Below are 72,089 nucleotides of genomic sequence, written 5' to 3' on the forward strand. Positions count from 1 at the left end.
GTCCCCATTGGGGCTCACAATCTAAATTCCCTATCAATATGTTTTGGGACTCTGGGAAGAAACCAGAGAATACCCATGCAAACGCAGGGAGAACATACAAACTCCTTGCAGATGTTGTCCTTGGTGAGATTTGAACCCATGACCCCAGTATTGCAAAGTGCCAGTGCTAACCACTGAGCCACCATGCATTCCAATATACTCAACTAACACAGTCTTCTCCAGTACTTAAAAGCCGCACTGCTCCTCTTATGTGTGACGTCCCAGCTCTTCAGACTCACTGAGTGCCACTGTGCTCTTTGTGACCTGAAAGTGGCTTTTACAATCTAAGTAGATCTAATAGAGTGTCAGTGCCAGGGGAGTAGTGATCATGGTCACAGAGGGTGTGACCATGACAGTGCCCACGCGAGAGGGGGGCCTGCCAACACCTATTTAACCACCTAAATATGCATCTGAGGATGAAGGACATTACTACCAGAACGGTTCTTAGATTGTGGACATAATATTAATAGTAATCTTTATTTATATAGCGCCAACATATTCTGCAGCGCTTTACAGTTTAACAGTTTCAAACACAACAGTCATATGTAACAACGTTAACAATACAATAATTAAAGCAAAATAAGACGACCCTGCTCGTGAGAGCTTACAATCTACAATGAGGTGGGGAGATACAAAGTACAGGTGGGTATTTACAATGATGTATTTACAGTGATGGTCCAGCCATCTTCAGGGGGTGGGGGGTAGATGGAGATAGTGAATGGGCTACACACACACACAAGCATAAAATGACTTTGATTAGTGAACGTGGTAGGCCGCTCTGAACAAATGTGTTTTGAGCAAGCGCCTAAAACTATGCAACTTGTGGATGGTCCTAATATCTTGGGGTAGAGCATTCCAGAGGATTGGTGCAGCACGGGAGAAGTCCTGGAGTCGGGAGTGGGAGGTACGGATTAGTGCAGAGGGTAGTCGAAAGTCATTTGCAGAGCGCAGCGGTCGGTTAGGCCAATAGACTGAAAGGAGGGAGGAGATGTAAGGGGGTGCCGCACTGTGGAGAGCTTTGTGGGTGAGAACAAGTACTTTGAATTGTATCCTGTAATGAATGGGCAGCCAGTGTAATGACTGGCGAAGAGCGGATGTGGAGTGCCCCGTCAGGGCAGTGGGGTACTCGGTACGGGGTCCGATGTTCACTAGGGGATGTCACGGTGGCTGACCCGGTCCATGGCCCTGGGACATCAATATTAAAGGGAAAGGTGTTTAAAGGGATAGAGTTTATGTTTGTGATGCCACCTGTGGTATTCGGTCAGGGTGACCGACGCTGCTGTAAGGGGTCCGCTGGGGTGATGTTATGGCAGCTGGATGGTATACCTTCCCACAGGAGAAGTATGTCCCCAGGGCTTCCCGGTGTGTAGATGGTGGTATGGTAAGAGGCGCAGAGAAGAATGAGGACACAAGGTTGCAGTCTCTTTACCTTTACTGAAGACTTTAGCATCCACAGTCCGGAGCACCAGATCACAGGGCAGGCAGAGTCCGGCCGGTTTGGAGGCAAGTCCAGAGTCCCCTTGTCCAGGTGGAAATCAGTAGCCTTCCCTTGCGCTGCGGTGGTGTAGTCCCTTACTGCCTATGGCTTCACATAAGGGTCTCACAGATGTTCTCTCTCTCTGTCCCCCATATAGGATAGGACAAAACCTGTATGACTGGTGACTTGAGCCTGTTTATAGGGTCTCTTAGATATCCCTCTGTAGGTGTCACCGTGCCTCCTGGGTGTAGGTGCAGACAGGAAACCTGCAATTAGCTGTCCTGCCGGTCTCTGAAATAAGGCGTAGAGGTCCTTACTCCCTCGGTGTTCCGGCCACTGGGATTTTGCGCCTCAGAAGGAGACAGCTTGAGCGGGGCTGGTCCCCTTCTGGTATCCTCTCCTTTGCTTCGACTTCCTTCAAGGAGAAGAGAACTGTCTGAGGACTTGAGAATCAAAATTGTTGAACAATTTCAACAGTCTCAAGGTTACAAGGTTACAAGTCACCGGAACCAAGTTTTGAGTATTTGAGGAGGATTTGGAGAGATTTTACTCCAAAAATTGTGAATATATGATAGCTGACACTCAGTTTTTGGTGGACAAACTGAGCAGAATCTCGCCAAATCCTCGTAATCTCAAAACTCTAAGTTTTGAGGTTTTTAAAGCTTTAACATAGCCATGAAGCACATTTAGGATTGCTGCATGTGTACAAAATCAGAACCACTGTCAGTACATGAATGCAGCACCAGAACAACTGTCAGTACATGAATGCAGTGCCAAAACCACCATCAGTACATGAATGCGCACCAGAACCACCGTCAGTAACTGAAAGCAGCACCAGAACCACAGTATGTACATATCACATGAACCTACAACTCCCAGTATATCTTTTACAATGGATAATATCCCACCTGCACACTGCCCCTCAGCAAAATTTACCCCAGCACACTGCCTCTATGCAAAATACCCTGCCACACTGCTCCTCTACTAAATATCCCCTCCACACACTACCCCTCTGTAAAATATTCCCCACACTGCTCCTCTGAACAAAGTACCCTACCACCACCACCACCACTGCCTCTCACAAAACTGTACCCACTTTCACAATTGTAACTACAGATGAATGAACTTGTTCTGAAAATCTCAATTCACCATGAGCGTTACACATTCGGATTTGTGCTCTGCTTCACGAGTTTTTTCCTAAAAATCAGCAAAAGTCGACCAAAGTTCAGTAAATGACCGAGTTCAGTAAGGGCTCTTTCAGACACCGGTGTTTCCAGTAGCAGCACGGGCTGCAAAAAATCCCGCAGATGTGCACACTGATGACACACAATGACATCCCTGTGTCATCAGTGTGACATGTACCGGTGCTTTGAAATCAGCGGTCGTTTGCTGAAGAAGACAGCTCACATCATTGTCCCTTGCTCGTGCTGCGATCAGCGCCAGCAGGGGACAATGTTAAGAGTTGTATTAAATTGTTAATAGCGAGAGCACTCGGCAAATGATGGGAGTATTCATCAGCCGCCACTTGAGCTATAAATAAATAATTATATAGAAAAATGATGTGGGGTTCCCCTGTATCTTTGATAACCGGCCAAGCAAAACTGACAGCTGTGGGCTGCAACCCTCAGCTGTCAGCGTTAGCAATGCTGGTTAACAAGAATAGATGAGTTGTATTTTTAAAATATTTTTTAAGATACGCTGTATTTTTTAGATATTTAAATAAATAATTAAAAAAATGGTGTGTGGTACCCCCATTTTTGAAAACCAGCAAAGCTAAAGCATACAGCTGGTGAAGCTGGTATTCTCAGGCTGGTAAGGAGCCATGGATGTTGGCCCCCCAGCCCAAAAATGGCAGCCTGCAGCCACCCCAGAAAATGCGCATCTACTAGATGTGCCAATTTTGGCGCTTTGCGCGGCACTTCCCACTTACCCTGTGGCGGCGGCAAGCGGGGTTCATACTTGTGGGGTTAGTGTCACCTTTGTATTGTCCGATGACATCAAGCCCATGTTTTAGTAATAGAGAGATGTCTATAATAATCCATTTGTCCTATGACGGGTCATGATGTGACTATACAGCCTGCTATCCAGCAGGGACACAGCAGCGTATGCTACTGCTGCTCAGTATCTCGCAGTGAACTGATATGACCTGACTGACGTCACCTCTGAACTCAGTTCAATTCACTGACATCAGCACCAGCTCGGTTACAACTTTTCCCACGGCGTTTGCGCTGACGTCAGTGAGTGAGATCTATTGCATTCTGTTACAGGAGACATTGGCTTCAGTGGATTGGGTGTTGAGGTGAGAATAGATGGTTTGATTTAATTTAGATTCATTAAAGGAGTCTGTGTCATTATTTCAACTAAAGGACTTTTTTCTTGGTGCGTATTTTCGTATACAATATAACTATGGGGCTATTAATGGGGGCATCTTATAGATGCCTCTTCATTACTAACCTCTGGGCTCGATGTCACCTAACAATACAAAGGTGTCATCAACCCCCAACTATCACCCTACTTGCCACCGTACCAGAGCAAGTGGGAAGAACGTGGATAAATGCCAGATTTATGAATGCACTATTTCAGAGGAGGCTGAGAGCTGATGTTTTTAGTCTGGGAGGGACAAATTTCCATGGCCCCTTCCTATGCTGTAAATATCAGCCCGCAGCTGTCTGCCTATCCTTTGTTTGTTATTAAATATAGCGGAAACATATGTAATTTTTTGAGGGGTCCCGTCCCCCATATTAATGACCAGGAAAGGCTTAGTACACAGCTGTGAGCTGATATTAATAGGCTGGGAGCCTTTATGAATATTGTTTGTTTCTCAGAATATTAACATCATTCCCCCAGCTTTTCTTCTACTGAAAATTACAGGGGACCCCCACGCAATTTTTTTTTCAATTACTTTTTTAGTTGTCAATACGAACAGAAAGGTCACCTGAGTTCATAGCAGCACTTCTCTTGCTTTGCAAGTGATAGTGCCAGACTGATGAACGGGCGGGAGTCCGGCACTCCGGCATTCAACAGTCTGGCACTGGGGCTTCCGTGAGACCCGGTGGTTTGAACTCAGGTAAACTTTCAGATGCGGGGCTCGGAAACCTCATATGAAACATTGAAGGACATTTTAAGGTTACTGACGTTTTCAGCTGTTGGAACACCTGAAGGCTATAAACTAAGATTACCTTGTGTGTGTGTTTTACTGTACTTGTTAATAAATAAAAAAATGAAAATGTCAGGACTCTGAACATTTTTTACCTTTTGTGCATTACTGCCCTTTTTCAAGATGGCGTCTTTGGTCTCATGTGCACTCTGTCTCCTGCGATAAAACTCCACCCCAGCCTTCAGTCTGTGCTAGAGTATTCTGCCTTGCATCCAGCTCCTGACATCTGATTACTCCCTGGCTATACACCTGCTCCTGTGAAGCTGTGTGGTGATCCTGCTACTCTGCTCTGAGTTCCTGCTGCATACACAAGTTTCCAGTAATCCTCCTTCATCTGCTGTTCGTGTTTACTTCCATCTGCATTTGCTGGTCATGTAAGCTGTTGCAGCTTTGCAATAACCTGAGACTATTAACCAGGCCTCCCTGGTTGAGCTAAGATATGATTTGAACTGCCTAATAAGCATATCTATCTGTGCCTGGACTAAGACAAGGATTTATTCGTGTCAAGTATCCTCAAGAATAACTGTGCTTCATAGACTTTCTGCTTCATTGCATTTTCCTCTGAAGTTTCCTATAGACTGCTAAGCTGTGTTTATTATTTGCACCAAGTGTTGTGGACTTGAGTTTCTCTCTGCACCTGTTTGAATCACCATGTGATAATATAGACTTTACCACTTATAAAACTGTGTCCTTTAGTTGTCTTGTTCCACGCAAAGAGTCTCCTGAGTTATCCCCTTAAAATTATTACAGGATACTCTAGCCTAAAAAAAAAGGAGACTGCTGGAACAATGACTGCAGAAAGCAAATTAGAGCAGGTGTTTTCCATAATTAGATCACTGCAGAAAGATGTGGAAGGTCTGCAAAAGAAGTTTGGAAGCTTTGAACACAATCAACAAGTGTTTGAACAAACTTTGCAGGACTTGAGCAACCGCATGGCAGCACACAAATAGCTGCACAAGTGACTTTACCCTCTGGGCAACCGCCACCAGCTGGCCCACCTAAGTTGCCCCCATTCAGATTTAATGGTGATCGCGACAAATTTCGTGGCTTTGTGAATCAATGTATGCTATATTTTGATGTGCATGCTGACCGTTTTCCTACGGATAGATCCAAAGTATTGTGTGTAATAATGCTACTGACCTCACGAGCGCTCGCCTGGGTGAATCCGATGATTGAGTCTCGTGACCCACGGTTAAATGGCTTAGATGATTTCTTGGCTGCTATGACATTAATGTTTGATGACCCTAATCGCCGTGCAACCGCTGAATCTGCTTTGTTGTCTTTACGCCAGGCTAAACGTTCTGTTATTGAGTATGCCACTGAATTCAGGAGATTGGCGATAGATACCAATTGGGACAGTTATGCACAATTGCCTATTTTTAAAAGGGGTCTGTCTAGTATTATAAAAGATGAACTAGCCTGCTCTGAGTCACCACAAGAGCTAGAGACATTTATACAGCATTGTGTGCGCATAGACATTCGCCTTACTGAGCGTAGGCAGGAGAAATTTGCTGCATATAACCGTGTTTCTAACTTTTCCCTTCCTTCTAAAGAGCCTGCAGGTAAAACCTCTCGGGAGGTGGAGGAGGTGCCCATGCAAATTGATTCCGTCCAGAGGCGCGAGATCAATGAGCATCGCCTGCGTGAAAGTCTATGTTTCTACTGTGGCCAGTCTGACCACTTCTTGATCAATTGTCCTAAGTGTCCTAGATGGCCTAACAAGGTGCTAGCAGCAATAGGGGAGTATGACAACTGTGATGATGAATCTGACATCTCTGAATGTAGCCTGCCTTTAAACGCTGTATTCCATTCACTTTCTATGACTTCACCCCCCAAGGAGCTGAAGGAAAAGAACTCTCACTGTTCTCTCCCTATTAAGATCCTGTGTTCAGGACAGTGGATTTCCAGCTCAGCTATGATTGACTCTGGTGCAGGTGGCAATTTCATGGATATCGCATTTGCCAAGGAACATGGTATTAAAATTCAGCAAAGAGCCTCTCCAATTACCATGGAAACAGTGGATGGGTCACCTTTAATCTCTGGGCCTGTGGATCAGGAGACCGTACCCCTTGAAATTTTGTTGGAGCCTAAGCATCAGGAGCAACTTTCTTTCTTGCTAATTTCTTCTCCTCATTTTCCGGTGATTTTAGGCATTCCTTGGTTGCGTTCTCAGAACCCAATTATCAACTGGGAGACCAAGGAGATTATCTTCCCAACAAGGAGCAACTCAGCGTTAACAGAAGCTGTCCCTGAGTCCACGGCTACGGAACCTCATGTACAGGTATTTTCTTTACCTCCAGCTTATAAAGAGTTCTCTGACATCTGTGACAAGAAGAATGCAGATCAGCTTCCTCTACACAGGCATTATGACTGTCCAATTGAGCTGCTTCCCGGGGCAGCCATTCCTTTTGGTAACGTATACCCTTTGGCGGCACCTGAGCTTCAAGCCTTAAAAGAGTATATTGATGAAAATCTGGCCAAAGGCTTCATACGTCCTTCTTCCTCACCAGCAGGGGCACCTATCTTTTTTGTAAAGAAGAAGGATGGGACCCTGAGACCCTGTGTTGACTATCGAGAACTCAATAAGGTAACCGAACGAAACCGTTACCCTTTGCCTCTGATTCCCGAATTACTGGAAAGAGTCCGCCATGCTAAGGTGTTCTCTAAACTGGATCTTCGTGGGGCTTATAATTTGGTGCGTATTCATCCAGGGGATGAGTGGAAGACAGCATTCAGATACCGGTATGGACACTTTGAATCTCTTGTGATGCCCTTCGGGCTTTGTAACGCCCCTGCAACATTTCAACACCTGGCTAATTACATTTTCAGAGATTTGTTAGACCAGTTTGTAGTGATCTATTTGGACGATATACTAATCTTTTCTGACTCTCTACAGGAACATGAAGAACATGACAAAACTGTTTTAAGACGTCTGAAAGAGAACCATCTGTATATTAAGCCGGAGAAATGCGAGTTCCATCGTTCTGAGATACAGTTCTTAGGTTATATCATCTCTCCCCAGGGGCTGAACATGGAATCTGGTAAGATTCAGGCTATCCTTGACTGGCCAGTACCCAAGAACGTTAAGGAGGTCCAACGTTTTATTGGTTTTGCAAATTTCTACAGATGCTTCATTCGAAATTTTTCTGATATTGTCCGTCCCATTACTTCCTTGACAAAGAAGGAAAAGCCCTTTATGTGGTCATCACAGGCTCAAGAAGCTTTTGATCGGCTTAAAGTCTGTTTCACATCAGCACCGCTGTTGATACACCCAGATCCAACACTTCCTTTCATTGTGGAGGTGGACGGTTCTGATAATGCTTTGGGGGCTATTTTCTCCCAAAGAACTGGAGAGAAGGGTCTGCTACATCCTTGTGCTTTCTTTTCCCGTAGACTAACCTCAGCAGAGAAGAATTACGATGTGGGAGACAAGGAATTGCTGGCTATTATTGCGGCTTTCAAAGAATGGAGGCATCATCTGCAAGGAGCTACACAACAAATCATAGTGCTAACTGACCATCGCAATCTAGAGTTCCTTAGATCCGCTAGATGTCTTTCTCCTCGTCAGGCTTGTTGGAACTTATTTTTAAATCAATTTAACTTTGTTATCTCGTACCGTCCAGGTTCTCGTAATGGGAAGGCTGATGCCTTATCCCGAATCCATGCTGCGGATTCCGTACCTGGAGCCCCATCCAAGACCATTCTATCTGATGCCAATTTCATCGGAGTTATCCATGATCAGGATTTGTGGAAGGAGTGCAGGGAGGCCTATGAAGGTGATGTATTTCTGGCCATAGCACCTGTGGATATTAATCTTGTCTTTAAGGGTGGCATGTGGTTCAGAGATCGACGTATCTACGTCCCTGAGGTCGTCCGTCTGCAGATCCTCAAGTTGGTACATGACTCCAAGTTGGCTGGTCACAGGGGGGTACAGAAGACACAAGAGTTCCAGAGCCGATTCTTCTGGTGGCCAACTTGCCTGAAGGATACCAAGGACTATGTTCTCTCTTGCGAGGTATGTGCCCGTTACAAGACTCCTCATGTGGCACCTACAGGTCTTCAACAACCATTACCTGTTCCGTCCCGCCCTTGGAGGTCTATATCAATGGACTTTATTGTGGAGCTGCCTACATCGGGGGGGCATGAATACAATCATGGTGGTAGTTGATCGCCTGACTAAAGCTGCTCATTTTGTTCCATGCACCGGCCTCCCCTCAGCTAAAGATACAGTGAACTTGGTTATACAGAATGTCTTTCGGTTGCACGGGGTTCCGGATGAGATCATCTCTGACCGTGGAGTACAGTTCACTTCACGATTCTGGAAAAGGTTTTTTCTCTGCACTCAATATTAATGTCTGTCTCTCTTCTGCTTACCATCCCCAGACAAATGGTCAGACTGAGCGTACCAACCAGACGCTGGAACAATATCTAAGATGTTATGTCAGCCATCTCCAGGATGATTGGTTGGAGTTGTTGCCGTTAGCCGAATTTTCATATAATAATTCTCAGAGCGCCTCCTCTAAATTTACACCATTCTTTGCTAATCTGGGTTATCATCCGTGTATTTTACCTAGGTCTCCAATTAATTCTCCGGTTCCGGCAGTGGAGGAAAGGCTGACTGCGATGAGACAGAATCTGGAGGTTCTGAAGGAATCCCTGACCACAGCTCAAGAACGTTATAAGAGATCGGCTGATAGATTCCGTAAACCTGCACCCATGTTCAAGGTAGGAGATTCCATGTGGTTAGCAACTAAGAATCTGAAGTTAAACGTTCCTTCACAAAAACTTGGACAGAAATTCATTGGCCCTTTCAAGATCAACGGTATTGTGAGCTTTGTGGCCTGCCGGCTGAAGCTGCCTAGGACAATGAAGGTACACCCAGTTTTTCATGTATCTTTACTAAAGCCTGTATCTCCTAATACCTTCCAGGGATGTGTTGTGCCACCTCCGCAGCCTGTGGTGATTGATGGGCAAGAACAATTCGTGGTGGAGAAAATTATTGATTCCAGGATTCGGCTCCAATATCTGATAAGATGGCAGGGATATCCCCCTAAGGAAGACTCTTGGGAACCTGTGGAAAACATCAATGCCCAACAGAAGATTTCTCATTTTCATCAGAGATTCCCTGAGAAACCAGGTCCAGGATCGTCCTGAGGCCGCTTCTAAGGAGGGAGTAATGTCAGGACTCTGAACATTTTTTACCTTTTGTGCATTACTGCCCTTTTTCAAGATGGCGTCTTTGGTCTCATGTGCACTGTGTCTCCTGCTATAAAACTCCACCCCAGCCTTCAGTCTGTGCTAGAGTATTCTGCCTTGCATCCAGCTCCTGACCTCTGATTACTCCCTGGCTATACACCTGCTCCTGTGAACCTGTGTGGTGATCCTGCTACTCTGCTCTGAGTTCCTGCTGCATACACAAGTTTCCAGTAATCCTCCTTCATCTGCTGTTCGTGTTTACTTCCATCTGCATTTGCTGGTCATGTAAGCTGTTGCTGCTTCGCAATAACCTGAGACTATTAATCAGGCCTCCCTGGTTGAGCTAAGATATGATTTGAACTGCCCAATAAGCATATCTATCTGTGCCTGGATTAAGACAAGGATTTATTCGTGTCAAGTATCCTCAAGAATAACTGTGCTTCATAGACTTTCTGCTTCATTGCATTTTCCTCTGAAGTTTCCTATAGACTGCTAAGCTGAGTTTATTATTTGCACCAAGTGTTGTGGACTTGAGTTTCTCTCTGCACCTGTTTGAATCACTGTGTGATAATATAGACTTTACCACTTATAAAACTGTGTCCTGTAGTTGTCTTGTTCCACGCAAAGAGTCTCCTGAGTTATCCCCTATAATTATTACAGAAAAAAATGGAGTACGGTTCCCTGTAATTTTCAAAAACAGCTGAGGAAAAACCAGCGGCTGTGGGCTGATGTTAATATTCTGAGAAAGAGACAATATTTATAATGGTTTGCAGGCTATTAATATCAGCTCACAGCTGTATACTTAGCCTATCCTGGTTATTAAAATGGGGATGCCACCTCAAAAAATGACGTGGGGTTTCCCTGTATTTTTGATAACCAGCCAGGCAAAACTGACAAACTGTGGGCTGCAACCCTCATCTCTCAGCTTCAGCAAGACTGGTTATCAAGAATAGAGTCCCCACAGTTTTTTTGACAACCAGCTAATATAAAGCAGGCAGATGAGGATTGCATTTACAATATGATTATAGAATTAGTAATGGATAGACACCTCTCATGCTAAGTCGTGGATTTGATGTCATTGGCATTGCACAATACAAAGGTTACATCAACCCCACAAATATGAACCCCACTCGCCACTGCCACAGGGAAAGTGTGAACAGTCGGGCAAAGCACCAGAATTGGCGCATCTAATATATGCACCTTTTTTGGGGTGGCTGCAGGCTGCTATTTATAGACTGGGGGAGTAATGTCTATGGCCTCTTACCAGCCTGAGAATAACAGCCTCCAGCTGTCAGCTTTAGCTTGGCTGGATTTCAAAAATAAGGAGACCCTACGCCATTTGTTTTTAATCATTTATTTAAATAATTAAAAAAAACAGCATGGGGACCCCTGTATTCTTGATAACCAGCCTTGCTAATACTGACAGCTGACGGTTGCAGCCCACAGCTGTTAGTGTTGCTTGGCTGGTTATCAAAGATAGAGGGGAACACATGCAAAATGTTTTTTAAATTATTTATTTATAGCGCAATTCCAAGCTGTAAATGCTGGGCCAAACACTGATAGCTCATGCATGGCCCATGGCTGTCTGCTTGTGTTCCATTATAACAGACTCTATCTTTGTTACTCTTCTTTCATTTTTCCATCAATAGTAGTCTGTCAATGTGATCTTTGTGCCATCTGAGTGTGGCTGGAATAGTAATAAAAAAATGAAGGTGTTGCATGAGGTGAGAGGTTTCCCAGCTAAGAAGGCTTACACCGCTCCCTTAACCACCAGGTCCTCATTGAAACTTCATTTCCAAGCTGAAAATGCAGGGCTAGGCCCTGATAACTCATGCATGGCTCATGGCTGACTGCTGCTGTGTCATTTGCAAATTTCTACTGTGGGTCAACTGATGACACTTTCCTGGTGTCTGTTACTAATTTTAGCTCTTTTGTATCAGGAGCACCGACAGATGCTCAGATCAGTACACATGTCCATCCGGGGCCCTGGGTTACCTGGTTCATGGTGCATGGAGGGATTGCTGATGCTGACGTGAACACCGGCATACAGGACCTGTGACACATGACCGCACAGGGAGGATAAGGGGCGGAGCTACCCAGCGAGCTCCCGGAGGAGATATAGGAGAGCGACGGGGACCGGCAGGGCAGAGGAGAGGTCAGGCAAACCGAGGTCAGTAATGGGAGGTCAGCAGGGGACCAGAACAACAGACAAGAGAAAGGTCAGGAAAAAGCTGAAAGTCAGAAACCAGGAGAGCGACAGAGGTACCAAGGGATCAGGCAAAACGGGTAGTCACAGGATGAAACAGGAGTCAATACCAGGGAAACAACAGATGGTACAGAATCAGCAGACAGGAGTCAAAACGGGGAAACAGACAGGGTCAGAAACAGGGGGTCACAAGAAAGCATGCACAAAGCAGAAGCACACACGGGTCAACTAACTCAGCCAAGGGCAGGAGTATCACTGACAAATGGAAAGCCCAAGAGAGGCTATTTAAAGCCCTCCCAAAGCCAGAGGGAGGCCACCAGGATTAAACCCATAAGCACTAGAAAAAACTTCATATTGACCATGACAGTTTGGCAGATTTTTGACCACCCTGATGGTGTTGTTTATGCCTTTTGTTTTGCTTCCCATAAGGAGAGCGTAGTGACGTTTCCTGGACAGCTCTATGAGCCTCACAACTAGTGTTGAGCGATACCGTCCGATACTTGAAAGTATCGGTATCGGAAAGTATCGGCCGATACCGGCAAAGTATCGGATCTGATCCGATACCGATACCCGATACCAATACAAGTCAATGGGACACCAAGTATCGGAAGGTATCCCTGATGGTTCCCAAGGTCTGAAGGAGAGGAAACTCTCCTTCAGGCCCTGGGATCCATATGAATGTGTAAAATAAAGAATTAAAATAAAAAATATTGATATACTCACCTCTCCGACGCAGCCTGGACCTTACCGCTGGTAACCAACAGCCTTCTTTGCTTAAATTGAGCGCGTTCAGCACCTTCCATGATGTCACGACTTCTGATTGGTCACGTGCCGCTCATGTGACCGCCACGCAACCAATCAGAAGCCGTGACGCCATCCCTCAGGTCCTAAATTCCTAGAAGGGAATTTAGAACCTGAGGGATGATGTCGCGGCTTGTGATTGGCCGCATGGCGGTCACATGAGCGGCACGCGACCAATCAGAAGCCGTGACGTCATGGAAGGTGCTGAACGCGCTCATTTTAAACAAAGAAGGCTGCCGGTTACCAGCGGTGATGTCCAGGGGCCTCCGGACAGGTGAGTATATCAATATTTTTTATTTCAATTCTTTATTTTACACATTCATATGGATCCCAGGGCCTGAAGGAGAGTTTCCTCTCCTTCAGACCCTGGGAACCATACACTGGAAACTTCCGATTCCGATTCCCGATACCACAAAAGTATCTGATCTCGGTATCGGAATTCCGATACCGCAAGTATCGGCCGATACCCGATACTTGCGGTATCGGAATGCTCAACACTACGCAGAACATCTACTGAAGACCACATGTTGTGCAGGCCTGCACTAGAGATTAGTGGATCAAGTAAAATTTTAATTCACAGACCCCAGAACATAATTGTGACGACAGAGCTTCTCTTCTTAATTATGCCAGATGTAAATTGAGTAGGCCCAGAATCATAAACTATTGTCTGAAGTATTGACTCTTCTTGTAGGATGAATATTTACCTCTCATGTTATCTCCTACAGTTTTTTTTTCTGTTATTTTTGCAAAACAGAAATGCATGGCCACTGAACAGTGATGTTGCTGATATGTTGATATGTTGATTAGATGCATTGTCCATGCTAGACATTTGAACAGAGGAGGAAAAACTATGCAAATAGATTATGTAATCGAACAATATAGGTTGGCCTCATTCACATCTCTCTCTGACCTCTGGATGCTGGTTGAAGGCCAGTTGTGAACTACATAAAGAGACTCCTTCTGATCCCGTGTGACTCTACAGATCAGCTGAGGGAGACTACAGCTCCAGGTGGAAGAACACTGAACTGCTTCATTGAGACTCACTGAAACCCCAGAGACGCCTTAAAGAATCCAGGTTGGGACAATTGGGTCAACTGGCCACATACCTCACTGCTCTCACTTAGCTCCCTAAGCTTGTTATTACCTCCTCGCTGTGGGGGCTTGCCAAAAGCGGGGAGCAACTGGTGGGCGGTATTCGGCATTGGAAGTAGCTCTAATTCCAGCGAGTCAACGGAAGGGTGAGACTCTGTAATTTGCATCATCTTGGGTATTTGCTGGCACTTTTCTGTATGCTATTATGTGTTGGTGGTTCAATAAATTATTGCCACACTATTTTACCCTCACCCTGTGTTGTCTGAGTAGTGTTCTGCCCATGGGGAGAGAGTGGTCGTTCATTGATATGAGCCCTGGTCCATACAGTCTTTCTAAAGACAGCCGGGAGCGGCCGCATTAGCACTGCTCCCAGTTGTAAAATGTAAATGCCCCCAGATATGGATTATTGCATAGGACTTGACTGTACGGCGGACAGGTATGGGATATTGTTGCTTTTTTATTTTGGAATTTTTTAGAACGAGGGCTTTGCTTGGATTGAGAGTGCAATAAAGATGTTAAAACCTGTGTGTTTATTTCATTAAAAGACTTTATTCTTAAAGTGTGTGTGTATTTTTAACCCATTCAAACTATTGGATTAATAATGGATTGGTGTCTTATTGACACCTCTCCATTATTAACCAGGCTTAATGTCACCTTACAATAGCAAGGTGGCATTAACCCCTTATTACCCCATATGCCAATGCTACAGGGCAGTGGGAAGAAAGTGGCTAAGTGCCGGAATAGGCTCATCTTACAGATGCACCTTTTCTGGGGTGGCTGGGGGCAGAGGTTTTTAGCTGGGGGGGTAATAATCATGGGCTATTAATATCTGTCCTCAGTCACTGGCTTTCTCTCTGTGGTGGAGAAAATTGCTAGGGTGCCCACGCCAGTTTTTTCCGTGAATTAATTCTTTAATTTAACACCTACAGCTCCCAAATTTTACACACACACTACTAACATTATTAGGGAGGGATATATAAAAATATAACGGATATGCAATGGATTACTGTATGTAAACCATGTCTCATATCCTGTCGGGTTCAGTAATGATTTAACAAAAGCCAACAGTTGAATTACCGGCTATTTGGCTATCTAGCTATGAAATATAAATATATATATATATATATATATATGTGTGTCTCACTGACATATATATATATATATATATATATATATATATATATATATATATATATATATATATATATATATATATACACACTGCTCAAAAAAAATAAAGGGAACACTTAACGGAATATAACTCCAAGTAAATCAAACTTCTGTGAAATCAAACTGTCCACTTAGGAAGCAACACTGTTTGACAATCAATCAAATTTGCTGTTGTGCAAATGAAATAGACAACAGATGGAAATTATTGGCAATTATCAAGACACACTCAATAAAGGAGTGGTTCTGCAGGTGGGGACCACAGACCACATCTCAGTACCAATGCTTTCTGGCTAATGTTTTGGTCACTTTTGAATGTTGGTTGTGCTTTTACACTCGTGGTAGCATGAGACGGACTCTACAACCCACACAAGTGGCTCAGGTAGTGCAGCTCATCCAGGATGGCACATTAATGTGAGCTGTGTCAAGAAGGTTTGCTGTGTCTGTCAGCGTAGTGTTCAGAGGCTGGAGGCGCTACCAGGAGACATGGAGGGGGCAGTAGGAAGGCAACAACCCAGCAGCAGGACCGCTACCTCAGCCTTTGTACAAGAAGGAACAGGAGGAGCACTGCCTAAGCCCTGCAAAATGACCTTCAGCAGGCCACAAATGTGCATGTGTCTGCACAAATGGTTAGAAACCAACTCTATGTGGATGGTCTGAGTGCCCGACATCCACAGATGAGGCTTGTGCTCACAGCCCAACACCGTGCAGGATGCTTGGCATTTGCCACAGAACACAAGGATTGGCAAATTCGCCCCTGGTGCCCTGTGCTCTTCACAGATGAAATATAGGTATACTGACTGAACAGCAATCTAGTCTGAACTGGTGCATAACAAAAAAAGACTTACATAGCAAATAGATCAATGGCTGCAATCAACTGTACTAAAGCAAGGAAATGTGTGATACATGAAATGTGAATAGCTTAATGGCTTGTGAAATTTATGAAAAAACACATGAGATGCTTAGCACAAGATTTGGCAAAAAAATGTGAGCCCATCCACCAAACGTCAAGGTAATCTCAGATCGGATGGGTCCCTACCCTGACTGCCTAGTGTGAACACTTACCTATGGCTAATAACATTACCTTGACGTTGGTGGATGGGCTCACATTTGTTGGCCAAATTTTATTCTAAGCATCTCATGTGTTTTTTCATAGATTTCACAAGCCATTAAGCTATTCACATTTCATGTATCACACATTTCCTTGCTTTAGTACAGTTGAGTGCAGCCATTGATCTATTTGCTATGTAAGTCTTTTTTGGTTATGCACCAGTTCAGACTAGATTGCTGTTTAGTCAGTTTACCTATATTTACTATGTACTATTTTTTCTGACTTGACCGCTCCGCCCTTCACCATGCTGTGATTTTAATTACATCCAAACACAGTTGGTTCCGACCTTCCTATAAATGCAGGCTTTACCATGTTATCAGCCATAGGTAAGTGTTCACACTAGGCAGTCAGGTCAGGGACACATCTGATCTGAGATTACCTTGACGTTTGGTGGATGGGCTCACATTTTTTGTCCAAATCTTGTGCTAAGCATCTCATGTGTTTTTTCATAGATTTCACAAGCCATTAAGCTATTCACATTTCATGTATCACACATTTCCTTGCTTTAGTACAGTTGAGTGCAGCCATTGATCTATTTGCTTCACAGATGAAAGCAGGTTCACACTGAGCACATGTGACAGATGTGACAGAGTCTGGAGATGCTGTGGAGAGCGATCTGCTGCCTGCAACATCCTTCAGCATGACCGGTTTGGCAGTGGGTCAGTAATGGTGTGGGGTGGCAATTCTTTGGAGGGCCACACAGCCCTCCATGTGCTCACCAGAGGTAGCCTGGCTGTCAATAGTTACCGAGATGAGATCCTCAGATCCCTTATGAAACCATATACTGGTGAGGACGGCCCTGGGTTCCTCCTCATGCAGGACAATGCCAGACCTCATGTGGCTGGAGTGTGTCAGCAGTTCCTGCAAGATGCAGGCATTGAAGCTATGGACTGGCCCGCTCCTTCCCCAGACCTGAATCCAATTGAACTCATCTGGGATTTCATGTCTCACACCATCCACCAACATCACGTTGCACCACAGACTGTCCAGGAGTTGGCAGATGCTTTAGTCAAGGTCTGGGAGGAGATCCCTCAGGAGACTATCCGCCGCCTCATCAGGAGCATGCCCAGGCATTGTAGGGAGGTCATACAGCCACGCACACTACTGAGCATCATTTCCTTGTCTTGAGGCATTTCCACTGAAGTTGGATCAGCATGTAACTTCATTTTTCAGTTTGATTTTGAGCATCATTTCAACTCCAGACCTCCGTGGGATATTAGTTGTGATTTATGTTGATCATTTTTAGGTTTTATTGTTCTCAACACATTTCACTATGTAATGAATAAAGATTTACAACTGAAATATTTCATTTAGTGATATCTAGGATGTGGGATTTTAGTGTTCCCTTTATTTTTTTGAGCAGTGTATATATAGACTGTGTATATGTTTTCATGAATATTTGAGCCCATGGATACATTTTATGTCCATTTTGCAAGCCGACGAGAAAATCTCGCCGTACGGATGTCATATGGATGTCACATGGATGCATAGATGCGAGAAAACTGCATCCTTGCACTGCACACGGATGACATATTGATCACTGTTCAGGGAACATTTCTACGATTCTCGTCAGTGTAAAACGGACCTATTTTTTATACATTGTGTGTGACTCCAACCTTATTCTCACCTTACCGCTCACCTCTCTGGCCTCTCTGCTACTTATTGTCACCCTCCAGTCCTCTCTGTATCTTATCATCACCACCCCTCTCATTGAAATCCCCAAATGAATGGCCCAGCAAAGTTCTGCATTTGTGTGAAAGCCATGACATGCACCTTTACCTTATGAATGCTCATGCCCAGAACCCTTGCGGATATCATCAGAGTCAGAAGTGCCAAGTCTGAGAGTCCTGGGAATTTCAACACCAGTGGTGGTGATAAGAAGATGTGACAAGGGCTGAATGGGTGAGGGTGAGGAGTGAAAGGGCCGAGAGAGATAAGTGGTGATGTGAGTGTTAGGATTTTTTTTATTCTATAACCTTTTGATGACCCTTTATGGTTCAGAAAAATGCTGAATCTATGTGGAAGCAAAATGAAAAAAATCTACATTTTGGTGAATACAGATTTCTATAAATTTCTAGGGTATAAGGGGTAACGTTTCTCCTTATGGAGAGTGACATACCAGCTCTGGCTTGTCAAGGTAAGGAGGCTTATTCGCTGTGCAATGCTCCTCTAGGAATTTTAATATGCAAATTGCCTCTTCAGAGAAAAGAGGAGTTAAACTCTATAGCGCCACCTGTTGGAAGTAGCGATCCTACAAGTCACAATCAGGTGGCGCTATAGAGTTTAAGTCCTCTTTTCTCTGAAGAGGCAATTTGCATATATACATTTCTAGAATTCAATTTAAATCAAATATATTTCTCTCATTTCTACTTGCCACCTCTTCCAGTATTTATATTTATATATTTTCAGTATAGCAACTATTTAGAACTTTTTAGCACATGGTGTGTCTATGAACTTTTCAGCTGTGGTCCTTGTACAGCTCTGGCAAAAATTAAGAAACCACTGCAATAAGATGCGCCAAATCTGCCGCTTAGCCTCTCTCCTCCCACTTGCCCTGATGTGGTGGCAAGTGGGTTAATAGGGTTGGGGTTGATGTCAGCTTTGTATTATAAGACGCCCCTATTACTAACCCCAAAGTAAGATTAGAAATAAACACACAGCAAGAATTTATTTGAAAAAAATACTTCCTGACCCTGTTTTTCCCATTTATTACTGTAAAAATGAAAATTATAGAAAACCATATTCCTCACCTGTCCAACAAGAGATAATCCATTTGTCCCACACTGTAATCCATCTCTGGCATCATTGAGGTTACTGCAGGTCACTGAAGCTGTGGTTCTCATGGGCAGCTCACGATCCTAACGCTGACATCATGAAGGATACCTCGGTTCATCAGGTGGCAGTGACCGGCGGTAACCTCTATGACGTTACTGCTCGTCACTGAAGCTGCGATCTGATACATAGGGGGGTGCTGAATGCAACTCCTATCACTGGGATACCAGGTGACAATGATGAGAGCTGCCTTTTCCCAGGCACCATTACGTGCCACACAGACACTCGGCTAGCACGCTGATGCTACATGTATAGGGACACATGAACAGAAAATGGATATACGGATGTCACATGCGTGCATACGCATGGCACATGGACACAGACCATGGATCTCACCAGTGCTGTTTTTTCTTGTACAGTAGTCACCAGGACGTGTGAAGGAGGCCTTAAAAGAATTCCTTCTGTTATCTATGCGCATTATAGTAAAGAAGTAAAGTAAGTACATTATTGTAGGGATACAATATGAAGGCATTATTATAAGACTCATAATGGAGCATTATTACAATAAAAACAAGCACAATGGAGATTATTATGAGAAACCACAGTGGGGTGTTTTTATTATTATAAGGAGGTACAGGGTCATTGTTATTATAAGGGGTCCTGAGGGATTATTATTAAAGGAGGAACAGTGGGGATTATTATTATAAGGAGTATATGGAGGCTTGAGGGGCATTATTATTTTGAGGTAGTGTAATGCAGGTGTCTGGATGCAACGAGCAGAAATCACGAGGCAGAAACAGCCAGGGGTTGTTATAATGGTATTTATATACAACAGTAACTTTTAAACAATTAGTGTTAAAGGATATGCAATTCAACAGTATGGTAATCACAACAGGTTTAGAATAAGCAAGAAAGTCTTTTACTACTTAACGTTAGTGGTGCGCCTAGACTTGCTAGTAACCATGTGAGTTCTCACTTGAAGTTCTGGCCCTAGCGTGGGTCACTGGGTTTTCCCGCTAGGCCACAAGTCTCTTCATTATGTAGTCTATTAATTTCCATTGAGCCTCCCATGCACCAACCGGCCCTCTCCCAACCTGTAATCCTAGTCCCAGCCGACCCCCGTACTGTAGCTGATAGCTGGAAGTAACGGCCCTGCTAACTTGCACTGTTCCTACTCTATCACAGGCGTGCCTCTCCTGTTGCAGTCACTGCACGGCTCTTCTCAGCTGGAACGTCGACGGAAGTCTCTTAGGTTTGGGGCAAAGAGGATGAGTCATCAGCTCTTGACAAGCATAGTTGGGCCATGGAGGCTTGACCAGCGCAGAGTGCAGATTGCGTCTTTGATCAGTGTAGGCTATACTCGAGAATATCTTGCCAGGTGGTGAATGGCACCTGGGTAGCACAGACTCCCCGCTGGGAACTGTCACATTGGTCTCAGCAGTGTCTCTAGAGCACGTCTGCCCCACTCTCTTCCCTGGCACCAAATCTCCTTGTGGTTGGGCGTGCAGGGCTTTTATATCAGGGACATCCTTACTGAGGATCAGCACACAAGAATCTTCCAGCACACTTTGGTTCTGCTTGATTTCGGCTGACCAAGAGATGGTAGTCTCTCCTCATTAATGGTCATCCTATACTTATTTTCCAGAGTTCTCATGGCTTTTTGTTACAGAAGTACAGAGGAAACATTATTACTGTGTAGACACACAGGTAGGGGGTCACTGTTATTGTGTGCAGCCCAAAAAGATTATATTATTACTGTGCATGGCACAAGTGGTATCAATCTTGGGATGGGTAAGGGAGACAGACGGCACCACATACACAAACAACGGGATGGAATAGGGAGAGGAAGGCCCTAACAGTAGGGATCGAAGGTTTGGGCACTTCCTAATTCAGACCTGTGCCTATCCCTATCCTCCGCTAATGCCCTATGCGGGCCCTTCCCCCCCACCACAGTCAGATGCCTAGTCCCTAGCTGTCACCTCACTATACCCTGGCTAGTGCACTGGCAGGCAAGGATGCTAGCCTTGCCACTGCAGATGGTATCAACACAGGGGAAATGACAAGCAAGAGACAGACAAGGAAAGGGAAAATGATACTTAGCTACTGACTCTGCTGCAAAGCTCCAAACAGCAGAGGATAAGGAACCAGGAACCCAAACTCCACAAAAGCAGCAGATACACCGCTGGCAACAAACTCCAGGCTGGGCTTCATAGATTAACTCTATTACCAAGAGTCAGCTGATGCGCCATGTGACAATTTAAAGGATGGTGGGAGTGGTCACCACCCACATCAGCTGAACAGCAACAAGGCAACTGCCAGCAAGAAACCTGACATTAATCCTTGCTAGCCAAAAAGGAAAAAAAAATCATTTAAATTATGGCAGAACCAGAGCTGTCACAAATCCAAAAATGAATCTTGACAGTACCCCCCTTTCAACGAGGAGCATCTGGACCCTTTAACACCAGATTTCAACGAAAATGAAATATGGTTAGGATGCCTCCACCCACCAGGATTCACCCTGCAGTCTCCTGATCTTTAGGTTTACAGCAAACGCAGCCCGATGGTGACAGAAATAACGTAGGCTCCGGAGGCGCAACATGTTATGCACCTTCATTACTGGGGGTAACCAACTGGAAGGTCCTAAGGCTGAGAATGGCCGACACCTGATACGGCCCAATCACCCTAGAATTCCATGTCCCAGATGTGTACTTCCACTTGATGTTTTTAGTGGAACTCCACACGTTTTCATTCACACACAGGTCTGGACCTGAACATTTATTTCCATGCGTACGTTTGCCAATAGATGGTAATCTCCTTGATGAACAGACAATAGAGGCGCCCCCCTGTGTCACCAAACTCATACCCTCACTATATCCAGAGGGAACCACCCTCCCCTGATTCCTCCTCCTGAGAGGACATCGAGACTCAGGGTTTACTTGTGGTGATGTGTTGTGAATTCCGTTCTCGGGCTCCCTCCTGTGGTCATGAGTGGTACTGTGTGAGTTTGGTCTTGGGCTCCCTCTGGTGGCCTTTAGCGATATGGCTGGTCTTGGCTGGGCTCAGCTGTTTCATCTCCTGCTAGGCTGGGCCTATTTAACTCACCTGGACCTTTACTTGTCGCCTGCTGTCGGTGTATTCAGTCCTGATCCTGTGCTCTCCTGAATATTCCTTGTGACCAGTCTCCTGCTATGAGAAGCTAAGTTTGCTTGTTCAGTTTCTCATTATTTCCTTGAAAACGTTTCTCATTATATTATGAGTTCAGCCCAGCTTGCTTTTATGTGATTTTTTGCTTGCTGGTTAGTTCTGGGGTGCAGAGTGCGCCCCTCACATCGTGAGTCGGTGTGGGGGTTCTTGTATTCTCTGCGTGGTTTACTTTTGATAGTTTTTGTACTGACCGCACAGACACCTATCTATTTTCTGCCTATCTAGTATTAGCGGGCCTCATTTGCTAAATCTGTTTCATCTCTACGTTTGTGTTTTCCCCTTTACTCACCGTTATTAGTTGTGGGGGGCAATCTAAAACTTTGGGGTATATTTCTCTGAGGCAAGTGAGGTCTTTGCTTTCTTTCTAGGGGTAGTCAGTTTCTCAGGCTGTGACGACACGTCTAGGTTTTCAGGTAACGTTCCACAGCTGCCTTTAGTGTGTTTGGATAGGATCAGGATTGCGATCAGTATAGCTTCCACATCCCCAGAACTTGTCCTATATACTCAGGGTATATTTGTCAGGTCAGTTTGAGATCCTACCACCAGGATCATAACAGTACAGCAGGCCCAAAAGTGTTAATGCAGCTAAAGAGGGAGAAGAGAAATCTTAAGGTCATTTTTTTTTTTTTTCCTCTGCACTGTGTTTTGCCTCTCTCCTCCCCTTAATCTCTGGGTGGTTCTGTATGCAGTTACTAATATGGACATTCAGAGTCTGTCTTCTAGTGTGGATCATCTCACTGCAAGGGTACAGGGCATTCAGGATTATGTAGTCCGCAGTCCTATGTCAGAGCCTAAAATACCTATTCCTGAGCTGTTCTCCAGAGATAGATCTAGGTTTTTGAACTTTAAGAATAATTGTAAGTTATTTCTTTCTCTGAGACCTCGCTCATCTGGCGACTCTGTTCAGCAAGTCAAAATTGTTATTTCTTTGTTGCGAGGTGACCCTCAAGATTGGGCATTCTCTTTGGCGCCAGGAGATCCGGCACTGCTAAATGTTGATGCGTTTTTTCTGGCGCTTGGAGTGCTTTATGAGGAACCAAATCTGGTAGACCAAGCAGAGAAGGTTTAGCTGGCTCTCTCTCAGGGTCGGGATGAAGCAGAGGTTTATTGTCAGAAGTTTAGGAAGTGGTCAGTGCTCACTCAGTGGAATGAGTGCGCCCTGGCGGCGATTTTCAGAAAGGGTCTTTCTGAAGCCCTTAAAGATGTTATGGTGGGGTTCCCCACGCCGACGGGTCTGAATGAGTCAATGTCTTTGGCCATTCAGATTGATCGGCGTTTGCGGGAGCGCAAACCTTTGCACCCTCTGGCGGTATTTTCTGAGCAGAAACCTGAGCCTATGCAATGTGACAGGATTCTGACCAGAGTTGAACGGCAAAACCACAGACGTCAGAATGGGTTGTGCTTTTACTGTGGTGATTCTGCTCATGTTATCTCAGCATGCTCTAAGCGCACAAAAAGTGTTGCCAAGTTTGTCACCATTGGTACTGTACAACCTAAATTCATTTTGTCTGTTACTTTGATTTGCTCTCTGTCATCCTACCCAGTTATGGCTTTTGTGGATTCAGGTGCTGCCCTGAATTTGATGGATTTGTCATTTGCCAGGCGCTGTGGTTTTATTTTGGAGCCTTTACAATTCCCTATTCCGCTAAAGGGAATTGATGCTACACCATTGGCCAAGAATAAACCTCAGTACTGGACTCAATTGACCATGTGCATGGCTCCTGTACATCAGGAGGTAATTCGCTTTCTGGTGCTACATAATTTGCATGATGTTGTTGTGTTGGGTCTGCCATGGCTGCAGGCTCATAATCCAGTCCTGGATTGGAAAGCAATGTCTGTGTCAAGTTGGGGGTGCCAGGGGATTCATAGCGATGCTCCTTTGGTGTCAATTGCTTCTCCTACTCCTTCTGAAGTCCCTGAATTTTTGTCGGACTACCAGGATGTATTTGATGAGCCCAAATCCAGTGCCCTACCTCCTCATAGGGATTGTGATTGTGCCATAAATCTGATTCCTGGTAGTAAGTTCCCTAAGGGACGACTTTTTAATTTGTCTTTACCAGAACATACCGCTATGCGGAGTTATATAAAGGAGTCCTTGGAGAAGGGACATATTCGCCCGTCCTCGTCCCCTTTGGGTGCGGGGTTCTTTTTTGTGGCCAAGAAGGATGGTTCTCTGAGACCCTGTATAGATTATTGCCTTCTAAATAACATCACGGTCAAATTTCAGTATCCCTTGCCACTGTTGTCCGATCTGTTTGCCCGGATTAGGGGGGCCAGTTGGTTCACCAAGATAGATCTTCGTGGAGCGTATGATCTTGTGCTCATAAAGCAGGGCGATGAATGGAAAACAGCATTTAATACGCCCGAAGGCCATTTTGAGTACTTGGTGATGCCTTTTGGGCTTTCTAATACCCCCTCTGTGTTTCAGTCCTTCATGCACGATATCTTCCGAGAGTACCTGGATAGATTTATGATTGTGTACCTGGATGATATTTTGGTCTTTTCTGATGATTGGGAGTCTCATGTGAAGCAGGTCAGGATGGTATTTCAGGTCCTGCGTGCCAATGCCTTGTTTGTGAAGGGCTCTAAATGTCTCTTCGGAGTCCAGAAGGTTTCCTTTTTGGGCTTTATTTTTTCTCCTTCTACTATCGAGATGGATCCAGTCAAGGTCCAGGCTATTCATGACTGGACTCAACCTACATCTGTGAAGAGTCTTCAGAAGTTCTTGGGTTTTGCTAATTTTTACCGTCGCTTCATCACTAATTTTTCTAGTGTGGTGAAGCCTTTGACGGATTTGACCAAGAAGGGTTCTGATGTGACGAATTGGTCTCCTGCGGCCGTGGAGGCCTTTCAGGAGTTGAAACGTCGGTTTTCTTCGGCTCCTGTCTTGCGCCAGCCCGATGTCTCTCTTCCCTTTCAGGTCGAGGTTGATGCTTCAGAGATTGGAGCAGGGGCTGTTTTGTCGCAGAGAAGCTCTGATGGCTCTGTGATGAGACCATGTGCTTTCTTTTCAAGAAAGTTTTCACCTGCCGAGCGGAATTATGATGTTGGTAATCGAGAGTTGTTGGCAATGAAGTGGGCATTTGAGGAGTGGCGACATTGGCTTGAGGGAGCCAAGCATCGTGTGGTGGTCTTGACGGATCACAAGAATTTGACTTATCTCGAGTCTGCCAAACGGTTGAATCCGAGACAGGCTCGATGGTCGCTGTTTTTCTCTCGTTTCAATTTCGTGGTTTCATATCTTCCGGGTTCGAAAAACGTGAAGGCTGATGCCCTTTCTAGCAGTTTTGTACCTGACTCCCCGGAAGTTTCTGAACCGACTGGTGTTCTCAAAGAGGGGGTGATTTTGTCTGCTATCTCTCCTGATCTGCGACGGGTGTTGCAGGAGTTTCAGGCCAATAGACCTGACCGTTGTCCACCGGAGAGACTGTTTGTCCCAGACAGATGGACCAGTAGAGTTATTTCTGAGGTTCATTCTTCGGTGTTGGCGGGTCATCCTGGGATTTTTGGTACCAGGGATTTGGTGGCGAGATCCTTTTGGTGGCCTTCCTTGTCGCGGGATGTGCGTTCCTTTGTGCAGTCCTGTGGGATTTGTGCTCGGGCCAAGCCTTCGTGTTCTCGTGCCAGTGGATTGCTTTTGCCTTTGCCTGTCCCGAAGAGGCCTTGGACGCATACTTCCATGGATTTTATTTCGGATCTTCCTGTCTCTCAGAAGATGTCTGTCATCTGGGTGGTTTGTGATCGTTTTTCCAAAATGGTCCATTTGGTACCCTTGCCTAAGTTGCCTTCCTCCTCCGATTTGGTGCCATTGTTTTTTCAGAATGTGGTTCGTTTACATGGTATTCCGGAGAATATTGTGTCCGACAGAGGATCCCAGTTTGTGTCCAGATTTTGGCGATCCTTTTGTGCTAAGATGGGCATTGAATTGTCTTTTTCGTCAGCCTTCCATCCTCAGACGAATGGTCAAACCGAACGAACTAATCAGACCTTGGAAACTTATTTGAGATGTTTTGTTTCTGCTGACCAGGATGATTGGGTGACCTTTTTGCCATTGGCTGAGTTCGCCCTCAATAATCGGGCTAGTTCTGCTACTTTGGTTTCACCTTTCTTTTGCAATTCTGGTTTTCATCCTCGTTTCTCTTCGGGTCAGGTTGAGTCTTCTGACTGTCCTGGGGTGGATTCTGTGGTGGATAGGTTGCAGCAGATTTGGAACCATGTGGTGGACAATTTGACTTTGTCCAAAGAGAAGGCTCAGCGCTTTGCTAACCGCCGTCGCTGTGTGGGTCCCCGACTTCGTGTGGGGGATTTGGTATGGTTGTCTTCTCGTTATGTCCCGATGAAGGTTTCCTCTCCTAAGTTCAAGCCTCGTTTCATCGGTCCTTATAAGATTTTGGAAATCCTCAACCCTGTGTCTTTTCGTTTGGACCTCCCAACATCGTTTGCCATTCATAATGTGTTCCATAGGTCATTGTTGCGGAGATATGTGGTGCCTGTGGTCCCTTCTGTTGATCCTCCTGCTCCGGTCTTGGTCGAAGGGGAGTTGGAATATGTGGTGGAGAAGATCTTGGATTCTCGTATTTCGAGATGGAGGCTTCAGTACTTAGTGAAATGGAAGGGTTATGGTCAGGAGGATAATTCCTGCGTTGTCGCCTCCAATGTCCATGCGGCCGATTTGGTTCGTGCCTTTCATTTGGCTTGTCCTGATCGGCCTGAGAGCTCTGTTGAGGGTTCGGTGACCCCTCCTCAAGGGGGGGTACTGTTGTGAATTCCATTCTCGGGCTCCCTCCTGTGGTCATGAGTGGTACTGTGTGAGTTTGGTCTTGGGCTCCCTCTGGTGGCCTTTAGCGATATGGCTGGTCTTGGCTGGGCTCAGCTGTTTCATCTCCTGCTAGGCTGGGCCTATTTAACTCACCTGGACCTTTACTTGTCGCCTGCTGTCGGTGTATTCAGTCCTGATCCTGTGCTCTCCTGAATATTCCTTGTGACCAGTCTCCTGCTATGAGAAGCTAAGTTTGCTTGTTCAGTTTCTCATTATTTCCTTGAAAACGTTTCTCATTATATTATGAGTTCAGCCCAGCTTGCTTTTATGTGATTTTTTGCTTGCTGGTTAGTTCTGGGGTGCAGAGTGCGCCCCTCACATCGTGAGTCGGTGTGGGGGTTCTTGTATTTTCTGCGTGGTTTACTTTTGATAGTTTTTGTACTGACCGCACAGACACCTATCTATTTTCTGCCTATCTAGTATTAGCGGGCCTCATTTGCTAAATCTGTTTCATCTCTACGTTTGTGTTTTCCCCTTTACTCACCGTTATTATTTGTGGGGGGCTATCTAAAACTTTGGGGTATATTTCTCTGAGGCAAGTGAGGTCTTTGCTTTCTTTCTAGGGGTAGTCAGTTTCTCAGGCTGTGACGACACGTCTAGGTTTTCAGGTAACGTTCCACAGCTGCCTTTAGTGTGTTTGGATAGGATCAGGATTGCGGTCAGTATAGCTTCCACATCCCCAGAACTTGTCCTATATACTCAGGGTATATTTGTCAGGTCAGTTTGAGATCCTACCACCAGGATCATAACAGTGATGGTTGGGTTTTACCCCTACTCTCTGGTAGCACCTTAGCTGTCTCCACCAGAGGAGAAAGGGTAGATTTGAGAAGGAAGGCAGAGACCGTAACTTCCAGGCAACAGTCTTTATAAGACTTGTCCCATCTAACTACTTCCCTGGACCGCTAATCTATGATCTCCTCAGCCAGGGAAGGCCTAAGGTGATGGGAGTTGGCCTTACCCTCCAAGACGTAGCATGCCCGGGACTCTTTATGAAGAGTTCCAATGCGCAAGTCAATATGGTCTACGACTTGGGTCAAACTCCTCTGGCTGAGAGGGAAAGAGTCAATTGCATGAATGGAAATGGGTCCCGCTAGCATCCTACCAATCAGACCATCAGTCTGAATAAAGCTAGAATCCACCAAATTGACTCCAGCTCCACTATTCACAAGAACTGGTACAGTTTCAGTTTCCCGATCAACCACCACTTCAGCTGGAATGGTAAACTGAGATGTGAAGGTGGAGGAAATGTACACACCTTGGTCATCTCCATCCACATGACCAGAGAAACACGGCTTTTGTGATGAAGTACCAACTTTGGCATGAGATTGGCAGACATTTATGTAATGATCAGTCAAACGACAGAAAAACATGCCCCCATCACACAGTGAACTGCAGGCAACCTACCTTGAGAGGAGACTCCTCCTACCTGCATGGGTTCGTCCGTCTGCACCAGTATGTCCTCCTCACTAGAAAGAACAACAGGGGGTAGATTCAGTGTATGTCTCTCCGTGAGGCGTATATCCACCTGTATAGCAAGGACCATGGCGGCCTCCAACTGCACTAGAGTATCCTGAAGCCTAGCTGACAGACCCTGACAAAAATGGCTCCTAAGAGCATGGTCATTTCAGTGGCCCATCTCCGAAACTCTGAGCAGTACTCCTCAGCTGGCTGGCCCCCTGCTTGATCTTACGAAGTCAAGACTCTGCCAGTGAGATGCCATCAGGATCCCCATACATATCCCCATATGAAATATAATTTACAGGCTTCTTTGAAGACTATAAATGTATCTCTCCCTATAGAAATCCTGTCATTGAGAGATATTTTGGGCTCCGGTTGAGCCTGGACATGAGACAAGACCAAGAACCCAGACCTGCTGAAGATGCTCCACCACCTGATACCGCAACTCTCTAACCTCATCCGTGAGGGTCTGGATCAGGCAAGCAAAAGCCTCTGCATGAGCCATAGGTTCACCGGAAGAATGGTTGGTAATTATGTCACGCTCGGGATGGGTAAGTCTGGCAGATGGCAAAATATACACAAACAACAGGATGGAATAGGGCGAGGAAGGCCCTAACAGTAGGGAGTGATGGATGGTGCACCTCCTAGCTCCAACCTGTGCCTATCCCTAAGCTCCCCTAATGCCCTTTGCAGGTCCTTCCCCCCACACCATCGTCACATGCCTAGACCCTAGCTGTCACCTCACTATACCCTGGCTAGTGCACTGGCTGGCAAGGATGCTAGCCTCACCACTGCAGAAGGTATCAATGCAGGGGAAGTGACAAGCATGGAACAGACAAGGAAAAGGAAAATGATACTTAGCTACTTCCTCTACTGCCAAGCTACAAACAACAGAGGATACGGAACTAGTAACCCAAACTCCACAGAAGCAGCAGATACACCGCTGGCACCAGAGAGCAACAAACTCCAGGCTGGTCTTCATACATTAACTCTATTGCCAACAGTCAGCTGATGGATCATGTGAAAATTTAAAGGATTGTGGGAGTGGTCACCACCCACATCAGCTGACTAGCAACAAAGCAGCTGCCAGCAAGGAAACTGACAATAACCCTTGCTGGCCCAAAAGGAAAAAAGCAACATTTTAATTATAGCAGAACCAGAGCTGTCACAAATCCAAAAATGAATCATAACAAATGAGTTATTATTACTGTGAATGGCACAAATGGGGTATTATTACTGTCTAGGGCACTGGTTATAGCACAATATGGTTTATGTGGTGGTGGGGAATGTGATGAGTAGGGTTGAGCGACCTTTACTTTTATAGGATAGGGTCGGGTTTCACGAAACCAGACTTTTTCAAAAGTCGGGTCGAGTGAAATCGGCCGATCCTATAAAAAAGTCGGGGTCGGGGTCGGCCGAAACTCGAAACCCAATGCAGTGCATTGGGTTTCCAATGGTTCCCAGGGTCTGAAGGAGCGGAAACTCTCCTTCAGGCCCTGGGATCCATATTTAAGTGTAAAATAAAGAATTAAAATAAAAAATATCGCTATACTTACCCTCTGACGCAGCCTGGTACTAAGCGGGAACCTTCGTTCCTTAGAATCAGCCTTCCAGGGCCTTGCGGTGACGTCACCGTCACCGAAGGTCCTGGAAGGGCTGATTCTTAGGAAGGAAGGCTGCCGGAAAGAAGCCGAGTGTGAGTATATTCCTATTAGGTATATACTCACCCTCGGACATGCCTTGCTTCTTTCCGGCAGCCTTCCTTCCTAAGAATCAGCCCTTCAAGGACCTTTGGTGACGTCACGGTGACGTCGCGGCTTGTGATTGGTCGCGGCCGCCCATGTGACCGTGACGTCACCGAAGGTCCTGGAAGGGCTGATTCTTAGGAAGGAAGGCTGCCGGAAAGAAGCCGAGGGTGAGTATATTCCTATTAGGTATATACTCACCCTCGGACATGCCTTGCTTCTTTCCGGCAGCCTTCCTTCCTAAGAATCAGTCCTTCCAGGACCTTCGGTGACGTCACGGTCACATGGGCGGCCGCGACCAATCACAAGCCGCGACGTCACCGTGACGTCACCGCAAGGCCCTGGAAGGCTGATTCTAAGGAAGGAAGGTTCCCGCTTAGTACCAGGGCGCATCAGAGGGTAAGTATAGCGATATTTTTTATTTTAATTCTTTATTTTACACTTAAATCTGAATTCCGATACCAATTCCCGATATCTTAAACATATCGGGAATCGGTATCGGAATTCCGATTCCAGATTCAGAAGATCGCCGACTTCATGGCCGACCCCACACAGGGGTCGGGTCGGGTTTCATGAAACCCGACTTTGCCAAAAGTCGGCGACTTTTGAAAATTGCCGACCCGTTTCGCTCAACCCTAGTGATGAGCAGGCTTGAAAAATTATAAGCTAAAGATGTCTGTGTGTTACATTCTGCAAAGACAAGTAATGGAAGAAATAAGTGGCTATGGTGGTCTGAGCCTTATGGATAAATAAAAAAATAAACTGAATGTCTACGATCAGTGAGGATGTCACTTGTCACCAATACAGTGGGAAAAATAAGTATTTGATTCACTGCCGTTTTTTCAAGCTTTCCCACCAACAAAGAATGGTGAGGTCTGTAATTTTTATTGTAGGTACACTTCAACTGTGAGAGACAGAATCTAAAAATAAAAAAAATCCAGAAAATCACATAGTATGATTTTTTCATAATTAATCTTCATTTTATTGCATGAAAAAAGTATTTGACACAATAGAAAAACAGCTTAATATTTGGTACCGAAACCTTTATTTGCAATTACTAAGATCAGATTTTTCCTGTAGTTCTTGACCAAGTTTGCACACAGGGCAGCAGGAATTTTGGCCTTGTCCTCCATATAGATCTTCTACAGATCTTTCAGGTTTTGGGGTTATTGCTGGGCAACATTGAGTTGCAGCTTCCTTTCAAGATTTTCTATTGGGTTCAGGTCTGAAGATCGGCTAGGCCACTCCAGAATCTGGAAATGCTTCTTGTGGATCCACTCCTTAGTTATCCTGGCTGTGTGTTTCGAGTCATTGTCATGCTGGAAGACCCAGCCATGACCCATCCTCCATGCTTTTACTGAGGGAATGAGGTTGTTGGCCAAAATCTTGTGATAGATGACCCTATCCATTTACCCTTCAATGCAATGCAGTTGTCCTGTCCTCTTTACAGAAAAGCACCCCTAAAGTATGATGTTGGAGCGCCCGCCAGGGCCATGGGCTACTCGGGCAGGGTCCAACAGTTCTTTGGGGGTTGTCATGGCAGCAGTGACCCGATCCATGGCCCTGGGCGTCCAATGAAAAATTGTAATGAAGGGGAATAAAGTTTATAGTGGATTAGTTTGTGACGCCAACCGTGGTCTTCGGCAATAAGAAAATGGCCGACCCTGTGATTCAGGTCCACTGGGGCGGTTGGTGACGCAGCTGAGATGTTACAGCTCTCCATGGGTAGTCAATGATGAACTGTTGTAGTGCTGGTGAGAATTATTACTATAATTCTGAGGATACAGCAGGGTGCAGTTTTCACACTTTACTCACAGTTTGTTTGGTACAATCCCAGCCGGGTGCTGTGTCCTCCGGGTCTGTGGTCCAGCCAGCTCTCAGGTAATTTGGGTGCACTTTTCCAAGACCCCCTTCATGTGTACCTTCCCAGGCCATCTGTCTGTGCTGGCTTCACCCTCCCTCCTGACACACAGTGTCCCAAGCCAGCAGCCCCGGGTCCTATTGGGCGATGTTCTCCTGGTCCCCTTGACCCTCTGTGGCTGCCTTTTCAGTGATTGTGTGTGGATTTGGCTGTGGCACATACAGATATCACAGTCTACGGTTTTCTAGGTGAGTCCTACAGTCTCTCCACTAGTCTGGGGCCCGTCCCCTCCACTGCAACCTGGTCCTTCCATCCAACTACAATCGGCGTGGATTCGGGCGCCATGGGTGGATTCTTCACTTCCCGGGCACCTAGGACCTCTTTTCTCACTCTCCGGAGCTCTTTCTTTACATCTGCTCTCCTCAGCTCTTCCCCACCAACTCCTAACTTCTCCCTCCTATCTCATGACAACTCCTCACTACCAACTGTCACTCTCTACACCCACACCCTCTACCTAGTTCCCCCTCCAGCCTGAGATGGGGCCCTCCCTCAATAGGGTCCACCCAGATCCCCTGACATGGAGTGGTGTGGTGTTGGATGCTAAAGTGTGGGTCTTGGGTAGTGCCCCCTCCTTACCTGAGAGCGGAGTACCACAACTCTGGCTGAGGTGCAGTACCTCTGTGGCAACTGGACCCTCAGGGATGCCACTATGTACCCTCCCATGCTTCATGGTTGGGGCGGTGTGCTTCTTCCATGCCTCCTCTGGATCAGCCAGATGGACATTTGGAACATCAAATGGCCTGGATATATGCTGGCATAAGCAGGGGGACCTTGTGTACCCTGCAGTATTTTAATCCATGATGTCAGTAATGTTTCAGACTGTGGTCCCAGCTCTCTTCAGGTTACTGACCAGGTCCTCCCATGTAGTTCTGAAATGATTCCTGACCTTTCTCAGAATCATCGTTACCCCACGAGGTGAGATCTTGCATGGAGCCTCAGACCAAGGAAGATTTACAGTCATCTTATGTTTCTTCTGTGATATATGTGATGCGGTAACCCCTGTAACAGGTAGGGGGCGCTGCATGGTCTCCCCAGTATGCGCTTGGAGGCGTGATGGTGAAGAGAGAAAGTTTGGCAGGATTGTAAATGGCCAATATGTGTGTTGCAGAGGAGGTTACTCTGCACTGTCAATCTGATTGTAAGTTGGTCTGCTGGGACCTGTAGTCCCTCAAGAGTTTGTGTTATGTGTATAGTTCTCATGGGAGATTGGCAGGGCTAGTCATGAGAGATGGGAGGGTCAGACTAGCCACACACACACTCCCACCCAGGGGAGTGGTTACAGTATGTAACGTGACCAGGGTGTGGGTCAGTGTTGGTTGTGAGCTCCCTGTGTGTGGAGCTGAGAGGTGTGTCCGGTAGGTCCTGTGTGGTTCCTGTGTATGGACCTGACCGGTGAAGGTGCTGGATTGTCCTAGGAATGACTAGGGTCCTGCAAGCACCTGAGACCGTGAGACTTGGCTTCGGGTGGCCTGGGTATTGGACGTTCCCAGCTGGGGAAGGACGTCCTGAAGAGTACTCGGACTAGGCCACCAGGCGGGGTCCTGGCTACCTGGGTGTTGGGAGGTCCTGCGCGGAGGACCGGATCCCTGAATAGCACGAGGTGAGGACCGGGATCTGCGGAGCCAGTGACAGTTACTGTGTGGGGAAGCTGGAGTCCTTCGGTGAGGTCTGGACTGACTACTGTGTGCCGGACAGGCAAGTTGGGGATCCCGGTTAGGTAGCTTACCCAGAAGAGTGTTAACGGAGTGTGGGGAAGCTGGAGTCCTTCGGTGAGGTCTGGACTGACTACTGTGTATTGACCAGGCAAGTTGGTGATCCCCGTTAGGCAGCTTACCCAGAAGAGGTTAACGGAGACGGCAGGTGGAGCAGGAGCTCCCGTCAGGTACCAAAGAGACTGTTGGTGCTTGTTGTGTTCTATGAGATATCAGTAATGAACTTTGCATAACCCGGTTTATGGCATTTAAATAAACCGCATGGACTGCTTTTGTTTATAAGTTGTGCCTGGCTACCTTAATCCCGCGCCAAGCGAGTGTCCCCCAATACACTCAGTAAGAGAAATCTTACACTTCCCTTTTCTATTAATTGTGCCCACAATTATTGCCTTCTCACCAAGCTGCTTGCCTATTGTCCTGTAGCCCATTGTCCATGGGCAAGTCTGCAATTTTGTCACTGGTGTCCTTAGACAGCTCTTTGGTCTTGGCCATGGTGGAGAGGTATGAGTGTGAATGATTGAGTGTGTGGACAGGTGTCTTTTATACAGGTAATGAGTTCAAGCAGGTGCAATTAATACAGGTAATGAGTGCAGAGTAGGAGTGCTTATTAACCCCTTTCTGCCATTGGACGTACTATTCCGTCCATGTGGGGTGGGCCCTAATTCCCAAGGACGGAATAGTACGTCCAGCACGATCGGCCGCGCTCACGGGGGGAGCGCGGCCGATCGCGGCCGAGTGTCAGCTGCCTATCGCAGCTGATATCCGGCACTATGTGCCAGGAGCGGTCACGGACCGCCCCCGGCACATTAACCCCCGGCACACCGCGATCAAACATGATCGCGGTGTGCCGGCGGTACAGGGAAGCATCGCGCAGGGAGGGGGCTCCCTGCGGGCTTCCCTAAGACCCCCGGAGCAACGCGATGTGATCGCGTTGCTGCGAGGGTCTCTTACCTCCTATCCCTGCAGGCCCCGGATCCAAAATGGCCGCGGGGCTGCATCCGGGTCCTGCAGGGATTACTTCCGGGTGCCGTGCAGGCTGCAGATGAAAGCTGCAGCCTGCAAGGCTGTAAGTGAGATCGGTGATCTGACAGAGTGCTGTGCACACTGTCAGATCACCGATCTGTAATGTCCCCCCCTGGGACAAAGTAAAAAAGTTAAAAAAAAAATTCCCACGTGTGCACCCCTTAAGGGTTAATAAACTTCTTGAATGTTGTTTTGAGCACCTTGAGGGGTGCAGTTTTTAGAATGGTGTCACACTTGGGTATTTTCTATCATATGACCCCTCAAAATGACTTCAAATGAGATGTGGTCCCTAAAAAAAAATGGTGTTGTGAAAATGAGAAATTGCTGGTCAACTTTTAACCCTTATAACTCCCTAATAAAAAAAAATTTGGTTCCAAAATTGTGCTGATGTAAAGTAGACATGTGGAAATGTTACTTATTAAGTATTTTGTGTGACATATCACTGTGATTTAATTGCATAAAAATTCAAAGTTGGAAAATTGCAAAATTTTTAAAATTTTCGCCAAATTTCCGTTTTTTTCACAAATAAACGCATGTAATATCAAAGAATTTTTACCACTATCATGAAGTACAATATGTCACGAGAAAACAGTGTCAGAATCACCGGGATCCGTTGAAGCGTTTCAGAGTTATAACCTCATAAAGGGACAGTGGTCAGAATTGTAAAAATTGGCCCGGTCCATAACGTGCAAACCACCCTTGGGGGTGAAGGGGTTAAAGAAAAACTAACCGGTCTGTAAGAGCCAGAATTCTTGCTGGTTGGTAGGTGATCAAATACTTATTTAATGCAATAAAATGTAATTTACTTTTTAAAAATCATACAATGTGATTTTTTTATTTTTAGATTCTGTCTATCACAGTTGATGTACCTACAATAACATTTACAGACGTCTCTATTTTTGCAGATGGGAAAACTTGCAAATTTGGCAGTTTATCAAATACATATTTTCCCCACTGCATATACTGCAAAACACTGGTGTAGAACTGAAATGTACCATTATATGGCCACAATATGGTAAGAATATGCATTTCAGTACAGTGGTTTTGGCTAATGATCACTATGGTGGTATTGTAACTACTGTATATGCTGGTAATATCATGGCATGGATTTTCTTCCAGAAGGAGGCAAAATTGGGTAATTAACCTGTTGCAATATTTCTGAAATTAGTCTTGCAGTATAAAACAAATTAAAAAATTACTGTTTAACATATCTACAAAAGAAATGTATTTTTATTTTACCTGAAGAATCGAGCCACAATTTTGAGAACGAGAGAAAGTTTAAAGTAAACTATTTTACGGTAAGTAAAAAAATCACTGATTCTCTTTCCTTGGCTTAATCTGCAGGATATAAATGTTTGCCACAAGTTGCTCAGTTACAACTGTATCCACCTCTTTGGGAGAAGGCTGCTCTCTTGATTTTGGTGTAAATGAATTCACCTTCTGTCAGCTTGTGGCTTGTGTCATTAGTGTGTAAACTGTAATGTCTGTCCTGCTATTTCTCTCCTTTATGATGACAACAATAACTAGCAGCATAAGAGAACTTTATAGCAGATATATAAATTGATTTGTACCTTTAAAAATGGATGCGGTGCTGTTTTATGGCGCTATGACACATATTAGTGGACAGAGAATAACTCAGCACAGATAAAAGCTTGTAACTTCAGGTTAGCAATGGCTATTAGATTATATTGTTCACTGTCTCAATACATTTCTGGTTAGCATTCTGGAAACAGTAGATAGTAATGAAGTTTCTCACATCTGATTGTAATAAGTCTTCTTTGTGTTGTTCTATTGTAAAAAAAAGTGAAAATTCTGTTTCAATTGTGTAAATAGTATGTAACCAGCTATACACTGCATCGTACCTTTCTTCATCTATATTGGTTTCTTACCATCTTGCTTTCTTCATGTGTCTCTGTATCTACCTTTATAAGGTTTCAAAATAATTATAGCTCCTTCTGGAATAACTGGTTTAGAATAGACCAATATTGTAATAGAAAATGTGGATTCAGGCACTGCAGTATATTAGTCCACAAGGGTGCATCATGAGACAACTCCATCTAAAAATGACTTGTGGTCAATTACCTAGCACTAAAACTTATTTCTTCTGGGTTGATTTACAATTAACATATTAGGTCTTGTTGATGATATGTCCTTTGTGTAATGATGTAATAACTAGAGATGATCGAGCACTAAAATGCTCAAGTGCTCGGTACTTAAATCAAGTTGTTTGGATGCTTGGACGGGCTCGACTCGAGTGCCGCGTATAATAGAAGTCAAAGGGAAATTCGAGCTATCTTCCGGAAGACCCTACCAGGAAGGCTGGGGGCAGGAAAATCGCTGATATTGATTGAAACAGAGCTCAAATGGAATGGGAACAGCATGGGGAAGACGCCTGAATGCATTTCTGACTCTAAGGTGGCTGCTAGGAACAATGTTGTCATGGTATTACTCCACATTAACAGACTGTCAATAAAACATACAAAAAAAAGATAAAATGGATTTTAAAGGAAAACATGTCAGGAAACATTCTTTCCTGTATAATGACTTGTACATAAGGCAAAGTTAAAAAGAGAATCCCTCTCCTCGCCTTCTCCATTCCATAATAGCGGGCCATCTCTCACCAAGTTTCCCTGTTGCCTTTGACTACAGTAGATGACATATTAGAGGAGGAGATAAACTACACCCACCAGTAGACATCGATAAATGTAATTTCAACATTTTACTACCTTATCTGGGCATGTGGTGTGTTGATATGGTCAGACACATACTGTTTATGAAGGAGGGTCTCTGAAACGCCTGATGACCCTCTAAAAATAATGAGTGAGAGCCACTTGATGATCCTCTAAAATATATATGAGTGAGGGCTGCATGATAACCCTCTAAAAATTTGGAGTGAGGGCCACATGATGACCATGTTAAATATGGTGGAGGAGGAGGACAAGAAAAAGAAGAATCCATGAACCATATACCCTTTTTAGGGTGGCAAGGTGTGCATGGGAATGCAACAGATAAACAGGAACATTTGCGGTAAGGCATCCCTTACCGCACACCTTGCGCGTTTTAAATTAGGTCTATAATATATGCCTGCAAACTTTCTGGTATTAAAATGGAAAAGAAAATTTGTAGCCCTGAAAAGGAATTTTGTTTTTAGGTTGTAGCAGCAGTATATCTATAGAAGTACTGTAAGGCAAAACCCTGCCTATATGCCTCTAATCCAAACTATCCCTCCTCCGCCAGCTATCCTACACTGAATACAGGTTTTACTAGAGAAATGACAGTATGTAGCCCTGAAAAGGACTTTTGTTTTAATGGTGCAGTACTGCAATAGGAATTAAACACTGCCTATATGTCTGCTCTAATATAAGCTCACCCTCCTAGATCAACTCTCCCAGAACTGCTTCCAGAGGAGAGTGTGCCAAACATCGAGTCACCGGGTCTTATACAAGACCCAATGATGCAATGCGGCAGGCCAATCACAGTAATGCCAGTAGCCAACACGGTTACAGCATTACCGTGTTTGGCAGGCATGTTCATTGGCTGTCTAACTGATGCAAATCATATGGGGTGGGACTTGAGCATGGCGTTCGAGCACCAGCGATACTCGATTAAGTAACGAGCATACTCAAGCACCCCGATATTAAATCAAGTATCAAACAAAGGTGATGACAAAGTTTTCAATTACAGATGACTAAATCTTTTGAAATTCATATTCGCCACTGGGTGAAATTTTTCATTTAAATCTTAGATACCGTATATACTCAAGTATAAGCTGAGATTTTTAACCCCTTTTTTGGGAGCTGGAAATCCCCCTCTCAGCTTATACTTGAGTCATACCCAGGGGTCGGCAGGGGAGGGGAGCGGGGATGTCTAATTATACTCACCTGCTCCTGGCGCGGTCCCTGCAGGTCCCTAGTTCCCTGGCACCGCAGCTTCTTCCTGTACTGAGCGGTCACATGGTACCGCTCATTACAGTAATGAATATGCGGCTCCACCTCCCATAGGGGAGGAGCCGCATATTCAGTACTGTAATGAGTGGTAACGGTGACCGCTCAGTACAGGAAGAAGCTGCGGCACCGGGGAACCAGGGACCTGCAGGGACCGCACCGGGAGTAGGTGAGTATAATGGGGAGGAGGAGCACTGCCCGATATTCACCTTTCCTCGTTCCAGGCACAACTCTGTCTTCAGTGCCTTCTGCAGTGGTGCTCAGGTCATAGGGCGTGGTGAAGTGGTTAGTGCGCGCCCTCTGCCTGAATGTCAGTGCAAAAGACGCTGAAGACAGAGCGGCACCGGAATGGCACCGGAGCGACGAGAGGTGAGTATGTGATTTTTTTTTATCGCAGCAACAGCATATGGGGCAAGTGTCTGTATGGCGCATCTTATGGGGCCATAATTAACGTTTGTGCAGCACTGTATGGGGCAAGTGTCTATATGGAGCATCTTATGGGGCCATAATTAACATTTGTGCAGCACTGTATGGGGCAAGTGTCTATATGGAGTATCTTATGGAGCCATAATTAATGTTTGTGCAGCACTGTATGGGGCAAATATCTTTATGGAGCATCTTATGGGGCCATAATTAACGTTTGTGGAGCATTGTATGGGGCAAGTGTCTGTATGTATCTGTATGGAGCATCTTATGGGGCCATAATCAATATTTGTGCAGCATTATATTGGGCAAATGTGTCTATGGAGCATCTTATGGGGCCATTATTAACCATTATGCAGGATTATATGGGGCATATTTTAATATGGAGCATCTTATGGGGCCCATCATAAACTTTATGGAGCATTATATGGGGCTCTTGATTCAATATCAATATTCAAAAACACTTAACCTACTGATGTCTCAATTAATTTTGCTTTTATTGGTATCTATTTTTACTTTTGACATTTACCAGCAGCTGCTGCATTTCCCACCCTAGGCTTATACTCGAGTCATTAAGTTTTCCCAGTTTTTTGTGGCAAAATTAGGGGGATCGGCTTATACTCGGGTCAGATTATACTCGAGTATATACGGTACTTTTATTTCCATGAACAGATGTGTATAACACTCTAAGGTCTACTAGGACGTATCCAGCCACCCTCAATCTCTTTAATGCAAACACAATATTAGTAAAGTGACTTCAAATGGATAGTACCCTGTTGTAACCAACAACCTATGTATTAATACAGCCCACTAACAGATTTGACATGTTTTTTTTTTCAATTAAAAAACTCCAAATATTATTTCTCTTAGTCATTTATGATCAGGCAGACCATACTGTGCAGAACATTGAGTCAAACTAACGGTGTTGCTGTTAGAGGTTACATCATCCTGCTGTGGCTGAGGCAAGTAATGTGCCATATATTCAATAATACCCTTGCAATGCCAGTGGTGGCACTGCTAGCAGCTCCCACATTCTTGGTATGTTTTTTTCTTATACACTACACCTTCTATTGTCACTTTTTCTCTTACCATACATTTTGTAAATTAACTCTTGACAATCATTTGAACCCTAATTATTCAACTCTTGCTAAAAACTTTGTAATAAAGCTCAATGTAGCAGAAAGCAGTAGTATAGTCGTGGTATGTTTATGGTGGTCAATGATGAACTGTTGTAGTGCTGGTGAGAATTATTACTATAATTCTGAGGATACAGCAGGGTGCAGTTTTCACACTTTACTCACAGTTTGTTTGGTACAATCCCAGCCGGGTGCTGTGTCCTCCGGGTCTGTGGTCCAGCCAGCTCTCAGGTAATTTGGGTGCACTTTTCCAAGACCCCCTTCATGTGTACCTTCCCAGGCCATCTGTCTGTGCTGGCTTCACCCTCCCTCCTGACACACAGTGTCCCAAGCCAGCAGCCCCGGGTCCTATTGGGCGATGTTCTCCTGGTCCCCTTGACCCTCTGTGGCTGCCTTTTCAGTGATTGTGTGTGGATTTGGCTGTGGCACATACAGATATCACAGTCTACGGTTTTCTAGGTGAGTCCTACAGTCTCTCCACTAGTCTGGGGCCCGTCCCCTCCACTGCAACCTGGTCCTTCCATCCAACTACAATCGGCGTGGATTCGGGCGCCATGGGTGGATTCTTCACTTCCCGGGCACCTAGGACCTCTTTTCTCACTCTCCGGAGCTCTTTCTTTACATCTGCTCTCCTCAGCTCTTCCCCACCAACTCCTAACTTCTCCCTCCTATCTCATGACAACTCCTCACTACCAACTGTCACTCTCTACACCCACACCCTCTACCTAGTTCCCCCTCCAGCCTGAGATGGGGCCCTCCCTCAATAGGGTCCACCCAGATCCCCTGACATGGAGTGGTGTGGTGTTGGATGCTAAAGTGTGGGTCTTGGGTAGTGCCCCCTCCTTACCTGAGAGCGGAGTACCACAACTCTGGCTGAGGTGCAGTACCTCTGTGGCAACTGGACCCTCAGGGATGCCACTATGTACCCTCCCATGCTTCATGGTTGGGGCGGTGTGCTTCTTCCATGCCTCCTCTGGATCAGCCAGATGGACATTTGGAACATCAAATGGCCTGGATATATGCTGGCATAAGCAGGGGGACCTTGTGTACCCTGCAGTATTTTAATCCATGATGTCAGTAATGTTTCAGACTGTGGTCCCAGCTCTCTTCAGGTTACTGACCAGGTCCTCCCATGTAGTTCTGAAATGATTCCTGACCTTTCTCAGAATCATCGTTACCCCACGAGGTGAGATCTTGCATGGAGCCTCAGACCAAGGAAGATTTACAGTCATCTTATGTTTCTTCTGTGATATATGTGATGCGGTAACCCCTGTAACAGGTAGGGGGCGCTGCATGGTCTCCCCAGTATGCGCTTGGAGGCGTGATGGTGAAGAGAGAAAGTTTGGCAGGATTGTAAATGGCCAATATGTGTGTTGCAGAGGAGGTTACTCTGCACTGTCAATCTGATTGTAAGTTGGTCTGCTGGGACCTGTAGTCCCTCAAGAGTTTGTGTTATGTGTATAGTTCTCATGGGAGATTGGCAGGGCTAGTCATGAGAGATGGGAGGGTCAGACTAGCCACACACACACTCCCACCCAGGGGAGTGGTTACAGTATGTAACGTGACCAGGGTGTGGGTCAGTGTTGGTTGTGAGCTCCCTGTGTGTGGAGCTGAGAGGTGTGTCCGGTAGGTCCTGTGTGGTTCCTGTGTATGGACCTGACCGGTGAAGGTGCTGGATTGTCCTAGGAATGACTAGGGTCCTGCAAGCACCTGAGACCGTGAGACTTGGCTTCGGGTGGCCTGGGTATTGGACGTTCCCAGCTGGGGAAGGACGTCCTGAAGAGTACTCGGACTAGGCCACCAGGCGGGGTCCTGGCTACCTGGGTGTTGGGAGGTCCTGCGCGGAGGACCGGATCCCTGAATAGCACGAGGTGAGGACCGGGATCTGCGGAGCCAGTGACAGTTACTGTGTGGGGAAGCTGGAGTCCTTCGGTGAGGTCTGGACTGACTACTGTGTGCCGGACAGGCAAGTTGGGGATCCCGGTTAGGTAGCTTACCCAGAAGAGTGTTAACGGAGTGTGGGGAAGCTGGAGTCCTTCGGTGAGGTCTGGACTGACTACTGTGTATTGACCAGGCAAGTTGGTGATCCCCGTTAGGCAGCTTACCCAGAAGAGGTTAACGGAGACGGCAGGTGGAGCAGGAGCTCCCGTCAGGTACCAAAGAGACTGTTGGTGCTTGTTGTGTTCTATGAGATATCAGTAATGAACTTTGCATAACCCGGTTTATGGCATTTAAATAAACCGCATGGACTGCTTTTGTTTATAAGTTGTGCCTGGCTACCTTAATCCCGCGCCAAGCGAGTGTCCCCCAATACACTCAGTAAGAGAAATCTTACACTTCCCTTTTCTATTAATTGTGCCCACAATTATTGCCTTCTCACCAAGCTGCTTGCCTATTGTCCTGTAGCCCATTGTCCATGGGCAAGTCTGCAATTTTGTCACTGGTGTCCTTAGACAGCTCTTTGGTCTTGGCCATGGTGGAGAGGTATGAGTGTGAATGATTGAGTGTGTGGACAGGTGTCTTTTATACAGGTAATGAGTTCAAGCAGGTGCAATTAATACAGGTAATGAGTGCAGAGTAGGAGTGCTTATTAACCCCTTTCTGCCATTGGACGTACTATTCCGTCCATGTGGGGTGGGCCCTAATTCCCAAGGACGGAATAGTACGTCCAGCACGATCGGCCGCGCTCACGGGGGGAGCGCGGCCGATCGCGGCCGAGTGTCAGCTGCCTATCGCAGCTGATATCCGGCACTATGTGCCAGGAGCGGTCACGGACCGCCCCCGGCACATTAACCCCCGGCACACCGCGATCAAACATGATCGCGGTGTGCCGGCGGTACAGGGAAGCATCGCGCAGGGAGGGGGCTCCCTGCGGGCTTCCCTAAGACCCCCGGAGCAACGCGATGTGATCGCGTTGCTGCGAGGGTCTCTTACCTCCTATCCCTGCAGGCCCCGGATCCAAAATGGCCGCGGGGCTGCATCCGGGTCCTGCAGGGATTACTTCCGGGTGCCGTGCAGGCTGCAGATGAAAGCTGCAGCCTGCAAGGCTGTAAGTGAGATCGGTGATCTGACAGAGTGCTGTGCACACTGTCAGATCACCGATCTGTAATGTCCCCCCCTGGGACAAAGTAAAAAAGTTAAAAAAAAAATTCCCACGTGTGCACCCCTTAAGGGTTAATAAACTTCTTGAATGTTGTTTTGAGCACCTTGAGGGGTGCAGTTTTTAGAATGGTGTCACACTTGGGTATTTTCTATCATATGACCCCTCAAAATGACTTCAAATGAGATGTGGTCCCTAAAAAAAAATGGTGTTGTGAAAATGAGAAATTGCTGGTCAACTTTTAACCCTTATAACTCCCTAATAAAAAAAAATTTGGTTCCAAAATTGTGCTGATGTAAAGTAGACATGTGGAAATGTTACTTATTAAGTATTTTGTGTGACATATCACTGTGATTTAATTGCATAAAAATTCAAAGTTGGAAAATTGCAAAATTTTTAAAATTTTCGCCAAATTTCCGTTTTTTTCACAAATAAACGCATGTAATATCAAAGAATTTTTACCACTATCATGAAGTACAATATGTCACGAGAAAACAGTGTCAGAATCACCGGGATCCGTTGAAGCGTTTCAGAGTTATAACCTCATAAAGGGACAGTGGTCAGAATTGTAAAAATTGGCCCGGTCCATAACGTGCAAACCACCCTTGGGGGTGAAGGGGTTAAAGAAAAACTAACCGGTCTGTAAGAGCCAGAATTCTTGCTGGTTGGTAGGTGATCAAATACTTATTTAATGCAATAAAATGTAATTTACTTTTTAAAAATCATACAATGTGATTTTTTTATTTTTAGATTCTGTCTATCACAGTTGATGTACCTACAATAACATTTACAGACGTCTCTATTTTTGCAGATGGGAAAACTTGCAAATTTGGCAGTTTATCAAATACATATTTTCCCCACTGCATATACTGCAAAACACTGGTGTAGAACTGAAATGTACCATTATATGGCCACAATATGGTAAGAATATGCATTTCAGTACAGTGGTTTTGGCTAATGATCACTATGGTGGTATTGTAACTACTGTATATGCTGGTAATATCATGGCATGGATTTTCTTCCAGAAGGAGGCAAAATTGGGTAATTAACCTGTTGCAATATTTCTGAAATTAGTCTTGCAGTATAAAACAAATTAAAAAATTACTGTTTAACATATCTACAAAAGAAATGTATTTTTATTTTACCTGAAGAATCGAGCCACAATTTTGAGAACGAGAGAAAGTTTAAAGTAAACTATTTTACGGTAAGTAAAAAAATCACTGATTCTCTTTCCTTGGCTTAATCTGCAGGATATAAATGTTTGCCACAAGTTGCTCAGTTACAACTGTATCCACCTCTTTGGGAGAAGGCTGCTCTCTTGATTTTGGTGTAAATGAATTCACCTTCTGTCAGCTTGTGGCTTGTGTCATTAGTGTGTAAACTGTAATGTCTGTCCTGCTATTTCTCTCCTTTATGATGACAACAATAACTAGCAGCATAAGAGAACTTTATAGCAGATATATAAATTGATTTGTACCTTTAAAAATGGATGCGGTGCTGTTTTATGGCGCTATGACACATATTAGTGGACAGAGAATAACTCAGCACAGATAAAAGCTTGTAACTTCAGGTTAGCAATGGCTATTAGATTATATTGTTCACTGTCTCAATACATTTCTGGTTAGCATTCTGGAAACAGTAGATAGTAATGAAGTTTCTCACATCTGATTGTAATAAGTCTTCTTTGTGTTGTTCTATTGTAAAAAAAAGTGAAAATTCTGTTTCAATTGTGTAAATAGTATGTAACCAGCTATACACTGCATCGTACCTTTCTTCATCTATATTGGTTTCTTACCATCTTGCTTTCTTCATGTGTCTCTGTATCTACCTTTATAAGGTTTCAAAATAATTATAGCTCCTTCTGGAATAACTGGTTTAGAATAGACCAATATTGTAATAGAAAATGTGGATTCAGGCACTGCAGTATATTAGTCCACAAGGGTGCATCATGAGACAACTCCATCTAAAAATGACTTGTGGTCAATTACCTAGCACTAAAACTTATTTCTTCTGGGTTGATTTACAATTAACATATTAGGTCTTGTTGATGATATGTCCTTTGTGTAATGATGTAATAACTAGAGATGATCGAGCACTAAAATGCTCAAGTGCTCGGTACTTAAATCAAGTTGTTTGGATGCTTGGACGGGCTCGACTCGAGTGCCGCGTATAATAGAAGTCAAAGGGAAATTCGAGCTATCTTCCGGAAGACCCTACCAGGAAGGCTGGGGGCAGGAAAATCGCTGATATTGATTGAAACAGAGCTCAAATGGAATGGGAACAGCATGGGGAAGACGCCTGAATGCATTTCTGACTCTAAGGTGGCTGCTAGGAACAATGTTGTCATGGTATTACTCCACATTAACAGACTGTCAATAAAACATACAAAAAAAAGATAAAATGGATTTTAAAGGAAAACATGTCAGGAAACATTCTTTCCTGTATAATGACTTGTACATAAGGCAAAGTTAAAAAGAGAATCCCTCTCCTCGCCTTCTCCATTCCATAATAGCGGGCCATCTCTCACCAAGTTTCCCTGTTGCCTTTGACTACAGTAGATGACATATTAGAGGAGGAGATAAACTACACCCACCAGTAGACATCGATAAATGTAATTTCAACATTTTACTACCTTATCTGGGCATGTGGTGTGTTGATATGGTCAGACACATACTGTTTATGAAGGAGGGTCTCTGAAACGCCTGATGACCCTCTAAAAATAATGAGTGAGAGCCACTTGATGATCCTCTAAAATATATATGAGTGAGGGCTGCATGATAACCCTCTAAAAATTTGGAGTGAGGGCCACATGATGACCATGTTAAATATGGTGGAGGAGGAGGACAAGAAAAAGAAGAATCCATGAACCATATACCCTTTTTAGGGTGGCAAGGTGTGCATGGGAATGCAACAGATAAACAGGAACATTTGCGGTAAGGCATCCCTTACCGCACACCTTGCGCGTTTTAAATTAGGTCTATAATATATGCCTGCAAACTTTCTGGTATTAAAATGGAAAAGAAAATTTGTAGCCCTGAAAAGGAATTTTGTTTTTAGGTTGTAGCAGCAGTATATCTATAGAAGTACTGTAAGGCAAAACCCTGCCTATATGCCTCTAATCCAAACTATCCCTCCTCCGCCAGCTATCCTACACTGAATACAGGTTTTACTAGAGAAATGACAGTATGTAGCCCTGAAAAGGACTTTTGTTTTAATGGTGCAGTACTGCAATAGGAATTAAACACTGCCTATATGTCTGCTCTAATATAAGCTCACCCTCCTAGATCAACTCTCCCAGAACTGCTTCCAGAGGAGAGTGTGCCAAACATCGAGTCACCGGGTCTTATACAAGACCCAATGATGCAATGCGGCAGGCCAATCACAGTAATGCCAGTAGCCAACACGGTTACAGCATTACCGTGTTTGGCAGGCATGTTCATTGGCTGTCTAACTGATGCAAATCATATGGGGTGGGACTTGAGCATGGCGTTCGAGCACCAGCGATACTCGATTAAGTAACGAGCATACTCAAGCACCCCGATATTAAATCAAGTATCAAACAAAGGTGATGACAAAGTTTTCAATTACAGATGACTAAATCTTTTGAAATTCATATTCGCCACTGGGTGAAATTTTTCATTTAAATCTTAGATACCGTATATACTCAAGTATAAGCTGAGATTTTTAACCCCTTTTTTGGGAGCTGGAAATCCCCCTCTCAGCTTATACTTGAGTCATACCCAGGGGTCGGCAGGGGAGGGGAGCGGGGATGTCTAATTATACTCACCTGCTCCTGGCGCGGTCCCTGCAGGTCCCTAGTTCCCTGGCACCGCAGCTTCTTCCTGTACTGAGCGGTCACATGGTACCGCTCATTACAGTAATGAATATGCGGCTCCACCTCCCATAGGGGAGGAGCCGCATATTCAGTACTGTAATGAGTGGTAACGGTGACCGCTCAGTACAGGAAGAAGCTGCGGCACCGGGGAACCAGGGACCTGCAGGGACCGCACCGGGAGTAGGTGAGTATAATGGGGAGGAGGAGCACTGCCCGATATTCACCTTTCCTCGTTCCAGGCACAACTCTGTCTTCAGTGCCTTCTGCAGTGGTGCTCAGGTCATAGGGCGTGGTGAAGTGGTTAGTGCGCGCCCTCTGCCTGAATGTCAGTGCAAAAGACGCTGAAGACAGAGCGGCACCGGAATGGCACCGGAGCGACGAGAGGTGAGTATGTGATTTTTTTTTATCGCAGCAACAGCATATGGGGCAAGTGTCTGTATGGCGCATCTTATGGGGCCATAATTAACGTTTGTGCAGCACTGTATGGGGCAAGTGTCTATATGGAGCATCTTATGGGGCCATAATTAACATTTGTGCAGCACTGTATGGGGCAAGTGTCTATATGGAGTATCTTATGGAGCCATAATTAATGTTTGTGCAGCACTGTATGGGGCAAATATCTTTATGGAGCATCTTATGGGGCCATAATTAACGTTTGTGGAGCATTGTATGGGGCAAGTGTCTGTATGTATCTGTATGGAGCATCTTATGGGGCCATAATCAATATTTGTGCAGCATTATATTGGGCAAATGTGTCTATGGAGCATCTTATGGGGCCATTATTAACCATTATGCAGGATTATATGGGGCATATTTTAATATGGAGCATCTTATGGGGCCCATCATAAACTTTATGGAGCATTATATGGGGCTCTTGATTCAATATCAATATTCAAAAACACTTAACCTACTGATGTCTCAATTAATTTTGCTTTTATTGGTATCTATTTTTACTTTTGACATTTACCAGCAGCTGCTGCATTTCCCACCCTAGGCTTATACTCGAGTCATTAAGTTTTCCCAGTTTTTTGTGGCAAAATTAGGGGGATCGGCTTATACTCGGGTCAGATTATACTCGAGTATATACGGTACTTTTATTTCCATGAACAGATGTGTATAACACTCTAAGGTCTACTAGGACGTATCCAGCCACCCTCAATCTCTTTAATGCAAACACAATATTAGTAAAGTGACTTCAAATGGATAGTACCCTGTTGTAACCAACAACCTATGTATTAATACAGCCCACTAACAGATTTGACATGTTTTTTTTTTCAATTAAAAAACTCCAAATATTATTTCTCTTAGTCATTTATGATCAGGCAGACCATACTGTGCAGAACATTGAGTCAAACTAACGGTGTTGCTGTTAGAGGTTACATCATCCTGCTGTGGCTGAGGCAAGTAATGTGCCATATATTCAATAATACCCTTGCAATGCCAGTGGTGGCACTGCTAGCAGCTCCCACATTCTTGGTATGTTTTTTTCTTATACACTACACCTTCTATTGTCACTTTTTCTCTTACCATACATTTTGTAAATTAACTCTTGACAATCATTTGAACCCTAATTATTCAACTCTTGCTAAAAACTTTGTAATAAAGCTCAATGTAGCAGAAAGCAGTAGTATAGTCGTGGTATGTTTATGGTGGTCAAATCGGACTTGTAAAACATATATGCAAAAGCAAACGTGTTCATTTTTAATTGTTGTTCCCACTTTTTCATCAAAATTCAATCCATTTCCCAAAAATGGCAAAATACGAACTTTAACTCCTAAAAATACGAAAATAGCTGACGTGCCCACATCAAACAGGGGGAGGTGACCTATAACATTCTTATACGTCATAGGTCTAAAAGGGGTTAAGGTAGATGTATGACTAAAAAGCCAACACCTGCAAAAAGGCACTGTATTGGTGTGGCGTGTGTGGATGTAAAATTTTACTACTAAATCAGGTATGAAAAATAAAATTGTCTCTGACACGCACACTGCTTTGTGAGGGCGACAGTTGTGGTTAAATATCTGGATTTTAGGGAATTTTCTTTTGTATTTTTATAATATAATTACTCCCCTTCACAAAAGTGATTACACAAGATATTAAAAAATATAGTACAGTCGCTTGCGACAAGCAAGAAGACTGTCTGACACAGATTTTTTTTTCTGTAAAATTACTGTGCTGTTTCTGCTTTCTAGAGCATAAATTCAAAATCAATGTCGTCCCTAAATGTGGTGAAACAAACCCCCTTGGCATCTTAACCCATTCTGGTTACAGTTAATTGCTGATTCACTCGAAAACTAAATCCCAGAATATTTTAGATTAAATGCTGATTAGGCGTCTAAATTTATAATCTGGAATACCATGAAAGTGTATATAAGAGGTTTGCTTATTAGGGATATAAGTAGACACAAATCCTAGTCAAGAGCCCTAAAGTTGAACCTTGAAAATAACGTTAGAAGTTGTTATATAAAGTTGTTTAGCATCTCTAACAAAATAAATATGGGTAATTGGGAAGATTCCCAGAAAAGGTATAACGATCTTCTTCTGTCAGCTGCAGATAATAAACTCTTTTTTGTTAAGTGTCAACACTTCAAAGTAGACAAAAGCATAGGACACCTGTATGTAACCATACTAGAATCCCAAGAGGGATCATCCCACTTATCTGAACTATTTAATAATAAAGGGCAATATGTCAAAACATACTGGAAGCTATAAGGCAATATTATACAAATACATACGGTATATAAATCCATATTAAGTGGGATCTTGGAAGACATAGATAGGTATTTGGATGATATTGCTGTATCCAACTTGTCAGCAGAGGATAGAGCGACTCTCGAATTCCCCCTATCTCTTGAGGAGCGATAGATCGCCCTACAATCCATCCCCAATGAAAAAGCACCAAATGGCCCAATGGATTACGTTGGGAATTTTACAAAACATACTCTGAATTGCTCCTACCACAGTTGTTCTCAGTTTTTCAATCGACTGTCAAAGAGGGTCATTTGCCAGAGTCTATGAGCGAAGCCATAATTGTTGTTCTGCCAAAACCTGGGAAAGATCCATCCAAATGAGAATCATATAGACCGATCTCACTCCTTCTGGTAGATGTAAAAATTAATGCTAAAGCCCTGTGAAATAAACTACTAAGGGTCAATTACATCTATAATTCACACTTGTGAGGAGGTAGTCCAGTTACAGTGTTCTCCCCTGAAGACATCAATGCTGTGTCTAGGAGGTAACGTTTCTACTTGTGGAGAGTGACATACTAACCCTGGCATGCCAATGCAATGAGACTGGTTCGTTGTGCCATACTCCTCTGGGAAATGAAATAGAATTCTAGGCCTCTTCCTCTCTGAAGTGGCAATTAGCCTATTTAATTTCTCAGAGGAGCACTGCACAGGTGAATAAGCCTCCTTACATTGACATACAAGGGCTAGTATGTCACTCTTCACAAGAAGAAACGATACCCCTTGGACCTCAGTCTAGAGCCTCTCACCTAGCCAAATCAGATCTCATATGTTGCATTGATGAGAGGCAATACCTCAAACACTGTGTCTGCAAATTGAGATTCTGATTTGGCTTTTATCCTAAGCCATATTGCAAAGCTTATTAACCCCCTTCATGACCAGGGGTATTTTCGTGTTTTCGTTTTCTGCTCCCCTCCTTCCCAGAGCCATAACTTTTTTATTTTTCAATCAATATGGTCATGTGAGGGCTTATTTTTTGCGGGACAAGCTGTGCTTTTGAATGGCATCATTGGTTTTAGCATGCCATGTACTAGAAAACGGGAAAAAAAATTCCAAATGCGGTGAAATTGCAAAAAAAGTGCAATCCCACACTTGTTTTTTGTTTGACTTTTTTGCTAGGTTCACTAAATGCTAAAACTGACCTGTCGTTATGATTCTCCAGGTCATTATGAGTTCATAGACACCTAACATGTCTAGGTTATTTTTTATCTAAGTGGTGAAACAAAATCCAAACTTTGCTAAAATAAAGAAGAAAAAATGTGCCATTTTCTGATACCCGTAGCATCTCCATTTTTCGTGATCTGGGGTCAGATGAGGGCTTATTTTTTGCATGCTGAGCTGACATTTTTAATGATACCATTTTGGTGGAGATTTGTTTTTTTGATCCCCCGTTATTGCATTTTAATGCAATGTCGAGGCGACCAAAAAGACTGAATTCTGGCTTTTCAAATTTTTTTTATCCTTTTAAATCCTTTTTTATTGATAGATCAGGCAATTCTGGACTCGGCAATACCAAATATGTGTATATTTGTTTTTTTATTGTTTTATTTTGAATGGGGTGAAAGGGGGGTGATTTAAACTTTTATTTTTTTTATTTTTTTCATATTTTTTAAAACATTTTTTTTCTACTTTTGCCATGCTTCAATAGCCTCCATGGGAGGCTAGAAGCTGGCACGACTCGATCGCCTCTGCTACATAGGAGCGAAGCTCAGATCGCTGTTCAAAACAGCTGACATGTCCCGGCTTTGATGCAGGCTCACCGCCGGAGCCCGCATCAAAGCAGGGGATCTGACATCAGTCGTACTATCCCATCCGAGGTCAGAAAAGGGTTAAAGTGTTGATATTGACTTGTAGGATCACTGCTTCCAACAGGTGGCGCTATATACTGTAGTTATAGTCTTTTTACTCTCTGAAAATGCAGTTTGCATATTTGATAGCTTTGAAGTTTCACTGTGCCTTGCACGGATTCAAAACAAGCTGTGCCAGTTGCAGCAAAGCAGCCCCAAAACATAACTGAGCCTCCTCCATGTTTCACAGTAGGTGCAATGTTCTTTTCTTTGTATGCTTTATTTTTGTGTCTGTGAACTTAGAGCTGATGTGACTTTGCAAAAATCTCCAGTTTTGGCTCATCTGAAGGACATACCCCCAGAAGCTTTGTGGCTTGTCAATATGCATATTGGCAAATTTCAGTCTCGTTTTTATGTGATTTATTTCAACAGTAATGTTGAGCGATACCTTCCGATATCCGAAAATATCGGTATCGCATTGGATCGGCCGATATCCAAAAAATATCGGATATCGCCGATACCGATACCGGAAACCAATGCAAGTCAATGGGACACAAATATCGGAATTAAAATAAACCCTTTCTTTCCCTGTAGGTTAATTCTACATGAAGAAAAACAACTAAGAATAATGTAGAATGTATTGGGGGAGGTGGAGGAGACATTAAAGGCATAGAGGTTTAACCCAATCAAATGGAATAGTAGGAATTAATTTTTTTTTTTTAAGACGTTTCGGAGTTACAAAGATATTGACTATGTTAAGCTTTCTTATATTTTGTCAGATATTTATGTTTCACTACTTCCATGCTCTTCACCTTCTTTTTTACTTCTCCCACACTTTCTTCTTCATCATCCTCAGCAGCAGCATCTTTTTCATCAACTTATTCTTCACCTTATTCATCTTCTTCTTCTTCACCTTCTTCCTATTATTCTTTTTTTTTACATTCTTCATATTCTTCTTATTCAACTATTATTATTCTTCATATTCTACTTCTTCATCTTCTTCATATTCTTCTTTTTCATCATATTCTTATTTGTGACAGGCATTCCTGTAGTTGTTACCTATAAAAGTTTGAAGATTACACCTTCCATTCTGCCTGTCAAAAAAGATTTACAACAGGATTTGTCCTCGTTCAGTTTGGCCTGCAGCAGCAGGTTTTTTCCAGGGGCACCACAAGGAGGAACGGACTCACCCCCATACACTGCTTAGTCTTCTTCTACTTATAATTTAGATAATATCTTTTGCTCTGATTTTTAGTCTTATGCTTAATGTTCTTCTGCTTTTTGCTCTGCAGCTTCTTGTTCTTCTGCTTCTTGGTCTTCTTCGGGGTGGTCTTCAGGGTCGTCGTATCCAGGGTCGTCGTCTCTGCGGTCGTCATCTCCGGGGTCATTGTCTTCTTCGGGGTGTTCTTCAGGGTCATCGTTTCCGTGGTCAATGTCTCTGGGGTCGTCGTCTTCTTCGGGGTGGTCTTCAGGGTCGTCATCGTCAGGGAAATCCAGAGTGATTACCAAAAACCATTTCAAAGAGCTTTAACTTGGAAATGTAGCAGAAGGTACAAGAAGGCTGAGGAACTGCCGAGAACCAGCTGATGGTACTGGAACCCAGATGGGTAGCCGAAGGTACAAGAGCCAATGGAACTACCGAGGACCAGCTGATGGTACTGGAACCCGGTTACTAAGCAGGAGGTGCCCGTGCCAGAAAGCACTACCAAGGACCACCAGACATTGGTGGAACTCGTATACCGAGAAGGAGGCACCTAAGCCAAAGGCTCTGCCTGGAACCAGCTGACGGTACTGGAACCAGGATGGGGAGCAGAAGGTACAAGAGCCAAAGACAGGTTCCCTTTAATATCTGTAGTATTGTGAGTGTGGACGGAGCAGGAGAAATTGCCGGATACACAGCTGGGCAGCAGCTGACATTACTGAACCCCAATAACACGGCAGCAAGTGTTGACTGTGCAGACGGCACTTCTGAGTAGCAACTGGCAATGTTGGAGCCCAGGGTCAAGGCTAGAAACAGAGTGTAGGCTGAGGCCTAGTTGGAGGCAGTTTAATATCTGTTGCAGTGTGAGAGTGGACAGAGCAGGAGAAATTGCTGAATACACAGCTGGGGAGCAGCTGGCGTTACTGAACCCCAATAACACAGGAGCAAGTGTTGACTGTGCAGACAGCACTTCTGAGCAGCAACTGAGAGTGTTGGAGCCCAGAGTCAATGCTAGAAACAGAGTGTAGGCTGAGGCCTAATTGGAGGCAGTTTAATATCTGTTGCAGTGTGAGAGTGGACGGAGCAGGAGAAATTGCCAGATAGACAGCTGGGGAGCAGCTGACATTACTGAACCCCAATAACACGGCAGCAAGTGTTGACTGTGCAGACGGCACTTCTGAGCAGCAACTGGCAGTGTTGGAGCCCAGGGTCAATGCTAGAAACAGAGTGTAGGCTGAGGCTTAATTGGAGGCAGTTTAATATCTGTTGCAGTGTGAGAGTGGACGGAGCAGGAGAAATTGCCGGATACACAACTAGGGAGCAGCGACGTTACTGAACCCTAATAACATGGCAGTAAGTGTTGACTGTGCAGACGGCACTTCTGAGCAGCAACTGGCAGTGTTGGAGCCCAGGGTCAATGCTAGAAACAGATTGTAGGCTGAGGCTTAATTGGAGGCAGTTTAATATCTGTTGCAGTGTGAGAGTGGACGGAGCAAGAGAAATTGCCGGATACACAACTAGGGAGCAGCTGACATTACTGAACCCTAATAACATGGCAGCAAGTGTTGACTGTGCAGACGGCACTTCTGAGCAGCAACTGGCAGTGTTGGAGCCCAGGGTCAATGCTAGAAACAGAGTGTAGGCTGAGGCTTAATTGGAGGCAGTTTAATATCTGTTGCAGTGTGAGAGTGGACGGAGCAGGAGAAATTGCCGGATACACAACAAGGGAGCAGCTGACATTACTGAACCCCAATAACATGGCAGCAAGTGTTGACTGTGCAGACGGCACTTCTGAGCAGCAACTGGCAGTGTGAGAGCCCAGGGTCAATGCTAGAAACAGAGTGTAGGCTGAGGCTTAATTGGAGGCAGTTTAATATCTGTTGCAGTGTCAGAGTGGACGGAGCACGAGAAATTGCCAGATACACAGCAGGGGAGCAGCTGGCGTTACTGAATTGAACCCCAATAACACAGGAGCAAGTGTTGACTGTGCAGACAGCACTTCTGAGCAGCAACTGGTGGTGTTGGAGCCCAGGGATTACAGTTCAGGTGGTAGAAACATGAACACAACAGGAGACCTGGATATTGTTGCCAACCAAATATTTAATCTGGAAGAGGAGTGGCAAATTCCTGCGAGATCCAGGCCTTGTTCATTTTCAGAAAAGTAAGCCAGTCAACGTTATCGGAGGAGAGTCTCATGCGACGGTCTGTTAGTACACCACCTGCGGCACTAAAGACGCGTTCTGATAATACACTAGCAGCAGGGCAAGCCAGCACCTCCAATGCATACTGGATAAGCTCTGGCCATGTATCCAGCTTAGAGACCCAAATCTTGAAGGGGGAAGAGCCGTCTGGGAGTACACTGAGAGGGCAAGACATGTAGTCTGTCACCATCTGACAGAAACGTTGCCTCCTGCTGACTGGAGCTGTCTGTGATGGAGTAGACATTTCTGGCAGGCACATTAAACTTTGCCACATTTGGGCCATACTGGTTTTGCCTTGTTCTGAGGCGCTGCTTCTGCTCCCTCTTTGTGCAGAGCTTCCTCCACTGCCTCGACGCACTGAGCTGCTTTGTAAAGCACTAGCAGCACTGCTCTCGGTTGGAATGGAGAACATGAAGGAATGCACCAGTGTGTTTTGGTACTCCCACATTTTATGCTCCCAGATCAATGGTGTTATGAGGCTTTGTAAGTTGTCCCAGTAGCGAGGATCTATGAGGGTGTACACCCAATAATCAGCCGTGTTGAGAATGTGGGCGATGCAGCGGTCGTTTCTCAGGCACTACAGCATGAAATCAACCATGTGCTGCAGACTGCCAACTGGCCAAGAAATGCTGTCCCCTGCTAGAGGCGTGATCTCTGCCTGCTCTGCATCACCCCACCCTTGCTCTACATACTGAGTATTAGAGCATTGTGTACCTCCCTCCTCTGGAGAGATGTCTTCCTCCTCCATTGACTCCTCCTCATCCTCCTCACAAAGTGTCCCCTGCCTAGGCCTTTGTGAGGAACCACGTTGTGCAGACTGTCCAGAAGCAGATGGCATTTGTGACTCCTCATCCTCCACCTCTTCCACAACCTCCTCCCTTAGTGCTTGCAGTGTTTTTTCAAGCAGGCAGATAAGGGGGATAGTCATGCTGACTAGTGCATCATCTGCACTCGCCATCCTCATGGAATCATCGAAGGCACGCAAAACGTGGCAGATGTCCTTCATAGAGGCCCACTCAGTGGTGGTGAAGTGTGGTACTCCATTACTGCTGCCTGCTGCTCACACAACTGCTCCAACATATGTAATGTTGAATTCCACCTGGTGGGTAGGTCACATATGATGCGATGTTCCGGAAGGCGTAATCGGCGCTGCAGAGCTGCAATGCGCGAACTTGCCATGCTGGAATGCCACAAGTGAGCACACTCTAGGCGGACCTTGTGCAGCAGTGCATCAAGATCCGGATAGTCCCTCAAAAAACTCTGCACGACCAAGTTGAGCACATGTGCCAGACATGGGATGTGAGTGAGGTTGCCTAGGTCCAGAGCTGCCACCAGATTTCGGCCATTGTCACAAACTACCATGCCTCGCTGGAGATTCGCTGGCACAAACCACACGTCGCTCTCCTGCTTGATGGCATTCCAGAGCTCCTGCGCTGTGTGGCTTCAATTCAAAAAATAAATTAATTTCAATACGGCCTGTTAACGTTTGGCCATGGCTGTGCTCATATCGGTCGTAACAGGTAAGCGTTCACGGGTTCATGTTGAGGTAGACCGTGACGGCTCCTGCAGTGCTGATTCAGAGGAACTGGAGTATGAGGAGGAGTCAATGTGTACAGACTGGATTCCTGCAATCCTTGGAGTTGGCAGAACACGTACAGCGCCACTCTCAAGATCTGTACCCGGCTCCACAACATTTACCCAATTTGCAGTGAGGGAAAGGTATCGTCCCTGTCCATGGTGACTGGTCCACGCATCAGTGGTCAGGTGGACCTTGCTACTGACGGCATTTAGTAGCGCATGTTTAATGTTTCCCTTCACATGCTTTTGCAGGGCAGGGATGGCTTGCCTGCTGAAATAAAAGCAGCTGGGCGCATTGTATTGTGAGACTGCCAATGCCATGAAGTTACGGAAGGTGTCAGTCTCCACCACCCTGAATGATAGCATTTCAAGGGACAGTGGTTTTGCAATGCCAGCATTCAAAACCTGTGCTCGGGGGTGGTTTGCCGAGAATGGCCACCTGTTCTCCCATGCCTGTGCTACCGATGGCTGTAGACTGGGCTGGGAGTGTGAGAATGACAGGGAACGTGGTGCTGTGAGTGGAATTACATTGGGTCTCTGTACAGCAGTGCCAGAGGTTCTTCCATGGCGATCCTGTGAGGAAGCCGACCCAGCTGTGTGTGAGCTGGAGGAAGAGGCTACAACATGAGCTGAAGATGTGGTAGGTGGCGCTGTAAGTTGGTCGAGGTCTTCAGTGTGTTTTTATAACTCCACCACGTGCTTGGTTCGCACATGTTTCCACAGATTTGTGGTATTGAGGTTGCTGACACTTTTCCCTCTTTTGACTTTCTGATTACACAGCTTCCATTTGACAAAGCAAATGTCATCTGCAACTGTGTCAAAAAAGGACCAGGCACTGCAAGTCTTGGGAGCGCCCGTTTTGGGTTTTGGAAGAGGCATGCTCCTAATGGGTGCCAAAGTGGAGGCTACAGGCAACCCAGTCTGCCCCCTCCCTCTCCCTCCTTTTTGGGCCATTCGGGGGATCTCTTCCTCAGAGCTGCTCCTACCACCTTCCTGTAACTCACGCCATGATGGGTCAAGGACCCTTCATCTACACTACCCTCTTCCAACAACTGCTTCTCCTGGGTAGTCTCGACAGCACAGTACACACCAGAAAGTGGCATCTGAGTCTCATCATCAGATGCGTACTGAGGTGTGCTGACCATAGGCACTGGCCCAGCCACCTCTTCAGATTCAGCGAGACAAAGCAGTTACGCATCACTGCATACTGCCTCTTCTTCCGTTTCTCGAATGCTGCTTGGCTGGCCCCCTCTTTCCAAGCCTTCAGAGAACAGAAGTAGAGATGGCTCCTATCCAGGGCTCTCTGACTGCCTGGGCAATTGGCAGGTGGTGAAGAGACAGATGGGTGCTCTTCAGTGCTTTGGACCTGAGAGGATGTGGCACGAATTGAAGTTGATGCGTTAGCTGCCATCCATGCGACAACGGCTTCACTTTGTTCATCCCGCAGGAGTGGGGGACGGCGAGCTCCTACAAAGCTGCGCAGAATCCCCACGTCCTCTCCCTGCTGAAACTCCACGCCCATGACCACTTGCCTTACTCCCTGCCTTCTTCATCTTGGCAGACTGATAAAGATAGGCAGAAGAGTACTAAGGGGTTAGTGTGCTTATTCCTGAACAGCTGCTAACAGGTATAAGAAACACTAATTTTATAAAGTGTGGACTAGACTTTAATATGAGCTAATGTGGCCTACACAACTGTAAAGTGGAGTGTTTGGTGAACTTTATTTAGGTTTTTTTTTGGACAAAAAAAATGGATGTGCCCAAAGATGTAAAACCGATAGTATCACAAACTTTTTGCAGCTATTACAATGCAGGAAGGTAACCTACAATGCAATAGATGAGGCAATAGATGAGGCTCCAAAAAATAGGCTAATACTAATCTGGCTGGGGCTGCAGGGCACAAGGCTGCAGAAAGGCTCCTCTATCTACTCCTGTATAGACCATGCAATCTAGCTGGATACGGATGGAAACACACCACTAATAGGAGAAATCAGGAAAAATGGGCTGCACTAATGAAAAAAAGGACAGTGTATGAGGCAGTGACGCACGCTGAGCGGACTACAACCAGATGTGGCTGCAGAACACACTGCAGCGAGAGCTGCACTCACACACACAGACCTTGCAGACAGCTGTGAACGGCGCTGCAAGGCTGCAGAAAAGCTCCTCTATCTACTCCTATATATTGTGTGCACGCAATCTAGCTGGATACGGATGGAAACACAATAATAGGAGAAATCAGCAAAAATGTGCAGCAGAACAAATGCAAAAAAAGTACAATAGAACAGTATGAGGCAGTGACGCACGATGAGGGAACTATCTATTTAGATATTGTTCACATTGGTACCATATTTATCAGAAAAACTTAACATTTTATTAATTGCAACAATGCAAAAACCAAGTTAATAAAAAACATGTTTAGAAGTGGGAAACCATAAGATGGAGCCACATTCCAATCTATACTTTCTCACAATCCCATATGTGTCCAATAGGTCTGTAGCCTGCTGGTATCATACTAGTTAGCTATAACATTCTAGGAGTAATTTGCATCATATGAGAGTATGACATACATATGTTAAATCATTGTCAAGGAAGCATATTCAAGCACATGTTGTAATCTGTGATGGGATGAAGTGCCAACCCCAAACCCTGTCGTACGTTTCAGCATAAGTGCCTTCTTCTGGGACCCTTAGAGAAAGCCGGTATTCTAGCAAAATGCGCATCAGGGACACATGTCCCGGTCAGGTGCTAGATAGTAATTTGAGTCCAAGATTAAATGTAGTGATCAAGATAGGGGAATGAATCAAAGATGCATACACTTATTCTAGCTACAGCATGACTTGACAAGCTGAATAGGATTGGACAGCTCACCTACAACTGTGCGCTTATCATTCTCAAGCACCGGCATGGTCCCTGCCAGGGGATACTACACCTGTTAGCTGCTTTAACCACACAAGGTCTCTCATGCTAGCTGCATAGAAATCACATGAGGCACGCATGTCAGATCATCTGGCGGTGTTCTTGGAGCTGGATATGGATTGTACCTATATAACAGAGATAGATTCTCTCACAGCTGTAATGGACTTTATATCAGCCATGCACATGCCTGATACGGCTGGTTTAAGATGTTAAATCTCTATTATAGCATTTTGCGATAACCCTTATGTGGCAACATGCTTTATTGTGCCGCTGAACAATTTAACTCTTCAAGTGATGATCAATATTTAGTAAGATCTGATACAAGAATATCCTATTTGACATTCCTTGATGTAATAAATCTCAAGACCCAATATAAGAAACATAGGTATTATTCAAACCTGATCTCTATTTAATAAGTGACAATGGCCAGGGATCATATTACTCATTTTTAAAACATTTTACAGCCTAGCAATCTGATGGGGAATTTAGTGAGTCACAGCTCTATTAAGTATTCAACAATATGACTAAGCAGTGACTCAATATGCATCTTTCTATGGATGTATGAGAATTTAATCCATTGTATTTTATTATTGAAAATATTAAATATAAATAAAAGTTATATTTTATTCACCACCCTCCCCTCCTTTTCCTTTCCACATTGATTATCCTTTTCACTCTTTAAATGGCTGACTGATTACAAGTATGCATGCAAGTTGTCTCTTCAGAGAGGAAGAGGACTTGAAGTCTATAGTGCCACTTGTTGGAAGCATTACTACTATTGCTGCTTCCAACAGGTGGCGCTGTAGGGGATGTGGCGGTATATGTAATATTCCACCCCTACTCCTGTGATAAAGTTATTATTGCTGCTATGTGTCTAATGTTTATAATGCTATATTGCTTGTACTTTTTACATAGGGAAAGTGTAGTACTAAAGTTTGCCCATTAGATGGAGTACCTTAGAATATATACATACACTCACTGGCCACTTTATTAGGTACACCTGTCCAACTTCTTGTTAACACTTAATTTCTAATCAGCCAATCACATGGCGGCAACTCAGTGCATTTAGGCATGTAGACATGGTCAAGACAATCTCCTGCAGTTCAAACCGAGCATCAGTATGGGGAAGAAAGGTGATTTGAGTGCCTTTGAACGTGGCATGGTTGTTGGTGCCAGAAGGGCTGGTCTGAGTATTTCAGAAACTGCTGATCTACTGGGATTTTCACGCACAACCATCTCTAGGGTTTACAGAGAATGGTCCGAAAAAGAAAAAAAATCCAGTGAGCGGCAGTTCTGTGGGCGGAAATGCCTTGTTGATGCCAGAGGTCAGAGGAGAATGGGCAGACTGGTTCGAGCTGATAGAAAGGCAACAGTGACTCAAATCGCCACCCGTTACAACCAAGGTAGGCCTAAGAGCATCTCTGAACGCACAGTGCGTCGAACTTTGAGGCAGATGGGCTACAGCAGCAGAAGACCACACCGGGTACCACTCCTTTCAGCTAAGAACAGGAAACTGAGGCTACAATTTGTACAAGCTCATCGAAATTGGACAGTAGAAGATTGGAAAAACGTTGCTTGGTCTGATGAGTCTCGATTTCTGCTGCGACATTCAGATGGTAGGGTCAGAATTTGGCGTAAACAACATGAAAGCATGGATCCATCCTGCCTTGTATGGAGCATCTTTGGGATGTGCAGCCGACAAATCTGCGGCAACTGTGTGATGCCATCATGTCAATATGGACCAAAATCTCTGAGGAATGCTTCCAGCACCTTGTTGAATCTATGCCACGAAGAATTGAGGCAGTTCTGAAGGCAAAAGGGAGTCCAACCCGTTACTAGCATGGTGTACCTAATAAAGTGGCCGGTGAGTGTATATATATACAGTATATATATATATATACATATATATATATATATATATATATATATATATATATATAATATATGTATATAGTATCACATGGGAATTCCACATAGTTGAGAACTAGTTAATGTAGGAGGGGTCAGCTGCAACTAAGGCCTCTTTCACACTTCCGTCTTTCTTTTTCCGTCACAACCCGTTGTTTTGTGAAAAAAACGGATCCAGCAAATGGTGCTGCTGGATCCAATTTTTTTTCATAAACTTGTATTAGCGACGGACTGTGACGGATGGTCATCCGTTTAATCCGTCGAGCACTGGATCCATTGGAAAATTACTGTCCGTCGGGCAGAGCCAACGCACAGAGGAACGTTTTTTGTGCACACCGGAAAATCACTCAGTGACGGATCCTGCCCGTCGTTGGCTTTAATGGAAGCCAATGGACGCAGGAGCCGATGCTGTCAAAAGCAGGAATCCAGCGACGGATGCCGTCATTTGAAACTGAGCATGCGTGGAAGAATTTCCCGTCAGGGAGATTCTCTCTCGCTCGCTCTCTCTCTTTTTACTATTGATGCTGCCTATGCAGCATCAATAGTAAAAAGATATAATGTTAAAAATAATTAAAAAAATAAAAAAACATGATATTCTTACCTTTCGACGTCCCCATAACCTTCCTGCGGCCCCCCGATGCTAGCGATGCTGTCGGCGTCCCGTGCAGTCCCTGCGGGCTTCCCGATGCTCCGTTCCCAGTAATGCCTTGCGAAATAACCTGATCACGTCGCGGTCTCACACGCATCACTGGGAACAGCAGCTGCCGGGAGCATCGTGAGCATCGGGAAGGCTACGTGGGATGCCAGAAGGTAAGAATATTGCGATTTTTTTTTATTATTATTATTTTTAACATGGGCTGTGTTGTGTATGCATTTTCGCAGTGGAAAACTGCTGCACATAGCCTCTACGGGTCTGTCAAAAAAACAGACCCAGTGCACCCATTTTTTACAATCTGCACAGAATCCGTCTTTTCAACATTTTTACGGATCCTGTGCAGATAGTAAAAACAGAAGTGTGAAAGAGGCCTAAGAGAAGGAGTGTTTCCTGAATCTAGTCAGAAGGACCCAGGCACCCGAATATTCCACACAGGCGTAAGTGCCCAGGATGATAGCAGTTGCTTGGAAATGTTCTTTTATTAAGAGAAAGAGCCCAGCCATCCACAGCATTGGGCTGGAACAGCAGAGGCCAGTAAAGCAGCAGGAAAGGAGAAGGACAAGACTGTATGGGAGCACAGGTAGCCCTAAGATGTGGCAGCTTATACCTTGGGTGGATGCCCTCAGTACTGGGGCAAAATGGTTGATGGGGGAGCTACAAGAGGCAGCGAGCCTGAAACAGGAGGATGTTGGGTCACCACAAAGCACAGTACTGAAGGGCAGGTCACTCGCCAGTAGGCGACTAGCTTCGGAGATGGAAATTCTCTTGTCTGGTGCGAAACAGACTAAGGAAGGCTTAACCGTAGCAGAGCTGAATTGGGAGGACACTGAGGAACCATGCGGCATGGTCCGACCCTTGTGTGTGTTGTTTGACAGGAAGGAAGGTGCAGGGAAAGAAGAGGAGATGTGTAATGTGAATTCTGATGTAAATGCTGTGAAGAATCTGGATGTGCTGTGTAAAGCTAACAGTAAAGTTGTTTATTTGAAAATTGAAAAGCACTGTGTCTCAATCTTTATTACACCGACTGATGGAAACCCACAGCGAAACAGAGGTGACCCTGATGGCGCAGAGAATGGAGCAACAAGTACACAAAGTAATGGACAATGTCTTCATGTATTGGGAGACCAGGTCACTGATGTAGCAGAGTGTTCGGCCATGACTATGGCCCTGGTCGAGCCCCTTACATTTGGCATAGTGCTGCAGGATGACAAAACCGTGCAGTGAGGAAACGCTGTAAGAGATGATATTGATGTGACAAGAGAAGATGGTGATTATGTACATGTAACCAGGAATAGTAAGAATTGTGATGCCGAAAAAAGTGAAGAAATTGATGAACTGGAAGTGAATAAGAGAGATGGAGAAATTGCTGATGTTACTAATGGACTGATTGTGAATGACTCCAAGATGGCGATTCTAAAGATGGAGGAGAATGGCGTCAAAATGGAGAACAACAACTCTGACACCGCCCCTCATGGGTGTCCAGTCCTAGAAGTGGCACGAAAAACTACCTGGCAGAGTTAGCAGTGTAAGTATGGCGTCTGCCCCTGGTGGGAGTGTCTGAAGATTAGTACTACTGGCCCCTTTCAACAGATTGCTAGAAAATGGAGACAAGAAGAGAAGGCCCAATCCGGTGGACTAAGAGAAGTCGCTGATGAATTCAGCGCAGACCAGTTTCCTGTACCTGCGAAGAAGAGCTGCCGGTGGCTGCCGGAGCATCAGCCTTGGGAGCCGGAACCTCTTCGTCCAGAACCAGTGTTTCCATGCCATCGGGGACGAGAGATTACAACAGCCCCAGAGGATTCCGGGCCGGAAGTGAGGGCAGAGAAGGAACTTAATCATCAGGCACTGGTGAGTGCACCTCGGCCCCTCACCCCAGAACCCCACCAGTCCCTCAGCCTCATATCCCAGGGAGCGAGCTCCTTCACAGCAGACCCGCGCTCGGCAGCATTTCAACCCTCGGTCAGTCCCTTTCCCATCTGCAGATGGAGGGCCCGCTTCCATCTCCCGGGCAGGCCAACAGGATTGGGGGAGCAGTTGAGCAGAAGAAACAACTTGAAAATGAGGTCTGGGCAGAACTGCGCCAAGGGCACTATGGCCTGGCATCGTACTTGCAGGCAACTAGTTTTTGTAGACATTGAACATGGGTACGGCTTCATACGGGAGGAAGGCATCAATGACAAGGTATATCTCAATGCCACCTCCATAAAATACTGCAGACCCCTGGATGAAGGGGAGTATGTCTCATTTATTAAAGAAGACCGCCAGCGGGGGTACTTCACGGTGCCAAGGGGATGACATGGAGCTCTATATAGTCCCAGAGCAGGCCCAGTTAGCTCTGCCTCTTTGATGCCTTGGCAGTCCACCACTCTTGTGGCTGCAGAGTCAATGCCGGACCAAACCCGGGTCCGGAGCCCAAAATCTGATTGCTTTGTGCTGATTAAAGGACGTTGTGATTGTTGCACCATGTATTTGTGCAGGACTGCTCCGCGTCCCTTTTAGGCAGAATAAGCTCTGTAGTTCCAGAACAGTGGTGCAGTAAGGCCGGTATGGCCCAAGGTTTGACGTTTAAGCATGTGGACCTCCACCTTTAATTTTTTTGTTGCGCCCTTTCTGCCGGATGGCAGGACTTTGCCTTTAAGAAGAAATAGGTCCTTGGACTAATGGGTCAGGTGCAGCTGTAGCAACAGACTGTTTAAGTACAGGCAGCTCGCATGCCAGCAAGGGGACAGTACTTTGGCCAAAGGAAGGGGAGGCTCACCCCCAAACAAACTGTGGACCCTACTGTCAGGTCAAGTCATACATATTTAGTGTAAAATGGATATAACCTGGAGGACTGTTAGCCAGGCTTTTAGTTTTAAAGAGCATGGACTCTTGTTTTATGAGGTGGCATAAATACTTGGCTCATAAGGAGCTAATGTAATATATGTGTGATGTGTCTATCTCCCTGTGTGGAGTATTAGGGTATGTTTACACGTTCAGGAAACGCTGCATGTTTGACGCTGCATAGAGCCGCAGCATCAAACACACAGCGTCCAGATGTTACAGCATAGTGGAGGGGATTTCATGAAATCCTGTCTCCACTATGCGGTGAAACACGCAGGCGGCAGACCCGCGTAAACGGACATGCGGCGTGTCTTTTCAGAACGCAGCATGCCTGTTTACAAAGCGGCGACGCTCCGTCGCTGCCCCGTAAATTTACCATAGACTATCATTAGATGCGATAAAATCGCATCTAATGATTAGTCACATGTGTAGAAACTGCATACACTTTAATGCTCCTAACATAAATAAAAATATGAGAATTAAAATCACAAAAAATATTTACATCCAGGTATCTTATAGATCACGCTGTTTCTGGAGTCGTTCTCTTTCTTTTCTTCTTCATCTTATCCAGACCCCATGAGTTTTCTCATCCACAGCCGTCTCTGCAGACTTCCATCTTCTCCTGTCTTGTACAGCACATCTTCACACAACACCCTTAAAAATAGTAGTGTCATTATTAGTGTTGAGCATTCCGATACCGCAAGTATCGGGTATCGGACGATATTTGCGGTATCGGAATTCCGATACCGAGTTCTGACATTTTTGCGATATCGGGAATCGGTATCGGGATGCATATTCGTGTGTAAAATAAAGAATAAAAATAAAAAATATTGATATACTCACCCCTCCGGCGGCCCCTGCTCTTAGCGGTGCCTCCGTTCCTAAGAATGAGCGCGTGAAGCGGTCACGCGACCAATCACAAGCTGCGACATCATCGAAGGTCCTTCACGCACTCATTCTTAGGAACGGAGGCTGCCGGTTGCAGCGGTTACAACCAGGGCGCGTCCGAGGGTGAGTATATCCCTATTTTTTATTTTTATTCTTTATTTTACACATGAATATGGATCCCAGGGCCTGAAGGAGAGTTTCTTCTCCTTCAGACCCTGGAAACCATCCAGGATCACTTCCGATATTTGTGTCCCATTGACTTGTATTGGTATCGGGTATCGGTATCGGCAATATCCGATATTTTTCGGATATCGGCCGATACTATCCGATGCCGATACTATCCGATACTGATACTTTCAAATATCGGAAGGTATCGCTCAACACTAGTCATTATAATGCTCCCAAATAAAAATATTTGCCCTATAATGCTCCCAAATAAAACTACTTGCCATACGCTGAACCCCTGAATAAATAACTATATTCCCTGCACAAAATATGACTCCACGCTGTCCCTCTTATGGTGCATGCTCTCCACACTACTCCCTCCTTTTCATACTGGGCCCCCTCTTCACACTGTTCTCTCACACTGATTTCACTGTATAGGGCCCATTCCCTAAACTGTGCCCCCTCATCACATCACATCCCTTGGTAGACTGTCACCTCCTGGCTGTGCCCTTACACTGTTGCCTCATGCTACACCCCCCAGAGTCTCTATTCTGTGCCCACTCACACTTTTTCACAATATCTCCTTGCACATTTTCTCTCCCTCCTCATAAATTTGCCCTCTCACTTTCCAAACTGCCTCCTCACACATCCCTCGGACTCCTCATGCTGTGTCTGCACCTATCCCATCACCCTCATACTGTGTCCTCAAACATTTTCCCCTTGCTCCTCATACTGTGTCCACACCCATGCCACCACTCATCATACTGTGTCTGCACCCTTCTCCCATACATGCCTCCATCTCATATCTTCCTTCTCATATTGTATCTTCAAATTTCTCCCGCTCCCCATATTGAGTCTGCACCTTTCACCCATTACACTATAAACCCATCAGAGTAAATCCCCCACACAGTAAATACCCCCACACACAGTAAATACCCCCCTCACACACAGTAAATACCCCCTCACACTGTAAATACCCACTCACACATACAGTAAATATCCCTCCACACACAGTAAATACCCCTACACACACAGTGAATACCCCCACACAGTAAATATCCCACTTCAAACACACACAGTAATTACCCCCACCCCACCCAGCAAAAACCCTCACACACAGTAAATACACCACCCCCAGTAAATACCCCCTATCTTCAGTGTCTTCAGATCCACTAACGTGGAGCACTTACCACCCATCTGCACCTCTGCGGTGCCGACGAGTGATTTCAGCAGCATGATCACATAACCTGATCACACTATCACACTGCTGGCATTGCTTCTATTGTACTCGTGTCTGTTAGATGCGAGTACTATTGATCCATGGGAGCTGGTGCGCTGCAGTTTCTCTGTATCGGTCGTCAGCTTGACAGCCTGCTCAGAAAGCTGCCGACTCCCAGTCCGGGGAGATGGCAGAATGCAGCCGCCAGGGCAGACACTATAGACTATGGCCCCCCTGCTGGCTGCGCCTGCCCCGGCTGCCCCCCACTAGATGTGCCTCTGTATTAAAGGGTCAATGGTGATCTGTAGGATTGCGGCTTCCAACAGGTGGCACTATAGAGTTCAAGTTCTCTGCCTTTCTGAAGAGGAAATTTGCATATTAAATTTCCTAGCATTGAAAGGCGAATAAGCCTCCTTACCTTTGCATGTTAGAGCCAGTATGTCCCTCTCCACAAGGAGAAATGTTACCAGTTAGGTATGTAGACACCTGTGATGCTATGGTCAAATTATTTTCAATCTTTTCTAGGGGTATCATCATTTTTGTTCAAGCCATTTTCAACAGTTTTTCTTTAATATTGTGTTGAACTACAATTCATAAGCAATGTCTGATTTTCGTTAATTGACTTTCTGTATTTGGTTTTGTAAACTAAAGCTGAAAATTAGTTTTGTCAGTATGAAGTTATTTTAGACCATTGTGGATTTCTTTTACTTTAACACATGGGTACCAACAATTTTGTCCATGCGTGTAAATAGCAGACAGCTCCTGGACTCGTCCAGCATGCAGATGAGCGCTAGGAGTTGTACACATAACCAGTCAAATCTGCAATTTGTTGCAATTTAACCCTAGTTTTAGTATACTTGTCTTAGCCAGCTCTAAAGGGGCCTTCTGTAATAAACCCTAAGGTTGTTAATTTGCACTGAACTCTGCTAGTAATGATTGGTGACTACAAGTAGAAGTATTTATCGATATATGACATTGATTTTTTCACTAGACTTATATTTTTCCAGTTTTAGGAATTCAGACTATTATACATTTTGAATGGTACAAATCTGAACTAAGTCTGGAGAACTGTAGAATTTGTATTCTGCAACGGAAGCAGAAATGTATTTTGAGCTGAACTTGGAAGTGAAAGAATATTATTTTGGTATTGATTTTAAATTCACCTTGTGTTGTACATTTGTTTTATGCCTTCTAATCTACAACTATTTTTATTCTGACTGTATTCTTCTAACGTCAGCATAAACTTTGGGAACTGTCTGTCTTTGAGAATATGAACTTCTCAGGGTATCATTAGCAGAATGTAAAAACCTTTTTGCTTACAGAATGTTAATGCGCAAGGTATTCAGCATGTTGTTATTTTTCCACTATGTCAGTTTTTCGACATTACAAAAATATTCTGCATAATAAACAGCATAAAACTTTTCTAATTAAATGTAATTGTTATCAATTAGGCCAGAGTCACACTAGACCGTAATATGGATTTTTTTATCGCAGAGCAGTCGGACCAATGTTAATCTATGGGGCAGCTCCTATCATCCGTTGTTTTCTCTGCGAGAGAAATTGCAGAATGCTGTGATTTCCACCATATCTCAGCTGAGAAACGCCAATGAAAGTCTATGGGTGCGAGAAAAACTTACACACCACACGGACCATCAGTGTGACTTGCGAGAAATACGCACCGGTGTCCTTTAGAAAAGCCAGCAATTTAGTGTGGTGTACAGTAAAATCACCCTGACATCTTAGAATAGAAAAGATAGAATAAATGTCTACACATAGTATAGGTGTATACAACTCGTATATATATATATATATATATATATATATATATATATATCTAATATATAATTGCCTAGAATACTACTTCCTGCAATTTGTGCCAACTTCCGTGGCTTTGTCCGGAGCTAATGTCCGGAGATAATGTCCGGAGATAATGTCCCGAGCTAATGTCCGGAGCTAATGTCCGGAGCTAATGTCCGGAGATAAGTGACGTCACCAGTGTCCTACACCCAGGCAGAGCACAGGGGCCCCAGGCAGCATATGGGGCCCCAGGCAGAGCACAGTGGCCCCAGGCAGAGCACAGGGGCCCCAGGCAGCATATGGGGCCCCAGGCAGAGCACAGTGGTCCCAGGCAGAGCACAGGGGCCCCAGGCAGCCTATGGGGCCCCAGGCAGAGCACAGTGGCCCCAGGCAGAGCACAGGGGCCCCAGGCAGCATATGGGGCCCCAGGCAGAGCACAGGGGCCCCAGGCAGCATATGGGGCCCCAGGCAGAGCACAGTGGCCCCAGGCAGAGCACAGGGGCCCCAGGCAGAACATGGGCCCCAGGCAGCATATGGGGCCCCAGGCAGAGCACAGGGGCCCCAGGCAGCATATGGGGCCCCAGGCAGAGCACAGTGGCCCCAGGCAGAGCACAGGGGCCCCAGGCAGAACATGGGGCCCCAGGCAGAGCACAGGGGCCCCAGGCAGAGCACAGGAGCCCCAGGCAGCATATGGGGCCCCAGGCAGAGCACAGGGGCCCCAGGCAGCATATGGGGCCCCAGGCAGAGCACAGTGGCCCCAGGCAGCATATGGGGCCCCAGGCAGAGCACAGTGGCCCCAGGCAGCATATGGGGCCCCAGGCAGAGCACAGTGGCCCCAGGCAGAGCACAGGGGCCCCAGGCAGCATATGGGGCCCCAGGCAGAGCACAGTGGTCCCAGGCAGAGCACAGGGGCCCCAGGCAGCTTATGGGGCCCCAGGCAGAGCACAGTGGCCCCAGGCAGAACATGGGGCCCCAGGCAGAGCACAGTGGCCCCAGGCAGAGCACAGGGGCCCCAGGCAGAACATGGGGCCCCAGGCAGAGCACAGGGGCCCCAGGCAGAGCACAGGGGCCCCAGGCAGCATAGGGGGCCCCAGTCAGAGCACAGGGGCCCCAGGCAGCATATGGGGCCCCAGGCAGAGCACAGGGGCCCCAGGCAGCATATGGGGCCCCAGGCAGAGCACAGTGGCCCCAGGCAGAGCACACACCAAATCGGAGGCCGAGGGGCCCCGCCAACCAAATCGGAGGCCGAGGGGCCCCGCCAACCAAATCGGAGGTCGGGGAGCCCTGCCCACCAAATCGAAGGCCGAGCGGCCCCGCCCACCAAAGCGGAGGCCGAGGGGCCCGGCCCCGCCCACCAAAGCGGAGGCCGAGGGGCCCCGACCACCACATCGGAGGCCGAGGGGCCACGCCCACCAAATCGGAGGCCGAGGGTCCCCGCCCACCAAATCGGAGGCCGAGGGTCCCCGCCCACCAAATCGGAGGCCGAGGGTCCCCGCCCACCAAATCGGAGGCCGAGGGTCCCCGCCTACCAAATCGGAGGCCGAGGGTCCCCGCCCACCAAATCGGAGGCCGAGGGTCCACGCCCACCAAATCGGAGGCCGAGGGGCCCCGCCCACCAAATCGGAGGCCGGGGGTCCCCGCCCACCAAATTGAAGGCCGAAGGGCCCCGCCCACCACATCAGAGGCCGATGGGCCCCGCCCACCAAATTGGAGGCCGAGGGTCCCCGCCCACCAAATCGGAGGCCGAGGGTCCCCGCCCACCAAATCGGAGGCCGAGGGTCCCCGCCCACCAAATCGGAGGCCGAGGGTCCACACCAACCAAATCGGAGGCCGAGGGGCCCCGCCCACCAAATCGAAGGCCGAGGGGCCCCGCCCACCAAAGCGGAGGCCGAGGGTCCCCGCACACCAAATCGGAGGCAGAGGGACCCCGCCCACCAAATCGGAGGCCGAGGGGCCCCGCCCACCAAAGCGGAGGCCGAGCGTCCCCGCACACCAAATCGGAGGCCGAGGGTCCCCGCCCACCAAATCGGAGGCCGAGGGTCCCCGCCCACCAAATCGGAGGCCGAGGGTCCCCGCCCACCAAATCGGAGGCCGAGGGGCCCCCCCAACCAAATCGGAGGCCGAGGGGCTCCGCCCACCAAATCGGAGGCCGAGGGGCCCCGTCCACCAAATCGGAGGCCGAGGGTCCCCGCCCACCAAATCGGAGGCCGAGGGGCCCCGCCAACCAAATCGGAGGCCGAGGGGCCCCGCCCACCAAATCGGAGGCCGAGGGTCCCCGCCCACCAAATCGGAGGCCGAGAGTCCCCGCCCACCAAATCGGAGGATAAGGGGCCCCGCCAACCAAATCGGAGGCCGAGGGGCCCCGCCAACCAAATCGGAGGCCGAGGAGCCCCGCCCAACAAATCGAAGGTTGAGCGGCCCCGCCCACCAAAGCGGAGGCCGAGGGGCCCGGCCCCGCCCACCAAAGCGGAGGCCGAGGGGCCCCGACCACCACATCGGAGGCCGAGGGGCCCCGCCCACCAAATCGGAGGCCGAGGGGCCCCGCCCACCAAATCGGAGGCCGAGAATCCCCGCCCACCAAATCGGAGGCCGAGGGTCCCCGCCCACCAAATCGGAGGCCGAGGGTCCCCGCCCACCAAATCGGAGGCCGAGGGTCCCCGCCCACCACATCGGAGGCCGAGGGTCCCCGATCACCACATCGGAGGCCGAGGGTCCCCACCCACCAAATCGGAGGCCGAGGGGCCCCGCCCACCAAATCGGAGGCCGGGGGTCCCCGCCCACCAAATCGGAGGCCGAGGGGCCCCGCCCACCACATCGGAGGCCGATGGGCCCCGCCCACCAAATCGGAGGCCGAGGGTCCCCGCCCA

The sequence above is a fragment of the Ranitomeya variabilis genome, chromosome 2 (assembly GCF_051348905.1).
Source record: "Ranitomeya variabilis isolate aRanVar5 chromosome 2, aRanVar5.hap1, whole genome shotgun sequence".
In the NCBI taxonomy this organism is placed as follows: Eukaryota; Metazoa; Chordata; class Amphibia; order Anura; family Dendrobatidae; genus Ranitomeya; species Ranitomeya variabilis.